At 34.7% G+C, this 72,089-nt stretch overlaps 2 protein-coding genes and 1 pseudogene across 4 annotated transcripts; all 3 read left to right on the top strand.

Annotated features, from left to right (window-relative positions):
- The first annotated feature begins 44,078 nt into the window (after positions 1-44,078).
- Positions 44,079-47,293, top strand: LOC139895887 (pentatricopeptide repeat-containing protein At2g39620-like; annotated as a pseudogene).
- On the top strand, positions 46,855-49,271 carry LOC139899801 (THO complex subunit 4B-like). Its single transcript, XM_071882636.1, has 6 exons — positions 46,855-46,859; positions 46,896-46,911; positions 47,256-47,363; positions 47,619-47,687; positions 47,949-48,145; positions 49,085-49,271. Exons 1-6 carry the CDS (start codon positions 46,855-46,857, stop codon positions 49,269-49,271), a joined length of 582 nt encoding a protein of 193 aa, XP_071738737.1.
- An 862-nt stretch (positions 49,272-50,133) lies between these two features.
- Positions 50,134-60,971, top strand: LOC139895886 (uncharacterized). Of its 3 annotated transcripts, none has more exons than XR_011776066.1 (6): positions 50,134-50,421; positions 59,101-59,214; positions 59,288-59,361; positions 59,619-59,733; positions 59,803-59,987; positions 60,122-60,226. XR_011776066.1 is itself a non-coding variant. In XM_071878432.1 (6 exons), exons 1-3 carry the CDS (start codon positions 50,225-50,227, stop codon positions 59,309-59,311), a joined length of 306 nt encoding a protein of 101 aa, XP_071734533.1. In that variant the 5' UTR covers positions 50,134-50,224; the 3' UTR covers positions 59,312-59,361; positions 59,619-59,733; positions 59,803-59,987; positions 60,851-60,971. The 3 variants fall into 3 exon arrangements, 2 of the variants coding, with proteins under 2 accessions (XP_071734533.1, XP_071734532.1); XM_071878432.1 differs by lacking the exon at positions 60,122-60,226 and adding an exon at positions 60,851-60,971 and having other exon boundaries at positions 50,134-50,392; XM_071878431.1 differs by having other exon boundaries at positions 50,134-50,392.
- Positions 60,972-72,089: the final 11,118 nt, after the last annotated feature.

The raw sequence follows: 72,089 nt of genomic DNA, 5'->3' as shown, positions 1-72,089 counted from the left end.
GCTTCGTTTTGATGCATAGGTTGATTAAGGAAACTTCAAAAATATGAATATTGATTTTTGCGGATTTTGGTTAGGGTTTGATAGACTTTGAAATGAACTTTTGATGCGTTGAATGCTTGTTAATGTTGTTAGTAAGTGTTTAGTTGTAAGGTATGCTTCATTACCTTCAAAACGGCATATCGTATGTGTAAATTGGATTCCCGAATCATAAAATACGTTTTACGAACTTGAAACTTTGAAAATAAACCTTTCTTGATCAATTGACGAGTTTTCGGTTATTGTAAATGATGTTTTTGATTGATGATATGTGGTTAGTTGTATTACTCGTCAAAATACCTTTTCGACGATATATGATAAGCATTATAAGTGTTTGCGAGTCAAGAATTGGGTTGGAAAAGGTTTTGGTTCGTGCACACTTGGAAAAACTGACCAGAATTCTCTGGCCAGGTAGTGGCGCGGCGCGCCACATCCTCGCGCGGCGCGCAGAATCGCCTGGCCAGATTCTGCTCACTTTGTCACATTTCACGCGAAATGTTTGACTAGCTACCGACCTCCGATTCACATGAAACTTGTTCTAATATGCTTATATATGAATAAAAACCTCAGAAAAATAGTTCGGGACCGAACCCGAACGTGTTGACTTTTTCGTTGACTTTGACCAAGTTTGACTTTTAGTCAAACTTAACCAAACTTTTATACAATCATTCTAACATGCTTTTATACTTGTTTCTTGTATGAAACTTGACAACGTGATTCACATGCTATACTTAATCGAGTCGTAACGAGCCATAGGACTAATTGAACACATTTCACCCGACCTTGTGTCGTAACCGGTTAATTGATACAACTTACTTGTTTAGGTCAAGGCTAAGCAACTTTCATGCATACGTTACTTTGTGAAGTACTTTTATACTCGTGCACTCGAGGTGAGATCATAGTCCCACCTTTTCAACTTTTAAATTGTGGGCTGAGAAACATATACTTTGTTACATTTTGTACTACTTACTTTTATACTTTGAACACAAGTACAAGGAAAACAAACATTCCACAGCGAGTTAGAACAAAAATCCTCAATTCGATTATCATTAGTTACACTTGCAGGGTGTAAGCGAGAACTTATATTGTGTGGCCATACGGGTTTGACAAACCCTCATTCGGACGGTTCGCTACCGTTATGCGGATGAAATATATTTTTGAGAAACAGTGTATGTTCTAACACTATTGTGATGGGGTTCTAAGGAAGGAAACGTTAAGTCTTGATAATTGGGTGCTCGCGAACAATACTTTTGGAATGCAAACGATTTTGATAATCAACTATGGGAATACTAAATCTTGTGGTTCAAAAACAACGTTTACAAATACACCTATGATTTCACCAACGTTTTTCGTTGACAGTTTTCTATATGTTTCTCAGGTTCATACTCGGCTACTTGATACATGCTTCCGCACTCTTTGATTACTTGATTGGAGTCGAGCATACATGCATACATGCTTCCGCACACTTTGATTTCTTGCTTGAGGTCAAGCATACATGCATACGCTAGTGATAGCACTTTTGGATTAAACCTTAAAGCATACATACTTACGCTATTTATAGCAACTGTGATTTTCAACTTATATTATGTCGCAAGTTATTTCATTTATACTTTACAATTTTTGTAATCTTAAACTTGTTGTCGAATTGTTGTAAACTAAACTTTGCAAGTCTTGTACGTTTCAAATGAATGCGACATAATTTTGGTCAAACGAGTCTCATATAGGGACTACGACCACGCAACGGGACCTGAGTTAACGGCGCCGTCAATAACGGTTTTGGTAGGGTCGTTACATACGTATCGTTCTACATCAATTATCTTCGTTCTTCATGGCGATTATGTAATCTCTAATGTTTTAGAGATTATATATTCTTGTTCTAACAATAAATCTAATGAGATTAATATCACATTAACTCATTAAATCCATGATTATATCTGAAGAAAATATATATGTATATATATTTTCATAAAGATTGTAATTAAAAATTCTTTCGTACAAACTGTTAATGGTAAAAATATTTTAACGGGTAGGTAATACCCGAGGAATATTTAGATTTCACATTAATAAGTTACACTGTACATTCTTCAAATCTGATTCAACATTCATTTACTATCCTACTTACATCTACAAAGATATGAATCCGTTCACCGTAGAATAACCATTTTTTATTCAATTTCATATTTGGATTTTGACCTATCAGAATCTAACAAGTGGCATAATGAAGAAAAATATTGGACAAAATAAAAATTTGTTAGAAACAAACAAATTAACTATAAGAAATTTTGTTAAGAATCCACGCTAACAAAATCCTAGCTAACTGTTCCTAGCTAACTGTGGACTAATCAACTGAGGACTACCAACAGTGAACAATTAAAATGAACTAAAATATTGATTATAACATATGAAACTAAACAATACTTCAAGTTTGCCACTTGATTTCATCTTAAACCTCATTTGTATCTTGATGATTACAATCTGCGTTCAAACCTTTCGTAATCCTTGAAAACACCTCAATCGAGAGGATGAACCAACCGCACTTCATCTGCGGAAGAAAAGATTGATGCGCATAGATATGCACCTGAAAACTCTCGGAAATTGAGCAAACGTTTAACACGTAGCTGTGCTAATCCCTTTAGCGTTATTATTACCTAAAATAACTTTTCAATCTCTTTCCAAATTAGCCAATTTTATCACAGCTCCAGCAAGTCAACTTCGACATTCATTTGGATTAGTCTTATTATAACCTTGATATATATGTTTGCTCTTTTATCGTTACCGGCGAACCTTTTATATTTCACCATATTACCATTAGTGTTTAATCATCTAAAAACACAATTCTCCTGAAACCACCTCAGATTAATAACCAATGATTCAGATATCGTAGCATTAAATGCAGTGGAAACGGAAAAATTGTAGATGGACTAAACGGCCAAAGGTTTGATGATATAGAAAGGAGTGTTAGGAACGCTCGATATAAAATTTAGTACTGAAAAACAGATTGAGCAAACCATGAAGGAGACCAAGAACAAATACAAGGACCATATCATATATTCAAAGAAACCAGATAATTCTGGATCCGGTGAAACCTTCAACGAATATCTAGCTCCGTATTCATGTTAAAATCTTGCGGAAAATCTTTCTTCATCAACCATCGAACTTAGAATTCCAAAATATCATCATAAATATCTTTGATATTTCTGAAGATATTTTCATAGCTATTCTTATCTGAAATCATTCATCTCGCCGTAATATCTGCAACATAAAAGAAACTGTGTTAGTTTCTAAGTTCTGAAAAATTCGAATATGAATGTTTTTGAAGTAGTGTTGGGAACTGATGCATGAGTTAGTATAATATAATGACACTTGATCAATGTGATTATATTACAGTAATTCATGCTGAGTTTCTAATGGAACGTGATGATTCACAGAACATACCATCATCATGTGCCATTTACACAACTCTGACATTCTACTCAATCTCCAAACATATCAAGAACATATCTTCCTGATACTTCTATCTTTTCTATTGAATTCTGGTAATTTGACAAATCAAGATCGTACCATTACGATTTCTTTCTTAGAACATTAACTATGTTCATTTCAAAATCCATATCTACAAATTTCGGACCATTATTCGCTTGATTTGAAGTCGGGAAGAGGAGACAAAAGTATGGAACTCTTGAATATAAAATAAAATATAAAGCTCGACAACAACACATGAATTACAAACCGTGCATATCAATACGTATTGCCATGTAAAGGCACGGGAGAATTAAAATTATTATAACACTAAGGTAATAGTAAAAATAAATAAAATCGTCCGGTAGTAGATGAAAGAGAAGAATGACAGATATGAAAGTTAAGAGTATATCAAGAATCAGTACTGGACGGAGCATATTAATGAATGTTTTAACGTATGAGTTGAGGGAGAAAGAATAGAAGGTGTGAGTTGTAAGGAAACGACGGGGGTGAATTTATAGTAAAATATCCGACAGAGCAATCAAAACAGATGATTGCATTTAAAGCGGATCCTAATTTCCTTAATTACCAAAGAATCAAATCTTATTACGAAGATTTTCTCCAAATCCCTTGAAACTTGGAAATCAATCCTATCTACGTCAAAAGATATGACGCATCACTATAATCTTATTTCATTCATATACGATAACTCCCCTCATACGCTTCGAGAAATCGAATTATTTTATCCGTATTTCTTAATCATGATAAAACTCTATGTATCAGCTTATATTCGTCATAATAACATTCTTAATGTTAGCCATGACGACCTCTATCAAATTTCGGGACGAAATTTCTTTTAACGGGTAGGTACTGTGATGACCCGAAAATTTCCGATCAAATTTAAACTTAAATCTTTATATGTTTCTGACACGATAAGCAAAAGTTGTTAAGTTAAATCTCAAGAATTTTAAAAACTGTTTCATATGTTCAATTGACCTTCGACTGCTTCCGACGATTCACGAACAGTTATTTATATATTTAAATATATATGAATTCCATACATAAATAATATTATATACTATAGTTAATAAATATTAAGGATTAAATATATTATAATTAGTAATGATGAAATAATTAATAAATTGTATTATATTAAATTTAATTATAAGTTTTAATATAATTGTTATATTAATATTATTAATATTGCCTCACTATTATAATTAATATTAATATTGAAATCAGTATTAATTATATTATTATTTTCAATATATTGATATGAAATATAATATACATAAACTATTATATTATTATTACTAATATTATGATCATCATTAATAAACATCTTATTTATTATTATTATTATATTTATTGTCATATTATCATTATTATTAATATCATTAACGATATTATCATTTCTAATATTATTATATATTTGTTACTAAAAATTATTGTTATTAATATATTATTAAAAGAAGTATTAATATTATTATTAATATTATGAATTATTATTATTATTATTATTGTAATTATTAATAGTAATAATATAAGATCAAAATTATGATTATAGATATACAGAAAACCAGATTTACATGATACATATATGGATATAGATACATGTATACAAATAAATAAATAAATAAATATAAATACAGTATATATATAAATAAAAATAAATAAGTACGTAATCTGCTTTATATCCTTGTCAATCTGTAAATGATTTTCAGTTTTGTCTTTAGAATCTGCACAAGGACGATTTCCATATCAGATATATCCAAGAATCTGTTTGCAATCACTTTCACTTTTATTTTTTTATTATTTAGTTGTGTACTGGATGAGTTAAACCAGTCGACTCAATTTTTGAGGTATAACAAACGGATTACTCAGAGTATCACAAAAATATATTTAGAAACTAATAACAAACCACCAGTATCTTTACTATATCTATTTCTATATTTCTGTTCCGGTTTTCAATTACCCACGATTATCACCCAAGCCATCATTACCACTTAAAACCGCTGTCATTTACTCGTTCCCTCTACAGTATTGTTCGATTACATCAATCTATATCAGAGAATGGATGATGTTTATGTTCCTTTCTATATTCACTATTAACCACCGGAGAATCCACCACCAAAATCATTTTATATATTTCCTTTGATTAAGCAAAAACAAATCGACACCACCTCACATGAACCATCAAAATTTCACCACACTTCTCTCTATAAATCTTTCTATTTACGATTGCAAATCATAAACCATCGGTCACCTTCATTGATCACGACACCACCACCTATTTAAAAACTCTCACAGCAACCATCATTAACGTCCTGTTTATTTCTGCTTTCTTTCAAACCATCGTTGCCACCATTGAAAACCACTCAAGAAAACCATGATCTTGAATCACCACCTTTTTCCATCTCTCTTCTCTCTCTAAATTCTTCTTCGTGAAATCTATCAAACACAACACTTTAAATCATCTTAGTGCTGCTACTTTACTACAACTACTAAACTATATCATCACCATTGATCAATACTTAATTTCTACTACCTATAACTCGCTAGATTCCCAAACCAAGCCAACACCATCTCTTTATTATTATCTTCTTTGTTTCGAGCCTACAACCATGAGAGTATATATATATTCAAGGAAGATTACTAATTGTTGCTTTTCAAATTGTTGGCCGACAAATTCTAAACCAAAAACCCATTTGATCGAGTTAATTGTGATACTTTTTCTGTGGTGGGTCAAGGCTATAAATTCTACAAACCCAATTTTAATACTTTATTCGATGATTGGTTCAACAAAATCCCATCAGGATATAAAACACAAATATTGTAGCAGTGAGTGTTTATCCTTTTCTTTCTAGTTGGCATTTATCAAATATAATATTGTAAATGGAACGTGAATGGAAATCCAAAGCCATCGAGATTTGTTTTCAGCTTCTCATCAAATCACTTATTTGGGTCTTTGCTGCTAGACATCTTACCTTGTTAACTAGTTGGGCTGCATATGTTAATTATACTGGTCCGTTAAATTGTGATACTAGTGGCCCGAAATTTCAAATAAATAAGGAAGATAAAAGGTTGCGTATTTTATGATAAAGCGTAATAAGAAGTCGGTGATGTTACGATTATGATTATAGTGTTATATTATGAACATGATGATGGCGAAATACAAGATATGATGATCAAATGATGATAATGATAAATGATGAAATAAGTGTGATGATCATGGATTATGATTATGCTTATAATTATAATTATGATTGTTAGATAGATGATGAGGGTAAGTATATGATATACAATAATGATGGTGATAATCGATCATGTATTGAGGATGATGCGAAGATGATGAATGTAATAACAAGGATCAAACGTGTGAAGAGAGGGAAGGGAAATAGTAAAGATCGTGTTAAATAAAATTAAGTGGTGCTCTTAATCAGAAAAATAAGATAGTATGGATGGTTAAGTGTAACGACCCTACTTTTCCCGTTATCTTTTACCGTTAATTATTTAATTACCGTTAACTGTTATTCGTGCCACGTCATTTCTATGACCTATATTATTATTTTTGTAATAATATATTAATTATTATGTGTTATATGAATATTTGTATTCATATCTTAAATTGTACGTTTCTACGTGTCGCGAATTTCTATCCGGCAAATCTTTTCGGTTTTCAAACCAACAGTTGAGCTTTTGGGATTTTTAAATCCTAATTATTTTAAATATGATATTTTAATATCATATGATTATATATAGTGTTTATATATTTTATTCGTCGCGTAATTGTTATCTCTCCGAAAAATCAGTCGCGTAGTAGCGTTTTCGCGTTTCGGGTTTCGTTCGGGCGTTCGGGCTAAAAGCCTTTAGTCCATACTTCAATATGGCCCACAAGTGGGGCCCACCCTTCTATTTTTGGCCGAAAATATCAAGGGGAGGGGGATGGTTTTGCCAAATTTTGTAACTAGTGATGTATTTGTTCAAAACACCACTTTTACTTCTAATTTCAACCTAAACCTTAATTTGTGAAATCCTCTCTTCCTCCTCCCTTTTCTTGGCCATCACCTACATCCTCAACATCACCATCATTCACCAAAAATTCAAGCTTGATTCATGGGGCTTTTAGTATAATCGGATTCATCTCTTCGTTCTCTACGCGACTACATCATTTGATTCTTGATTAGGGTATAAACTCTAACCCTAGATTTTTAATTTTTCTTTATTTTTCTTATTTTGATTATATATTAATAGTATGATAATTACTTGTTGTTGTAATGGTGTTTGTATGCGTAGAATTACTCGTAAACATATGTTTTCGGTTTTATATAATTGGGACAGCAGCTTTTTCGTGTGTTTCTGAATTTTTGACTGATATAAAAGTTAAAATAAAGTATCTATATGAGTTCCTCTCATCATGACATTAATTTTAGACTCCGGATTCATGTCGGCCCTAGATATGATCAAAGTGGTATTTTGTTAAGATTGAAATGTGATTTTGGTATGAACCAGGTTTGGTCCGACTTTGTGACCATAATTGGTGACTCTAGGGTGTTTTAGTGTGTTAGGACTGATGGTGGGACGAACTTTCATGTTCGGGTCATCTCAATCCGAGCCACGAATCACCCGTTGCGTCTAAAACACGATTTTGGTTGAATTGAAGCTCCAAGTAGTGAATTGGCTGTACATCATGACTTGTGGGCTGTTCATGGTATGTTCTTGAGTGTACCAAAGTGTCGGGTGGTTTGCTTAGGCGGAGATATATGTAAGGCTCGCCGAAAACCGACACCCGGGGCTCAGGATACGACCCGATGAACTTTTGATTTAAAACTTGTGATTAATTATTAAACTTATGATACAAATAATGTATTCATTATCATTTAATTACTTATGATAAAAAAAAGTAATTATTATTATTTACAACTTATGATATATATTTATTATATCATTTAATTAATACTTATGATTTAATTAACATTTTAATTAAACATATGATTAATGATACTTCATTATTAATGGAAAATACTTATGATAAGTATTAAACTTATATTATGAGATTACTATTATAAGACTTATAATAAGGATTAATTAATTATTTAATTATTATAAGGCTTAGTTATTATTTAATTATAATTTAATTATTAAATACTTATGATTTAATAATTATAATTAGAAACTTATGATATGATTAATAATTCATTATTATTTAATAATACTTATGATATGATTTAAAATTTATTATTAATTAATAATACTTACATTATGACTAATATTTAATTAATTAATTAAATACTTATATTATATTAATTATATCATTTAAACTTATATTAACTTTAATAATTTATTTTACTTTAATTAAACTTATGTTATGACATAATTTGACATATCTAACTTTAATAAACATTATAACTTATATTATTATTATAACTTACACTTTTAAAATTAACGTTGACTATGTTTGACCAAGGTTGACTTTTTGAGTTGACTTTCGATTGACTTTGACTTTCTGTTGACTTTTGTTGACTTTCTAATTAAGGAAACTTTCCTAACTTATAAACTTCCCTAAAGTAGCAACTTTCCAAAAATAGAAACTTTCTAAAAATAGAAACTTTCCAAAAATAGAATCTTTCCAAAAATAGAAACTTTCCAAAAATGAAAACCTGCTAAAAATAGAAACTTTCTAAAAATAGAAAGTGTGTGTCCGTAAACTGTTCTGATCAAACTGATGCATATTGAGTATTGTTCTATTACTACTTGCAACATGTACAATAGCTATCATACTAAGACTTGACCTAAGTTAGTTATTTATATCGACCTTCTTTATTTATAGGTCGGCGTTGTGATCATTCCTGATCACTTTACTTCATTTGCTGTTCGCATATTTGTGTGGTTACTTCGTTTGCTATTAAGGTGAGTTATAGTCCCATTTTTCTATTTTAAATCTTTTGAGATGAGAATACATGCAATTTATTTTATATTTTGGACAAGTGGAAGTTAGTTTAAATTATTCATTGTGAGTCGAACAAAAATATTCCCTAATCTGGTAATTGTAATCACTGGTTTCTACTGGTGAACGCGAATCCTATGGATAGATCTATCGGGTTTGACAACCCCATTTCGAGCTAGTCGCGATAGCAATTTATAATCGAAATGTTTAGTACTTCGTATTTTGTTGTAGATACACTTGTTCGGTGTATATTATTTATTGTGTTTGGTAAGGGTAAATAAATGGTTAAGTGGTTACCAGGTGGCTCACGAAAAATGGAATAATGTTTTTATATGTTTTCTAGCATATAATTATGTGGTCCAAAAAGGAGTTTTTATGTTTTCAAACATAAATTTTTACGGTTTAAATTAAATATTGTTTGCAATATTAAACCTATAATTCACTCAACATTTTTGTTGACAATTACTCGCATGTTTTATTCTCAGGTTCATGATTGATTGCTTCCGCTGTGCTTAGAGAGTCTGCATATTTATGATGGCAGCTTTTGTTAAACAATAACTTGCATTCTATTTTGATACATTTAATAGTGGATGCTGTTGACTTTGTTTTGGTCAACTTTTGGTTAAGTAATAATGTATGTTTTTTTCTAAACTTACATATTTTGATAGGTTTCCTTTATAGGAAATCATTTTTAAATAAAGAATGCAAGGTTATTTATTAAATTCATATAGAGTTATGATCAAGCTGTGGGACCAAGATAACGATGGTCGTCAAGTGTACCTTGACGGGTCGTTAAAGTTGGTATTAGAGTGATGTGGTAGCACGGGGTTACGAAATATACTATATTTTTAATACGGAATGCTACAAAATTTAACAAGTTTTAATTAAATATTTACAAAATGGATATACCAAAAGCTTGCTACAACACAATAGGCAGTGTACCTAGTCGCGGAGTAGTATAGTTTTTAGTAAGTCCGGTTCGTTCCACAGGGAGACGGGCTTATGAAACACTTATTTTTATATAACAATATATAAATATAAATATAAAAAGGGGGTTTTACCGTTTAATGACCGGTTTGTCGATTTTATATTTTAAAGTCACAATTAAAAGCTAATGCAAAATATTAAAAATAACTAAAAACTTAATTTAAAGAGTAAAGTAAATGACGATAATTAAAATGACAGAAATTAAAGTGCGAAAATTAAAAGTGCAATTAAATATGAAATAAAAGAAATTAAATATGAAATAAAAGAATTATGCTTATTTAAACTTCCGTAATCATGATGTTTGACGTGTTGATTTTAGTTTTATGCCCATGGGTTAATTGTCCTTTGTCCTGGATTATTTAATATGTCCGTCTGGTTTTTGTCCATAACAGTCCATCAGTCATAAATATAAAGTGCGAGTGTCCTCATCAAATTATTCTTATACCCGAAGTTAAATATTCCAACTAATTGGGGATTCGAATTGTAACAAGGTTTTAATACTTTGTTTAATGAATACACCAGGTTATCGACTGCGTGTAAACCAAGGTTTTACTACTTTGTTAACAATTACACCAATTACCCTTGAATGTAATTTCACCCCTGTTTTAATTATTCTAGTGGCTATTAATCCATTCCCGTGTCCGGTTAAATGAACGATTATTCGTACATATAAATACCCCGCCCATCGTGTCCGATCGAGTGTATATGGTTATTTATAGGTACATCCAATTGTAAATCTTTATATTAAAATTAACAAACTATCATTTAATTAAACAAATATAAAGCCCATTAATAGCCCATAGTCTAATTTCCACAAGTGTCGTTCTTTTGTCCAAACCCCAATTATGGTACAAAGCCCAATTACCCAATTTTAATATTTTTAGCCCAACATCATGATTACTTCGTCTTAAATAAACATAATAATAACTTAAGTACGAGACATTAATTTAAAAAGGAGAACATAGCTTACATTGATTATTTATCGCGTAGTGTTACACGGACAGAGCTCCGACTTTAAAAACCCGTAAAAATAACTTTTACATAACCTAAACTAATCTAATATAACACTAATCTATACTATATATACATATATATATTTATTTATTACATTATTCTTACAGAGTATTATTATGTATTTGTGTGTGTGGTGTTAAAAACGAACGAAAAACTGGCAATTTATAGAATGTGAGCTGATTCTGATCCTCATGCGACTCGCATGGGTTTATGCCTATTTGCCATGCGACTCGCATGGCCACACTGGACAGCTCACATATCTTTTGTCTTCTTGTTCGTCGACATATTTATTAAATATATATAAAATATAAATAATTTTAATAATTATTTATATATTATATTATATTTATGTGCATAGTAGACTAGATATTTTTGGTCCATTGCGTCGGGCGTTTCTTCTTGGCTCGGGTCCCGGTTCCGGATTTTCGGACGTCCTTGCGTACTATTTTATATCGTGTACTTTGCGTTTCGTAACTTGTACTCTTGTTATTTTTAGACGTTCCTCATCAATAATTTGAACCATTTTAATTGTATCTTGTACATTTGAGCATTTTGGACCTTTCCGTCTTCAAATCTCGTTTTCGCCTTTTGTCTTCGCACTTATTTAATATAAACGAATATTACTTGAATATGGAACAATTACAACTAAAATCTTGTCATTTCGGAAGGATATTGATACTAAATATATGTTCATTTAGAGCACTATCAAATATCCCCACACTTGAACGTTGCTTGTCCTCAAGCAATACAGTCTTGAAATAAAAACATACGAATCACTTCTTTATTCTTCACACTTTGTACATCAGTGATTTTGATAGAGCGGTATAAACAATGATAGTAACGATGTGGTTAAAGGTGGGTGTGTCTTTTATAGTTGCCTCGGGTTTAGGTCAATGACACTGGCAATCAAATAGCCGATTTACTTTCGGTTTCCAAAGCAAAGTGCACATTTGAAAGGCGGTTTACAGTCCCACATGACTATAAAAATTTAGATCCTTAAGGAAATTGGATCTTTATGAAAACATTTGATCTTTTGAAAATTCATTCTAGCTTTTACCCTAGACAAGTTTTCTGATTTGACCCACCATCGGTGTTGCAAAATATATTTGTGGATCAATATTTTGGCTAAAAACTTTTAGGTTCGTGTAATCCACTGCTATCCCGGTATCGGAAAGCACACATCCAGTTTACTTGTTCCGTATATTACCTTTCGGTAAACTACCGTCCGGTTGTAAAGGAAAGCGATGAACAAGAAACTGTTAAGGCAATGTCCCGTGACATGCATTTGTTCATGGTCTAATTACGTGTCGGATGCTAGTACTATCCTTGGTAGGAGCAATAGTAAAGATCATCCTATGATTTTTCGGTCTGGCACAAGGTCCTGTCTCCGACCATGCTATGCAACCACCGTTCTTACGGTTGACACCCGATTTGGTTCAGGTGACCTAATGAATTCCAGGTGAATTCCTAGGATTTAACGTTCAATGGTAATGAACGCATTGAAAATGGGTTTTCAGAAAACAAATCGGTTTGTATTTTTGATCAAAATATTTTCTCGTTCAAGCTCGAGTTTAGATATCATCGAATTCCATGAGTTTGTAATTCTCAATCTTTAAGGTCAATCTCAAGGATTGAGGAATATCAGGCTTAAATGCTGATTTTTAATCTTTAAGGAGATTATCCTTTCTGGGGATCTGATTCATTAGTCTTATCAAGCTAATTTGCACTGTGCCTCCCCATTGTACGAGATAAATCCTTCTCATGGTTAGGATAAATCTGACCACTTGGCGACCCTGTTTGATGCTGAGGTCCGTGGATTTCCTGCTGATTTTAGAAATGACTTTTCTAGATTTTTCGTCAACCTACAGCTGGTCTGGACGACAACTTCTTGACCTAAATCAAGAAGCGCGTGTCTTTTTCGGAAGACTTTACTTCCTTTTAATGATGGAATTGATTCATCGTGTAGATCCATCTTTTCTTTCAAATATATTACAATAAACCGGGTAAAACTGTTAATTAAGTCCAAAACAAAAGCACCTGCAATAACTTTACAGAAACATGTGATAGATAGTTTTTAATTGAATAACTTGGTACATTCTCCCCACACTTAGTTTCTTTCTTTGCCTTTTTATTCTTCTTTATTCCTTTTTAAATGAATTCAAGCGTTTTGGGTTGTTTCTCAATTTATGTCCTCGAGGTAACGATAATTTCGGTATTAACACCTAGTTTTCATCGTTCATAAATATGTATAAACATGATTTTGACTTCATTTAATTGAAAATTTTGAAAATTTTTACTAGAAGTGGGTAGTCAGTATATAAGACTAGGGCTGTTCCTTGTTATCAGAGAGCACTAGATTCTAATACAACTACTGCGTTACTAGTATTTTAGTTGAAAATTTTTCAAATTTTCATGAAATTTGGCAATTAAACTAAGTGTAAACCCGAGAGAATTTATAACCCTTCCCCACACTTGAGATCATGCAATGCCCTCATTTGCATGAAATCAGACTATAATTATAAATTCATGAGGGTGATTAGTGTAGAAAAGTGATTAAGAATACCTAGTTTGTACTTACAAAGCTCGTCGAATGATAGATGGCGCGCCTCATCGTTCATCCCTTCTTATTTTATCACACATGTTTTTCTTCAAAAATGGTTGCTTTTTTGAACAGTTTGCTAATCTTTGAAAATGCGTCTTTTACCCTAACTTATCATGCATGTTTATTAACGAGTTATGCACTAACCCGAACCCCTAATTTAACGTTAAGTGGGGTTAGACTTCCCTACACTTTAGCTGACGATATGTGAAGTCGGTGGAATAAGTTCCTCGAATTAAAATAGTGAGCCAGTTATTTACATCTCGAGTGGTATATAATATATCAACGGTTTTAAAGTTTAGACCCACCCGAATATCACTACTTAATTCTTTTTTAAGTGTAGCTTTTAGTAAATAGATATGTCTCTTTTCTGGTTCTTGGTCAAATGGATCGATATACATCGACATACATATTATAGGGCGGACAATTCCTAACATTTCCTTCCTTTTATTCTCGAGATCAAAGTTTTCACCTCTATTACCCGATTGGGTGAAATCCGAGGTGTCATTATCTATTACAGCTTGTAGTTCATCTTTGGTAGATGACTCGTCTATTGAGAATATTGGGTTGGAAGGTTGTGGAATGGTGAAGTTAGGTTTGGCCTCGGGGGTAAAATTTTCAACGTTATCGTATTCCCAAGAGTACCAATTTGTCACCCTTACTTCTTCTTTATCCATTGATGGATCGATGATTTCGTCGGTAGAGGCTAATGTGTCAATATGTTGTGAAATTGGTAAAGCTGAATAAAAAGTATCATCGGGATAGTTGGTGATTTCGGAGCTCTCGAATTCATCAAAATTCGATGATTTGAGATTTTCTTGAACAATACTCCTCAGATCAACAGGTGTGTAGTCTGATAGAGTTTCAGCTTGCCGGTTTACAAACTCGCTCATTTGTTCATTTTGAGCATCGAGTTCTTCGAGTTTGATTTTCATATGATCTAAAGAATTTTCGGACACGTAATTTTCCTCGTCTTCTGGTTGTTGAGTTTGGATATATTCTTGGGAATAATCCCAGTTTGAATTGCGTTCTTCATAATCGTTCCATGCAGGTTCTGTGGGTGCGTAATTTTCCATAGGAACGTAATAGTTACATTCCCATGTTGAGTGATAATCTCCACAGATTTCACAACCAGTTATTGTTTCATCATTCGTGATCCAAGATTGACCGAACGAATTGTCATCAACACTCGTTTGAGAGTATTGATTTAATTGATTTTGGATATCAAAAAGGGTTTCCATAGCCTTGTTTTCAAAATTTTCCATTTTATTGCGATGGCCAAATTTTAGCTACAATGTGGTGCATTTACTAATTATCCTATTAGTTATAAAAATAGAAAAACTTATATAAGTTGTCCAATTAATAGACTTTTCTGCTTTTGCCCACGTTCCGAATAGCCAAAAGATGCAGCAGGGAGCCAGAACCCTTTAAATCGGAAGCTCACAACTCAGCCACTAACAAATCCAACTATTACTACGAAGCAGAAAATTGTCAACGTCCATTAATTTAACCACTTAAATAATTTTTCTTTCTGTTTGAGATATTAGATAAGAAATAGAGAAAATTCTAGGTCCTAAAAACTAGAATGGCGAGAAATAAGAAAGAAATAGATTGCGCGTCGAAAAATGTTGAAAAATAAAAAGGGTAGAAAAATAGGCGTCGAAAAACAAAAATAAGAAAGTAGCACGAAAAATGGCGTCGCAAAATTCTAAAGCACCTAAATCTTAGTCTAAGGAATAAGCACTTAAGGGATTTTACGGCAATCCTAAAAATTCTAGAAATAAAAATAAAATTACGGCAAAAAAAACTAGACTTAAAACTAAGCACGAATGATAAAAATACAAAAATTACGCTTAAAATGACTAAAAGATACAAAATATAAAATAAATAAAAAGTAAAAAAAAAAATTATTAGTTTTTATAAAAATATTATTTTTATATTTTATATAATAAAAGTATTAATTTAAAACTAATAATAAGTAAATATAACTAATTAAATTAAAAACTAAATATAATAATTAATAATAAACTAGGGTTTAGATTAATAATAATATATATATTCCGTAATTAATGCAAATTTAGGTCAATTATGTGGCCTGTCTGTGACACTCATGCGAGTCGCATGGGGTCAAGCGAAAAGGTCATGCGAGTCGCATGACCTGCTGGTTCAGTTCAGATGACAGGTCAAATTGACAGGTTCACGTAATAATTTAATTATTTATTTTTTTATTTTCTGTTTTCTATAAATAAGATATTTATAAATATATAATTTAAATAAAAACTTAATTTTAAAAAAAAACTAAAATAAAATAAAAACACTTTATAATTTTATAACTATATATAAAAAAAAAAAAAACTTAAAAATAGATTTTAATATAAATTTTTTTTTTTCGGTTTTAATAGATTTTTAATTTTTAGATTTTTAAATTTTTTAATTTTTAGGATTTTATATTATTTTTCTAAAAATAATAAATATATATATACAAAAATGAAAAATAGATAGTTTCGCCGACTCCCCGGCAGCGGCGCCAAAAACTTGATGTGGTAGCACGGGGTTACGAAATATACTATATTTTTAATACGGAATGCTACAAAATTTAACAAGTTTTAATTAAATATTTACAAAATGGATATACCAAAACCTTGCTACAACACAATAGGCAGTGTACCTAGTCGCGGAGTAGTATAGTTTTTAGTAAGTCCGGTTCGTTCCACAGGGAGACGGGCTTATGAAACACTTATTTTTATATAACAATATATAAATATAAATATAAAAAGGGGGTTTTACCGTTTAATGACCGGTTTGTCGATTTTATATTTTAAAGTCACAATTAAAAGCTAATGCAAAATATTAAAAATAACTAAAAACTTAATTTAAAGAGTAAAGTAAATGACGATAATTAAAATGACAGAAATTAAAGTGCGAAAATTAAAAGTGCAATTAAATATGAAATAAAAGAAATTAAATATGAAATAAAAGAATTATGCTTATTTAAACTTCCGTAATCATGATGTTTGACGTGTTGATTTTAGTTTTATGCCCATGGGTTAATTGTCCTTTGTCCTGGATTATTTAATATGTCCGTCTGGTTTTTGTCCATAACAGTCCATCAGTCATAAATATAAAGTGCGAGTGTCCTCATCAAATTATTCTTATACCCGAAGTTAAATATTCCAACTAATTGGGGATTCGAATTGTAACAAGGTTTTAATACTTTGTTTAATGAATACACCAGGTTATCGACTGCGTGTAAACCAAGGTTTTACTACTTTGTTAACAATTACACCAATTACCCTTGAATGTAATTTCACCCCTGTTTTAATTATTCTAGTGGCTATTAATCCATTCCCGTGTCCGGTTAAATGAACGATTATTCGTACATATAAATACCCCGCCCATCGTGTCCGATCGAGTGTATATGGTTATTTATAGGTACATCCAATTGTAAATCTTTATATTAAAATTAACAAACTATCATTTAATTAAACAAATATAAAGCCCATTAATAGCCCATAGTCTAATTTCCACAAGTGTCGTTCTTTTGTCCAAACCCCAATTATGGTACAAAGCCCAATTACCCAATTTTAATATTTTTAGCCCAACATCATGATTACTTCGTCTTAAATAAACATAATAATAACTTAAGTACGAGACATTAATTTAAAAAGGAGAACATAGCTTACATTGATTATTTATCGCGTAGTGTTACACGGACAGAGCTCCGACTTTAAAAACCCGTAAAAATAACTTTTACATAACCTAAACTAATCTAATATAACACTAATCTATACTATATATACATATATATATTTATTTATTACATTATTCTTACAGAGTATTATTATGTATTTGTGTGTGTGGTGTTAAAAACGAACGAAAAACTGGCAATTTATAGAATGTGAGCTGATTCTGATCCTCATGCGACTCGCATGGGTTTATGCCTATTTGCCATGCGACTCGCATGGCCACGCTGGACAGCTCACATATCTTTTGTCTTCTTGTTCGTCGACATATTTATTAAATATATATAAAATATAAATAATTTTAATAATTATTTATATATTATATTATATTTATGTGCATAGTAGACTAGATATTTTTGGTCCATTGCGTCGGGCGTTTCTTCTTGGCTCGGGTCCCGGTTCCGGATTTTCGGACGTCCTTGCGTACTATTTTATATCGTGTACTTTGCGTTTCGTAACTTGTACTCTTGTTATTTTTAGACGTTCCTCATCAATAATTTGAACCATTTTAATTGTATCTTGTACATTTGAGCATTTTGGACCTTTCCGTCTTCAAATCTCGTTTTCGCCTTTTGTCTTCGCACTTATTTAATATAAACGAATATTACTTGAATATGGAACAATTACAACTAAAATCTTGTCATTTCGGAAGGATATTGATACTAAATATATGTTCATTTAGAGCACTATCATAGAGCTCTGGTTGTAGGGAATTAGGCTGCATTGATGTCGTTACCCGAGTCAATAGGGTGCATTAGTGAGTCTAGTCTACAGCCCGGCCTATAATATATTATTATATGTGATTATTTGTATCGTATTGGTATGTATATTGTTATCATACATACATCTCTATTATGTTCTGAATCCGGGAGGAACTCCCATTCCGATTTAAACGTATTCTCTGACTCATGCGAACTTATCCTTATAAGAACACATCGGGTAGTGAAACCGAGGGGTGTCATTCTTGACTTCTGAAATTCGCGACATTTATATGTCATCTATTATGGTTATGTATATATAATGTTTGAGTTATCTTACGCGAGATGTCATTCTTGACTTCTAAATGCTCGGTATTTCAATGTCAGCTATTATGTTTAGGTATATAACATTCTTGTTATATTACGTGCCTTTGTGCCGTTGTGCCTATGTGCTTTGGTTTTTGAACTGGTAGACGTCATTCTTGACTTTTAGAGATTTTTGGCACTTCGAAGACATTTCTATGTCATCGTTACTCCTATTTGTTACTTATGATGTTTTGTCTTTTGTGCTATCCTTAGCACGTTGTTTAAGAAAATGTTTTAGAGAAATTTTGTGGAAATCCGAGGTTGATCGCGTGTCCTGACCTTATGTAGTGCTATTGGAATGGAGATATAAATTAGTGAAATATAATGGCGTCAGGCCAACGTGATTATATTACATTAATTCATAAAGAAGTCCCAATATTGTGACATGAGGAATAGAAAGCGAGTTAAAGAAAATTTTTACACTACTCATTCAGAAATTCCGATGTATTACATGGGTAGGGAAGATATTCATTATCTTATTTGTCGATATACGAGAAGCTCGTTTTAACCAGATTATCTATCTCATACCCAATCCTCCATAACTCGCATGTTAGCAACTGCTTCGCTCGGGAACAGTTTTGGCCCAAGGACTTCTGTCCTGATAATAGTCAAAATAACATTTAACTCATTGGTTTTCATGACCTCGTAACATTTGTTGGTCAAATGTCGCATGACGATACAAGTCATTTACTCGATCTTTCACGATCTTACTTCAACTTGTAACCTCTGAAATACAGATACTCTGTTTATCATCGGGAGTTTTACACATTTGTTTATTTGGCCGGTTCTCACGGGATTTATGGGTGAATAGAAGTAATGAAATATTTTGTCATGTATACAATTTATAAAAATCATATATGTATATATGGATTCAAATGAATAAATTTATCCTTACCTACAAAATTATTTTAAGACCACTCATTTATTGAGCTGTTTTAACTAAGTCAATTTTATTTATATAAAATGGTACACGTTGTACATACTTCTAAATTTACTAAGAACTTCGTTTCGTTTATGTTGTCACATCAAACGTTTAAAGCTTTTTCAAAACTCCTTTGATTGATTTTATCAAATTTTCGCATTACCCTACAGAGTGTTTGGATCACAGTTCTTCTCATCCTCTGTTTAAGGATGAAACTTACCCTTAAGTTCATTGATAGAAACTCTTACACCACTTTGGATTCCGGTTTTATAAAATTTGTTGGAAAGTCTTTGCGCTCATAAAATTTTCCCTCTTATGGTTGAACATGGCCGAAACGCGGACCGATAAATCAATTTTCTGGGGGTACACTCGGTGGTCACCCTATTGTAGAAAAGGCGCTAGATGGGTTTCTACCCCAACTGTTGTTATAGTGGGTATCATGGATATATATTACACTAGACCGTTTGAGGAGTTTCTACTCTCAATATTCGCTGTCAACCACAACACCCTCGTAAACATCAATCCTAGGATTCAATACATCGAGGTGCACGAAATTATTTTTGGAGATTCATCTCACCTGGAGGCGGCCATTATTTATAACCCATGATTCGCGTTTTTTTCATCCGCACATAAATTTAAGAATACGGATGAATCCTAGATTTCCTCGCTCATTGTACAAGGGAGTACACTCTCGTTGAAATATCACACATTTCGTACGTCTTCCTTTCGGAAATGTAATGAAAATTTACTTTGAAGTCCATGATCCTCGTTATCTCCTTTGAGAGAATTGCCTTAAATATATATGCCACCGATGTGACTAATCTATATATTTCTTCCTTCATTGTTGCAACTATATTTCATTCGTCCCAGTTCGTGAAATGTCCCGTTCTTATTGATTAAAAACGTTCCATATTAATTGATTTCATTGCGAGGTTTTGACCTCTATATGAGACGTTTTTCAAAGACTGCATTCATTTTAAAACAAACCATAACCTTTATTTCATCAATAAAGGTTTAAAAAGCTTTACGTAGATTATCAAATAATGATAATCTAAAATATCCTGTTTACACACGACCATTACATAATGGTTTACAATACAAATATGTTACAACAAAATAAGTTTCTTGAATGCAGTTTTTACACAATATCATACAAGCATGGACTCCAAATTTCGTCCTTATTTAAGTATGCGACAGCGGAAGCTCTTAATAATCACCTGAGAATAAACATGCTTAAAACGTCAACAAAAATGTTGGTGAGTTATAGGTTTAACCTATATATATCAAATCATAATAATAGACCACAAGATTTTATATTTCAATACACATCCCATACATAGAGATAAAAATCATTCATATGGTGAACACCTGGTAACCGACATTAACAAGATGCATATATAAGAATATCCCCATCATTCCGGGACACCCTTCGGATATGATATGAATTTCGAAGTACTAAAGCATCCGGTACTTTGGATGGGGTTTGTTAAGCCCAAGAGATCTATCTTTAGGATTCGCGTCAATTAGGGTGTCTGTTCCCTAATTCTTAGATTACCAGACTTAATAAAAAGGGGCATATTCGATTTCGATAATTCAACCATAGAATGTAGTTTCACGTACTTGTGTCTATTTTGTAAATCATTTATAAAACCTGCATGTATTCTCATCCCAAAAATATTAGATTTTAAAAGTGGGACTATAACTCACTTTCACAGATTTTTACTTCGTCGGGAAGTAAGACTTGGCCACTGGTTGATTCACGAACCTATAACAATATATACATATATATCAAAGTATGTTCAAAATAGATTTATAACACTTTTAATATATTTTGATGTTTTAAGTTTATTAAGTCAGCTGTCCTCGTTAGTAACCTACAACTAGTTGTCCACAGTTAGATGTACAGAAATAAATCAATAAATATTATCTTGAATCAATCCACGACTCAGTGTATACGTATCTCAGTATTGATCACAACTCAAACTATATATATTTTGGAATCAACCTCAACCCTGTATAGCTAACTCCAACATTCACATATAGAGTGTCTATGGTTGTTCCGAAATATATATAGATGTGTCGACATGATAGGTCGAAACATTGTATACGTGTCTATGGTATCTCAAGATTACATAATATACAATACAAGTTGATTAAGTTATGGTTGGAATAGATTTGTTACCAATTTTCACGTAGCTAAAATGAGAAAAATTATCCAATTTTCACGTAGCTAAAATGAGAAAAATGTGAAAATTGGTAACAAGATTGGATAATTTTTCTCATTTTAGCTACGTGAAAATTGGTAACAAATCTATTCCAACCATAACTTAATCAACTTGTATTGTATATTATGTAATCTTGAGATACCATAGACACGTATACAATGTTTCGACCTATCATGTCGACACATCTATATATATTTCGGAACAACCATAGACACTCTATATGTGAATGTTAGAGTTAGCTATACAGGGTTGAGGTTGATTCCAAAATATATATAGTTTGAGTTGTGATCAATACTGAGATACGTATACACTGGGTCGTGGATTGATTCAAGATAATATTTATCAATTTATTTCTGTACATCTAACTGTGGACAACTAGTTGTAGGTTACTAACGAGGATAACTGACTTAATAAACTTAAAACATCAAAATATATTAAAAGTGTTATAAATATATTTTGAACATACTTTGATATATATGTATATATTGTTATAGGTTCGTGAATCAACCAGTGACCAAGTCTTACTTCCCGACGAAGTAAAAATATGTGAAAGTGAGTTATAGTCCCATTTTTAAAATCTAATATTTTTGGGATGAGAATACATGCAGGTTTTATAAATGATTTACAAAATAGACACAAGTACGTAAAACTACATTCTATGGTTGAATTATCGAAATCGAATATGCCCCTTTTTATTAAGTCTGGTAATCTAAGAATTAGGGAACAGACACCCTAATTGACGCGAATCCTAAAGATAGATCTATTGGGCCTAACAAACCCCATCCAAAGTACCGGATGCTTTAGTACTTCGAAATTTATATCATATCCGAAGGGTGTCCCGGAATGATGGGGATATTCTTATATATGCATCTTGTTAATGTCGGTTACTAGGTGTTCACCATATGAATGACTTTTATCTCTATGTATGGGATGTGTATTGAAATATGAAATCTTGTGGTCTATTATTATGATTTGATATATATAGGTTAAATCTATAACTCACCAACATTTTTGTTGACGTTTTAAGCATGTTTATTCTCAGGTGATTATTAAGAGCTTCCGCTGTCGCATACTTAAATAAGGACGAGATTTGGAGTCCATGCTTATATGATATTGTGTAAAAACTGCATTCAAGAAACTTATTTTGTTGTAACATATTTGTATTGTAAACCATTATGTATTGGTCGTGTGTAAACAGGATATTTTAGATTATCATTATTTGATAATCTACGTAAAGCTTTTTAAACCTTTATTGATGAAATAAAGGTTATGGTTTGTTTTAAAATGAATGCAGTCTTTGAAAAATGTCTCATATAGAGGTCAAAACCTCGCAACGAAATCAATTAATATGGAACGTTTTTAATCAATAAGAACGGGACATTTCACTTGTTATGCCGTCTGGATTGACTAACGCACCTGCTGTGTTCACGGACCTCATGAACAGTGTGTGCAGACCCTATCTAGACAAATTCGTTATCGTTTTCATCGACGACATCCTTATTTATTCCAAGAGTAATGAAGAGCACGAAGAACATTTGAAGTTGGTGCTTGATTTGTTGAGAAAAGAAGAATAGTACGCTAAGTTCTCTAAGTGTGCTTTCTAGTTAAGAGAAGTTCAATTTCTTGGACATATTATTAGTAAACATGGAATACAAGTTGACCCTGCTAAGATTGAGGCGATTGAAAAGTGGGAAATTTCCGAAAACCCCCACTCAGATTCGTCAGTTTCTAGGGTTGGCAGGTTACTAAAGAATGTTCATTCAAGATTTCTCTCGTATAGCGAAACCTCTGACTGCTTTAACGCACAAGGGGAAGAAGTATGAGTGGAAGGATGAAGAAGTGACTGCTTTTCAACTTTTGAAGAAGAAGTTGACTACCGCTCTGATATTATCACTACCTGAGGGTAATGATGATTTGTTTATCTATTGTGATGCTTCGTGTCAAGACTATTGGTTGTGTTTTGATGCAACAAAAGAAAGTCATTGCTTACGCGTCACGTCAGTTGAAGATTCGTGAACAGAATTATACAACCCATGATGTAGAATTGGGAGCTGTTGTGTTCGCACTCAAGAATTGGAGACATTACTTTTGTGGGGTCAAATGTACAGTGTACACTGATCACAAAAGTCTTCAACATAACTTTGATCAAAGACAGTAGAATATGAGGTAGCGAAGATGGGTGGAATTGTTGAACGGTTTTGATTGTGAACTCCTTTAGCCATTCCGGGGAAAGGCCAATGTTGTGGCCATTGCATTAAGTCAAAAAGAGAGAATTGAACCTCGAAGATTTAGGGCCTTGAATATGACCATTTGAACAAATCTCGCAAGGCAGATTCTTGCAGCTCAACAAGAAGCCTTGAAGGAGGAGAATTTTGTAACGGGAAGGTCCGAGGCTTGAGTAAACAGTTAGATGTACGAACCGATGGTACTCGGTATTTTGCGAGACATCTTTGGGTTCCGGAGTTTGGTGATCTACGACAACTTGTTTTAGATGAGGCTCATAAGTCTAGGTACTCTATTCATCCTGGTTCAGGAAAGATGTATCATGATCTTAAGGAGCTGTATTGGTGGCCTAATTGGAAAGCTGATGTGGCTACATATGTGGCTAAGTGTTTGACCTGCGCTAAGGTTAAAGCTGAACATCAGGAACCGTCTGGACTTTTGGTGCAACCTGAGATTCCCGAGTGGAAATGGGAAGGGATTACAATGGATTTTATTACAAATTTACCGAGAGTTGCGGGTGGCTATGATACCATGTGGGTGATTGTAGATCGACTCACAAAGTCGGCTCACTTTTTGCCGATTAAAGAAACGGATTCAATGGAGGAGCTTACTCGTTTGTATTTGAAGGAGATTGTTTCTAGACATGGTGTTCCCGTGTTATTTCGGACCGAGATAGTCAATTTACATCGAGGTTTTGGCAGTTCTTACGAGATACTTTGGGAACTAAATTGGATATGAACACTGCTTATCATCCACAGTCAGATGGTCAGAGTGAAAGGACCATTCAAACGTCGGAAGACATGTTACGAGCATGCATCATTGATTTTAGTAATGTTTGGAATAAGTACTTGCCACTGGCTGAATTTTCTTATAATAACAGCTATCATGCAAGTATTAAGCCGCACCTTTTGAAATGCTGTATGGTAGATAGTGCAGGTCTCCTATCTGCTGGAATGAGGTTGGGGATGCTTAACTTACAGGCCCGGGAACTTTTCATGAAACTACCGAGAAGATCGTACGGATTAAGGAAAGTTTGAGAACTTCCAGAAGTCGGCAAAAGAGCTATGCCAATAAGAGAAGGAACGATATTGAATTTCAGGTCGGTGATCGTGTTATGTTGAAGGTACCACCTTGGAAGGGCGTGATACGTTTTGGTAAAAGGGTAAAGTTGAATCCTTGTTTTGTTGGACTGTTTGAGATTATTGAGAGAGTTGGACCCGTGGCTTATCGTTTGAAATTGCCACAAGAACTCAGTGCTGTTCACGACATTTTTCACGTGTCGAATTTAAAGAAGTGTTTGGCCGAGGCCGATAAGACAATTCCTCTGGAGGAACTTCATATTGATAAGCAACTTTATTTTATTGAGGAACCTGTCGAAATTATGGATCGAGAGGTTAAGACTCTTAAACAGAGTAGGATTCCAATTGTCCGGGTTAGATGGAATGCCAGACGCGGTCCCAAGTTCACTTGGGAGCGTGAAGATCAGATGAAGCAGAAGTACCCGCATATTTCCCAGATGCTGAGTCAACCCCTGCACCTGCTTAAATTTCGGGACGAAATTTCCGTAACGGAAAGGTACTGTAACGACCCTACTTTTCCCGTTATCTTTTACCGTTAATTATTTAATGACCGTTAACTGTTATTCGTGCCACATCATTTCTATGACCTATATTATTATTTTTGTAATAATATATTAATTATTATGTGTTATATGAATATTTGTATTCATATCTTAAATTGTACGTTTCTACGTGTCGCGAATTTCTATCCGGCGAATCTTTTCGGTTTTCAAACCAACAGTCGAGCTTTTAGGATTTTTAAGTCCTAATTATTTTAAATATGATATTTTAATATCATATGATTATATATAGTGTTTATATATTTTATTCGTCGCGTAATTGTTATCTCTCCGAAAAATCAATCGCGTAGTAGCGTTTTCGTGTTTCGGGTTTTGTTCGGGCATTCGGGCTAAAAGCTTTTAGTCCATACTTCAATATGGCCTACAAGTGGGGCCCACCCTTCTATTTTTGGCCGAAAATATCAAGGGGAGGGGGATGGTTTTGCCAAATTTTGTAACTAGTGATGTATTTGTTCAAAACACCACTTTTACTTCTAATTTCAACCTAAACCTTAATTTGTGAAATCCTATCTTCCTCCTTCCTTTTCTTGGCCGTCACCTGCATCCTCAACATCACCATCATTCACCAAAAATTCAAGCTTGATTCATGGGGCTTTTAGTATAATCGGATTCATCTCTTCGTTCTCTACGCGACTACATCATTTGATTCTTGATTAGGGTATAAATTCTAACCCTAGATTTTTAATTTTTCTTTATTTTTATTATTTTGATTATATATTAATAGTATGATAATTACTTGTTGTTGTAATGGTGTTTGTATGCGTAGAATTACTCGTAAACATATGTTTTCGGTTTGATATAATTGGGACAGCAGCTTTTTCGTGTGTTTCTAAATTTTTGACTGATATAAAAGTTAAAATAAAGTATCTAGATGAGTTCCTCTCATCATGACATTAATTTTAGACTCCGGATTCATGTCGTTTCGATTCCCGGAGCCCTAGATATGATCAAAGTGGTATTTTGTTAAGATTGAAATGTGATTTTGGTATGACCCAGGTTTGGTCCGACTTTGTGACCATAATTGGTGACTCTAGGGTGTGTTAGTGTGTTAGGACTGATGGTGGGATGAACTTTCATGTTCGGGTCATCTCAATCCGAGCCACGAATCACCCGTTGCGTCTAAAACACGATTTTGGTTGAATTGAAGTTCCAAGTAGTGAATTGGCTGTACATCATGACTTGTGGGCTGTACATGGTGTGTTCTTGAGTGTACCAAAGTGTCGGGTGATTTGCTTAGGCGGAGATATATGTAAGGCTCGCCGAAAACCGACACCCGGGGCTCAGGATACGACCCGATGAACTTTTGATTTAAAACTTGTGATTAATTATTAAACTTATGATATAAATAATGGATTCATTATCATTTAATTACTTATGATAAAAAAAGTAATTATTATTATTTACAACTTATGATATATATTTATTATATCATTTAATTAATACTTATGATTTAATTAACATTTTAATTAAACATATGATTAATGATACTTCATTATTAATGGAAAATACTTATGATAAGTATTAAAATTATATTATGAGACTACTATTATAAGACTTATAATAAGGATTAATTAATTATTTAATTATTATAAGGCTTAGTTATTATTTAATTATAATTTAATTATTAAATACTTATGATTTAATAATTATAATTAGAAACTTATGATATGATTAATAATTCATTATTATTTAATAATACTTATGATATGATTTAAAATTTATTATTATTTAATAATACTTACATTATGACTAATATTTAATTAATTAATTAAATACTTATATTATATTAATTATATCATTTAAACTTATATTAACTTTAATAATTTATTTTACTTTAATTAAACTTATGTTATGACATAATTTGACATATCTAACTTTAATAAACGTTATAACTTATATTATTATTATAACTTACACTTTTAAAATTAACGTTGACTATGTTTGACCAAGGTTGACTTTTGAGTTGACTTTCGGTTGACTTTGACTTTCTGTTGACTTTTGTTGACTTTCTAATTAAGAAAACTTTCCTAACTTATAAACTTCCCTAAAGTAGCAACTTTCCAAAAATAGAAACTTTCTAAAAATAGAAACTTTCCAAAAATAGAATCTTTCCAAAAATAGAAACTTTCCAAAAATGAAAACCTGCTAAAAATAGAAACTTTCTAAAAATAGAAAGTGTGTGTCCGTAAACTGTTCTGATAAAACTGATGCATATTGAGTATTGTTCTATTACTACTTGCAACATGTACAATAGCTATCATACTAAGACTTGACCTAAGTTAGTTATTTATATCGACCTTCTTTATTTATAGGTCGGCGTTGTGATCATTCCTGATCACTTTACTTCATTTGCTGTTCGCATATTTGTGTGGTTACTTCGTTTGCTATTAAGGTGAGTTATAGTCCCATTTTTCTATTTTAAATATTTTGAGATGAGAATACATGCAATTTATTTTATATTTTGGACAAGTGGAAGTTGGTTTAAATTATTCATTGTGAGTCGAACAAAAATATTCCCTAATCTGGTAATTGTAATCACTGGTTTCTACTGGTGAACGCGAATCCTATGGATAGATCTATCGGGTTTGACAACCCCATTTCGAGCTAGTCGCGCTAGCAATTTATAATCGGAATGTTTAGTACTTCGTATTTTGTTGTAGATACACTTGTTCGGTGTATATTATTTATTGTGTTTGGCAAGGGTAAATAAATGGTTAAGTGGTTACCAGGTGGCTCACGGAAAATGGAATAATGTTTTTATATGTTTTCTAGCATATAATTTTGTGGTCCAAAAAGGAGTTTTTATGTTTTCAAACATAAATTTTTACGGTTTAAATTAAATATTGTTTGCAATATTAAACCTATAATTCACTCAACATTTTTGTTGACAGTTACTCGCATGTTTTATTCTCAGGTTCATGATTGATTGCTTCCGCTGTGCTTAGAGAGTCTGCATATTTATGATGGCAGCTTTTGTTAAACAATAACTTGCATTCTATTTTGATACATTTAATAGTAGATGCTGTTGACTTTGTTTTGGTCAACTTTTGGTTAAGTAATAATGTATGTTTTTTTCTAAACTTACATATTTTGATAGGTTTTCTTTATAGAAAATCATTTTTAAATAAAGAATGCAAGGTTATTTATTAAATTCATATAGAGTTATGATCAAGCTGTGGGACCAAGATAACGATGGTCATCAAGTGTACCTTGACGGGTCGTTAAATTAAGGGTGTTTATGCTTATTCAGAAGGTCACAGGTTCGAGCCTGGGGAGCTGCAAAGTTTTTATTTTTTTTAGATGATGAAGCAGAAGGATACAGTCACACAGGGGTTAAAAGAATTTAATCCGAGAAATAAATTAGAAGGAAGCAGATGGTGCTATGGTTAAGGGCGTTGACGGGGAGCGAGAGGTTACGGGTTCGAGTCTAGGCTTTGACAATTCTTTTTTAGGAACCTTATTTTTGAGGTAGATTTATTATTATTATTATTATTATTATTATTATTATTATTATTATTATTATTATTATTATTATTATTATTATTATTATTATTATTATTATTATTATTATTAGTATCATTATTTTAGTATTATTTATAAATTAAATGACATTTATAAATTTATATATATATATATATATATATATATATATATATATATATATATATATATATATATATATATATATATATGTTTTACATTTATATTAAAATTAGATACTATTTTGTTTCAATAAAATGTTAATATAATTAAGATACAAATAATATATAAATATATTTTAATTGAACCATATATATAAATATTAATTTTTAGATATTATATAATATTTTAAGTATTAATACATAATATTTGTAATAAATAACATATATATTATATCCTAATTAAACACTTTAATAAGAATCTATTATATAAATATTAATTATTTAAATTATATAAAATAGATATAAATTCATGTATTTATTAATATAACATATAAATTATTAACATAAATTTGTTTAAATGTTAGTATATGTGTGTTAATAAATATACTGGATATAGGTTCGTGAATCTGAGGTCAACCCTACATTTGTTCAATGTCGTCATATGTATTTTTACTACAAAATACAGTATGGTGAGTTCATTTGTTCCCTTTTTACTCATTACATTTTTGGGCTGAGAATACATGCAAATGCTTTATTAACTGTTTTACAATATTTATATGCGTGCGTTTCATTTGATCCCTTTTACTCTTTACATTTTTGGGACTGAGAATACATGCGCTGTTTTTACAACTGTTTTATTAAATGCTTTTGAAATATATTTTGGACTGCGAATACATGATATGCTTTTATAAATGTTTGACGAGATAGACACATGCAAAACATTCCTCGAATGAATTATTATGCAGACAGAAGTTCTGCGGATTATTATTGAATTATGTGGACATGATAATTGCCACCATTGAATTATGTGGACATGATAATTGCCACCATTGAATTATGTGGACATGATAATTGCCACCATTGAATTATGTGGACATGATAATTGCCACCAGTTGATGTGAATGTTATGTATCGAGAGAATGATTTTATACACAGGTTATGTGTATGTTATTTTTGTGCACAAGATATGTGTACGGTTACTAAGATTTATGAAAGATGATTTCGTACACGAGAAAAATGTACTGTATTTAAAAGATATCGCATATACATTACAGGTGGGTATAGGATTCGGGCCCATTTGTACCATGCAGCATTTAAATCTTGTGGTCTATCAAAATGATGAATTTTATTGTTTTATAATAAACTTATGAACTCACCAACCTTTTGGTTGACACTTTAAAGCATGTTTATTCTCAGGTATGAAAGAAATCTTCCGCTGTGCATTTGCTCATATTACATGGAGTCGTTCATGGCATATAGAGGTCAGAACCTCGCAATGGGACCAACTGTTGAAGACTTCGTCCAGATGGATTAGGACGGGTCACTACATTATGCCCTTCTTTACTGCAATTAAAACAAGTGAGCTTGGTTGTGGATGATGGTTTCGGGCACTCACGAGCCATGTGCCCCTTTTGCCCACAATTGTAGCAAGCATAAGTAAAATCTCCGGAAGCACCCTTCTTCACACTACCAACACTCTCGGAGCCCTTCTTGTTCTTCTTGTTTGAAAAGTTCGAATGACTAGTAGCTTCAAACTTCCTCTTGCCAAAATTATAGCCACTCTTTCTCAAGATGAGCGACTCGAAACCTTTGGCCATATCAAACAACTCATCAAAGCTTTTCACCACGTTCACACTAATCTTTTCTTGATAATTGTCATTCAAGATTCGATAGAAGTCTTCCTTCAACATTTTATCATTCCAAACATACTTAGGGCAACATTGGGTTTTTGACAAGAAAACGGATTTAAGAGTGTTCAAATCCATCGACCCTTGCCTCAAGGAACGCAACTCGTCCTTAAGTCTAGTAAGATCGCCCAAAGTTCGGTACTCTTGGAAAAACTCCGCCTTAAACTCTTCCCAAGTAAAATTCATACATTGTTCTTCACCATAAACTTGGATTTTCGCATCCCACCACAATTTAGCGTCACCTCACAATATGCTACAACCATACCTTGTCTTTTTATCAAGCGGACATTCACAAGTACGAAAAGCCCCCTCCATATTGGAGATCCATCGGGCACTCTTAAGTGGATCCCGTTCGCCCTCAAAAGTGGGAGGTTGAGCATCTTTGAAATTCTTATAGAAAAATTCTCGTCTTCCAACATTGTCCTCTTGAAGGACAACTTTAATTTGCTCCTTTACTACGTTGACTAATTGCTCGTCAATCATATCTAGAAACATCTTCTTAACATCTTCTAGGAAAGACGCATGATGACTTTTCAAAATGGCCTCAACCTTAGCCGTGAACTCGGGGTCCTCGCTCATGCACCCATTTTCGGTGTCGTGTCCGTTTCTCATCTTCATTCTATAAAACAGAAGAGGTTAAATAACGAAACGAAAAGACATGACACTTACATATTCACATTACCGCCCCATCTTGCTCGACAATCGTCGTACATCGCTTGTTTGACACGATTTGCACCCGTAATAATGGTAGCTAGTCATTACTACGTGAGCACATCGCACTAACTCACTAGTACAACGTCTATCTCGCTTGATGATTGCAAATGCAACACAAAATAAATAGCGCAAGGTTAGTTCACATAAACCTATGCATTAACAATTCCCAATTTCGACCTGAAGTCCTACAAGTCCCGCATAAAGCGCACACACAATAAAGTCTAAGTCTAGGCACCTATCTCAAGTCGCCTAAATCCCTTAGACCATGCTCTGATACCACTTGAAACAAGCCAACCCGTATTCCATACGATATATTTTTTTTAAATGATAAACCGTTAGCGCCAAACTGAACGGTTACATATAACCCATTAAACAACATCACAAGTTAAATGTTTACAAACGGCAAGAAGGCCCTTAACAAATGTAATACAAGTTTGACCCATTCACAAATGATAGTTTTAAACCAAACAACACTTCGAGCATGGTTTGGGGCTAAACTACCCAAAACACTAGGCCAACTTCAAAAGCTTCGACAAGCTTCATCAAGGGACACCTAGTGCCCAACAACCACTTTTCCCTTATCCGCACCTGCATCTAAAAAGATAAACAACGAGAGGGGTAAGCTAATGCTTAGTGAGTGCAATAATTACATGATTACATATACAACCTACTTACTTGCAATCACTTACGCATTTACCGCATACATGCTAGCAATATAAATAATCATACCATCGCAAGTATAATAACTAAACTTCCAATCACACGAGCTAGCATAACGATAGCATCTAACTCGAACAATATAATATGCTACATTACAGCGTACAACCATGGTTAACCAATCGTACAAGGAATGGTACTTAAATTTCCCATCGGTGTTCACAACAACCGTTAGTGCACTTAACACGTCGTACACTAACCCCACGGGTGGCATCTTAACACGTCGATACTTCACCCCGGGTGGTGTCTTAACACGTCGACACTTCACCCCGAGTGGTGTCTTAACACGTCGACACTTCACTCGTTACATCCCTCGGAGTGGCATCTTAACACATCGATGCTTCACTCCCGAGTGGTGTTTTAACACATCGACACTTCACTCGCCATGTAACGACCCGTCAAAATCGCTATTGATGTGGCACATTAATCATTGATTCCACAGTGAGGTTTTGACCTCTATATGATACATTTTGATAAAATATTGCATTCATTAAAATAAGTGACTTTCTAAACATAGAAAGTTATAAACATGTGGGTGAGTGCTTAGGTATAAGAAAATCCCCAAAATACATAAGTTTTTATCATACAGTTTGACATCACAGTCAAATTATTTATTACACAACGCAGTTTTATTTCGAATACAATAAACTTTATACAAAGCATGAGAGACTCCATGCAGGCAACAAGCACATCACAGCGGAAGCAGTCTAAGGACCTGAGAATAAAACATGCTAAAAAGTCAACACGAATGTTGTGAGTTATAGGTTTAATTGCTCGAGTCATAATTATATATAAAGATAGACCACAAGATTTCATCAAAAATTTATCAATAGATTCTACGTAACAGAGCACCCTGGTAACTAAACTTTAACGTTATAATGATAATTACCCCATTCATTTTAATACACGCAAACCAACGTGTCATAACCTCAAATAACATACGTCCGTTAAAAGGCTAGCGCTCTAGCTCGGACGGGGGTGTCAAGCCCTATGGATCCATATACAATTATTCATGCCCACCAGTCCATATCCTATGTACTGGCAGCTACTAGTTACCAAAGCTAAGGGATTTTCGGTTTAACTCAGTGTAGAATTTAGTATGTACTTGTGTCTTATTGCGTTTAAAATAAATTGCATGTATTCTCAGCCCAAAAATATTTAAAGTATTTAAAAAGGGAGACTATAAACTCACAGTTCAATATTGAGACTCAATATTGTAGGCAAATTGCGTAGACGTAATGATGGTAGACGACTGTATGGTTGACCTTGGATTCAAGAACAATACCCCGATTAATACCCAATATTTCCTTAGTTTAAAACAGTTTGAAACCCGAATTAAAAACACCCTCGTATATACCTTATTATTATTAAACTTAAATTATAATTATAATTATAATTATAAATATAAATTTAAATGTCCCGTTCTTATTGATTAAAAACGTTTCATATTAATTGATTTCGTTGCGAGGTTTTGACCTCTATATGAGACGTTTTTCAAAGACTGCATTCATTTTAAAACAAACCATAACCTTTATTTCATCAATAAAGGTTTAAAAAGCTTTACGTAGATTATCAAATAATGATAATCTAAAATATCCTGTTTACATACGACCATTACATAATGGTTTACAATACAAATATGTTACAACGAAATAAGTTTCTTGAATGCAGTTTTTACACAATATCATACAAGCATGGACTCCAAATCTCGTCCTTATTTAAGTATGCGACAGCGGAAGCTCTTAATAATCACCTGAGAATAAACATGCTTAAAATGTCAACAAAAATGTTGGTGAGTTATAGGTTTAACCTATATATTATCAAATCATAATAATAGACCACAAGATTTCATATTTCAATATACATCCCATACATAGAGATAAAATTCATTCATATGGTGAACACCTGGTAACCGACATTAACAAGATGCATATAAGAATATCCCTTATCATTCCGGGAAATCCTTCGGACATGATAAAAACGAATTCGAAGTACTAAAGTATCCGGTACTTTGGATGGGGTTCGTTAGGCCCAATAGATCTATCTTTAGGATTCGCTTCAATTAGTAGATCGGTTTACTAATTCTTAGGCTACCAAGCAAAAGGGTCATATTCGGCTTCGATCATTCACCCATATAATGTAGTTTCAATTACTTGTGTCTATTTCATAAAACATTTATAAAACTGCATGTATTCTCATCCCAAAATATTAGATTTTAAAAGTGGGACTATAACTCACTTTCACAGATTTTTACTTCGTCGGGAAGTAAGACTTGGTCACTGGTCGATTCACGAACCTATAACAAATATGTACATATATATCAAAGTATGTTCAAAATATATTTACAACACTTTTAATACATTTTGATGTTTTAAGTTTATTAAGTCAGCTGTCCTCGTTAGTAACCTACAACTAGTTGTCCACAGTTAGATGTACAGAAATAAATCGATATATATATTATCTTGAATCAATCCGCGACCCAGTGTATACACGTCTCAGGCTAGATCACAACTCAAAGTATATATATTTTTGGAATCAACCTCAACCCTGTATAGCTAACTCCAACATTACTGCATATAGAGTGTCTATGGTTGTTCCAAATAATATATATACATGGGTCGATATGATAGGTCAAAACATTTGCATACGTGTCTATGGTATCCCAAGATTACATAATATATTAGAATACATGTATAATACAATATAATTTAGCTATGATATGATTTGTATAGAATTGTTAATATTTCCCGTAGCTACAAAAATCAAAAAATATCCAATCTTGTTTTACCCATAACTTCTTCATTTTAAATCCGTTTTGAGTGAATCAAATTACTATGGTTTCATATTGAACTATATTTTATGAATATAAACAGAAAAAATATAGGTTTATAGTCGGAAATATAAGTTACAAGTCATTTTTGTAAGAGGTAGTCATTTCAGTCGAAAGAACGACGTCTTGATGACCATTTTGAAAAACATACTTCCACTTTGAGTTTAACCATGATTTTTGAATATAGTTTCATGTTCATAAGAAAAATCATTTTCCCAGAAGAACAACTTTTAAATCAAAGTTTATCATAGTTTTTAATTATCAAACTCAAAACAGCCCGCGGTGTTACTACTACGGCGTATGTCCAGTTTTACGGTGTTTTTCGTGTTTCCAGGTTTTAAATCATTAAGTTAGCATATCATATAGATATAGAACATGTGTTTAGTTGATTTTAAAAGTCAATTTAGAAGGATTAACTTTTGTTTGCGAACAAGTTTAGAATTAACTAAACTATGTTCTAGTGATTTCAAGTTTAAACCTTCGAATAAGATAGCTTTATATGTATGAATCGAATGATGTTATGAACATCATTACTACCTTAAGTTTTGTGGATAAACCTACTGGAAAAGATACAAATGGATCTAGCTTCAAAGGATCTTGGATGGCTTGAAAGTTCTTGAAGTAGAATCATGACACGAAAACAAGTTCAAGTAAGATTTCCACTCGAAATAAGATTGTTATAGTTATAGAAATTGAATCAAAGTTTGAATATGAGTATTAACTTATATTAGAAAGATATCTTACTGTAAATAAGAAAGATTTCTTGAGGTTGGATGATCACTCTACAAGATTGGAAGTAAGCTAGCAAACTTGGAAGTATTCTTGATTTTATGAAACTAGAACTTGTATAATTTATGAAGAACACTTAGAACTTGAAGATAGAACTTGAGAGAGATCAATTAGATGAAGAAAATTTAAGAATGAAAGTGTTTGTAGGTGTTTTTGGTCGTTGGTGTATGGATTAGATATAAAGGATATGTAATTTTGTTTTCATGTAAATAAGTCATGAATGATTACTCATATTTTTGTAATTTTATGAGATATTTCATGCTAATTGCCAAATGATGGTTCCCACATGTGTTAGGTGACTCACATGGGCTGCTAAGAGCTAATCATTGGAGTGTATATACCAATAGTACATACATCTAAAAGCTGTGTATTGTACGAGTACGAATACGGGTGCATACGAGTAGAATTGTTGATGAAACTAAACGAGGATGTAATTGTAAGCATTTTTGTTAAGTAGAAGTATTATGATAAGTGTCTTGAAGTCTTTCAAAAGTGTATGAATACATATTAAAACACTACATGTATATACATTTTAACTGAGTCGTTAAGTCATCGTTAGTCGTTACATGTAAGTGTTGTTTTGAAACCTTTAGGTTAACGATCTTGTTAAATGTTGTTAACCCAATGTTTATAATATCAAATGAGATTTTAAATTATTATATTATCATGATAATATGATGTATGAATATCTCTTAATATGATATATATATACATTAAATGTCGTTACAACGATAATCGTTACATATATGTCTCGTTTCAAAATCATTAAGTTAGTAGTCTTGCTTTTACATATGTAGTTCATTGTTAATATACTTAATGATATGTTTACTTATCATAATATCATGTTAACTATATATATATATATCCATATATATGTCATCATATAGTTTTTACAAGTTTTAACGTTCGTGAATCACCGGTCAACTTGGGTGGTCAATTGTCTATATGAAACCTATTTCAATTAATCAAGTCTTAACAAGTTTGATTGCTTAACATGTTGGAAATACTTAATCATGTAAATAACAATTTCATTTAATATATATATAAACATGGAAAAGTTCGGGTCACTACATAAATACAGATTATAGAAGAAGAAAAAAAATGTGAAGAATCCGTCGAGCAAACAGGCGTATTTATAGTACTTTTCCATTTTCTGTAGCTCATGCGATCGCATGAGTTTTCAGTGTTTTTGCCATGCGATCGCATGGCCGCCTGATCCGCTTTTGTTTGCTAGTTCGTCGACATAAAATAGTGTTTACTGTAGCAAATAGTGGTACTGTAGCAATAGTGTTTATTGTAGCAAATAGTGTTTACTGTAGCAAAAAGTGTTTTACTGTAGCAAAGTCGTTTTTACTGTAGGAAAGTCGTTTTTTTTTACTTGTACATCTTATATATATATATATATATATATATATACACACACATACATACATACATATAATTGTTCACGAATCGTCGAGAGTAGTCAAAGGTAATTGAATATATGAAACAGTTCTAAAATTTTGAGACTCAATCTAACAGACTTTGTTTAACCTGTCAAAATAATAAATCGTATAGAGAATTGGTTTAAATAAGTCGAAATTTTTTGGGTCATCACACGCCACGTGAGAAGTGGTGTCTTAACACGTCGACACTTCACAACTCATACCACACAAATAAATACATCATATATGCACGCATATAATTATTCCACTCACCTTATCGCCTTTGATGATCTAGTGAATCAAGCTCGCAACCTTCAAGGAAATGCACCTATCACATTATGCATTTAATTAACATACAACCTAGTGGAATTAACCACTATCACTCAATTCTTGAGCATTTAATGTCCTAACCGCATTAAATGACTCACACCCACCAAACCGCCATTAATGGCCATGACTCGTCATAAATTACTAAAAGTTAGTGATTGGAGCCTAATATCACCAACTAACACAACTATGGGTATTTCATACCCATTTCACCCAATTAGGTCAACCATGACTCATTTGACCCATTTTAACACTTATACACACAAACTTGGTCAAACTTAACCCTTTAACAAGCTTTCATCATTTACAAGTGTGTTAGTGACTAACAACTCAATTTAACACTTACAAAACCCCAATTACATGAACAAACCCTAGGTTAACACCATTTGGGTTTTCTTACATCAAATTAACCCAAATCCACCCATTTAATCCCCAAATGGGTCTTACAAGTCCCAAATGGCCAAACCCTAGCCATAAATTAACTAAAACTCAAAATACGGAGTTAAGACTTACCAACACTATCCACTCGTAGCTAAGAACGAGGAGAACAACTTTAATTCTTGCTCCAAAGATCAACTCTCAAATCTTCACTCTCAAATCACTTTGAATTCAATTGGGTTTTTATGTTTTGAGAGGAAAATAGAGAAGAAAATGGATAATAAGGATAAGTGGCTGAGACTTAAAGTCTCAATCAGATCTACACGCAAAAAGATGAAAAATACCCTTGATTCACTCTTTTTAAAAGCTAAAACCGGAACCAGTTCACCCAGTGGGTCGCGGCGCGACCCCATATGTCGCGGCGAGGCAATGCACATAAAATTTGAGCCGTTTAATATGTTTCATGACTCTTGATTCGCGTTATATGTCGCGGCGCGACCTTCCTCTCCGCGGCGCGACAATGGCCGCAGTCTGACCACCTTTCCATATTTAAACTTACAAAGATTTACACGACTTTTAAGCTTCGTTCTCGTTTCTCATATACACTAGACTTCATCCTAAGGCCTCGCCCGACTTAACGCCATCAAAACTCATGCATATACTTATACATGCATACCTTCTTAAGCATATATATTATATTCATATATACATTTACACAACAACTAACACTTATGTTTATTTATCATAAACAACGAAATATAAACGTACAAATGGTTAAACACGTACCTTTAGGCATGTACGGGAAAAACGGGATGTTACACTTTCCCCGAAAAATACTGATGTAGGCTATATACTTTCATAAAGTGTACTAAAATGAATGGACAAAACTTATTAACCGGATAAACAATTAAACGATGGCGTGACATCCTACGTGGAGAATGACATTGGTGATAAATCGGAACAAAAGTGAAAGTATATAGCCTACATCGGAACAAAACTGAAAGTATATGACCTATTTGTAGCCATATAAAATGCAAAAAAAATGTTAGACAATTAACTTTACTGGTTCAGCTGGTAACTTGTTAAATGTGTGTACATCGATACAACTTTTAAGAGTATATAACCTACATTAGTATTTTTTTAGGGTATATAGCCGATATTAGGAAAAAAATGAAAGTATATGATCTATTTATGACTTTAACTCATTTATTTATGTGTATACTAATGTATATAATAACCCTTAAAATTGCCACTAGGTTTTATATTTATGCAATATAGCTAACCAACCTATTCAACAAATATTTCACATGAACAAAAAACATCACGTTCACGTGTATTTTTCATCTATTATATTTCTTCCTGTTTGTAAGTTTAATAAAGGAACTAAAGTAATCAAAGAGGACGGTTTTCATGATCAGTATAATAAACAAGCTAAATAAGCAAGTCAAACTGGATTAAACTAACACCTTGACTGCAGCAGCCGCCCTTATTACAAGCATAAATGGCCATTCAACCCCCTTAGTTCCATCCACAATCCAAGTCTTCATATTGACAGGTACAACTCTTACTTCTTGTATGTTTACATCAGATACATTCATTTTTGTATCTTTATTCGCCAGATATCGAAAACCTTGACCGTTTTTAACAAAACTCGAGTTGTCTCCTGCATAAGAGCACAATCTCGCTTTCTAGATATTAATGTGTATCATAATGTTCCTTTTGCAGGCATTGTTAACAAAAATACTTTGGGAATGAGCTACGGCATCCTACCATCGTTTTTATCTAAACTATATAGCGTTGGTAAGTAGATATCTTGTATCATTTGCTTGAGTTTGTTCATATAATTGGGACCATCTCACTTTAGTAGTTTTGATGACTACTAACATAAGTTTTAAATCAAATACTTTAAAAAACATGCAGGAAACATGAATAATGAAGTGTCCTCCTCGTCCACTTTCCACGAGGGACTTGCAGATATACCAGACGACGACAAAATGTATGTATATAATTATATAAACTTATGTCCATTATATAAAAAGTAAGTTCAATACTCTGCAACTAATGCAGTTTTAGTTACTTAAAAACTGTTTTACCCTTGTAGAATGTACAACGACCCATTAAAATGTTATTTAAACACATATGCATCTTCATTATGTACAAGGACCCGTTGTTATAACTTACTTATAACAATGTATGTAAATTCACAGAATCTATGGCCAAAACTTTCGACTTGACCCAGAAGTGCATAACTACTATCAACAGCCTGAGCATAGACGACTTCTTGATAATGTTCCTATTCAACGCCCCTTTATGATCGACTACCAATCTGCACTTACAGACAGTAATTATAGTCCTGGTCTGAACAAGAAACGTATGAATGATGTTCACGATCAAAAGGTTGTAAACAAGAAACTTGCACATAAGGAACAAATACAACGAATTAGATGTGTAAGAGAACGGGTTTGTATAATTATTAACATGTAATTGGATAGCTCATTTTATGGACATCTTAACTACCATTAATGAATGAAATTAATAATTATGAAATGTGATACAGGTGCCTATGAGAAGAAGCCAAAAGCTAGCTGACAAGATTACAGCCCTGCAGAAGCTTGTCTCTCCTTAAGGAAAGGTTCTATATTTTCGACAATTTTCTTTATTTTTTGTGTATTTTTGTAAACCAAATATCGAAGTATGATACATAATCGGTTTTTGAATAAACAAATCTTATACATAATTCGTGGCTTGTGCAGACAGACACCGCTTCAGTGCTTCAAGAAGCTCATATCTCTATCAATCTCCTTCATGACCAAATTCAGGTATATTTCATTATCATAAAGCTAAGTCCTAACCTAAAATCATTATAGCCGACTATAAATGTCAATGTAAATAGTAATAGGAATAATATATTATGTGAACAGAAGTTGCTGCAGGATACACAACACAATGAGGAGGTAGAATCAGGCTTATGCAACAGAGGTCTATGTTTAGTTCCTATATCAAGTGTTCTCATGAAGCAGAGTATTACGCCCAGAAACTTAGAAACTACTAGTGATCGTGGTCTAAAGTGATCAAACTAACCATATAAGGCACCCTGCCAGAATAGTTTTTTTTTTTTTTTTTTTTTTTTTTTTTTTTTTTTTTTTTTTTAATCAACTATAACATGAAAGAGAGATTGGTACTTGTATAGTCATGTAATTTTCAGAAAGCATCTACTGTACGAGTTATAAAACATGTTCGTCATTCATATTATCGAATAGCAAGTGATTTGAGATTGTCATATTCTCAGAGATTAATAGAGTTTGGATATCACTAGCAACATATTTGAGTTGCAAAAACTATCACAAGATAACCTGTTTAGTATAACCGATTAAAATTAATCCACTTACGGAGTATATGATATGATAGTCCCAACATAAAAAAATAAAAATAAAAAATGTATCCGTTTACCCGGTTATAAGTTTATTATATAACCCGTAGACTGTCATTTTTAGTATTCCGTAGTTAAAAAAGAACCTGGTTCATCTGTATGATATACTATATATATATGCCACTTTTTAAAATCTTTAGACCAATACAAGCAATCATGTTTTAGATTTTTTTTTTTATTTTTTTTTTTTTTTTTTTTTTTTTTGAAAGGCAAGAAGATTATATATATAAAAATAAAAGAAGTACATGAAAACACTAGCAAGAAGCTAGAAACACACCGATCGCCTAAAACGCACACGAGACGACGCAAAAACCTATAATAAACTCGCACGAAACCCTAAAGGGACATTAGCTCGAAGACACACAAAAACACCCGACGACACTAAGGAGACTCAGGGGGTTCATTATCCGAATCCGAGGGCGCACAAGAGGAGCAACATGAGCAGCAACCAACATCATCATCGTCCTCATCCGAAGCATGCATCACATTCTCGATAAAATATCTTTCATGCCAACGAAAATTTTCTCGACGTCGTCTACGTTTCATATTACTCCTCCCCCAAACGTATTTAATAAAATGACTTTTAATCAATGGGGGAATTTTTTTCTTCTTAACACGAAAACGAGCAACTTTAGTCACGTCCTGCGATTCGACACATTCGCGTTTGTTTAGACAAGAGTCACCCAGATCTCGATCATCGGAAACTAGGTTCGTCCCATTTGCTGCATAATTGTTTAGCTCAGAAATAATACATTGGGCTGGCCCACATGGTGTATTAGTCTCAAGCCCACCTTGAGTTTTCAATGGACTTTTAGGTTCAGGAACCGAAAAATCACGCATGCAATCTTTACCCAATCCCAAGTCACGCGTGCATTTAACTCCCTCGAGATCTGCAGAGCAGCCATTGGAATTCACAACATCGACGTTCGGACATTGATAATCACACATCGACGGTTCCACGTCTGAGATTAAATTCGGTGAGGAATCGACCGGAAATTTAACGGAATCAACCTGAAACACCTCAGATTCAACCTGAAAATCCTCACACGCATCAGAAGCAGACTTCTTTTCGAAGCAGACGTCGGCCGGGATGAACTCACCTTCTTCAGTTTCATCTGAACCATCTGCATATCCAGGTTTAATTGGACGGTCTCCGGATTTATCCTTGTTCCCTTCATCCCAGGTTCCAAAATTCACATCCTCACTTGAAAAAATATTTTCTCCCACGCTAGAACTTTTGTTCGGTTCTGAATTGGACTGATTTTTTGTGGACATTTCAACAGCAACTCCAGAATCTGCCTCAAAAACCTTTTGATTCACTTCGACCAATGACCAGATTAGTCGATCCTTGTTGAAACTAAAGACTAGATTGTGATTTTTCACCGACTCGGGGAGATTAATTTCGATATATTTGTCACCGATTTTTAACTCGATACTATTGTTTACAGGAATCTGAGACACCTTGGTGACGTTGATAGAACCTGTAAGTGACTCAACGAAGCTTTTCCCTTCCCATTTCGATGGATTGGACAGCCCACAGCTCCAAGGAGCAGGTGGAAAGTCATCAAATCCCTCAACATTCATTTTTTTCTCACGATCCGTACACGGTGAACGATGAACAATATTTCTTTCCAAGGCCTTGTAAGCACGAATCCACTTCCCATTAACTTGAATGGTATTCAGGGTTTTTGTGAAAGAATCGACATCAGTAATGTCGTCAAAACGAACATACCCGAAACGTTGACCGCTCGACAATCTCTTTCGTGGAAAGAACACATCTATAAGAGTACCGTACTTCTCGAAAACGTTCCGGCAATCTACTCGAGACCATGACTCCGGGAAATTGAAGATCAAAAAGGATGTTACTCGATTATCACACGACTTTGAACTCGAGTAGCCATTTGGCTTCGACATGCTGATCAAAACATCTTCAGCCAGTAGACTGGCCTGCGAAAATGCTGTTGTCGGGTGTGGGAGTAATGTGGTTGAATGTTTGTTTATAAATGGCTGGGATTGTGGATGATAAGTTTATAGCAGTACATGTTATAGTTCTTGACTGCCAATTAATTAATGTTTGATCCAGGTTTTGATGGATGGAAAATTTTGATTTTGATTTTGATTTTGATTTTATATGTGTGGGTTTATGATTTTTGAATGAATGAAGAAGTTATTAAGGTGGAGGAGAAAAAGAAGGTTAAAAGAAAGTGAATAACATATGAATAACATATGATTTTTTGCAATCATGTTTTAGATCCATCGTCATCCTTCATGAAACTCAAATCAGAAAGATGAAACAAATCAAACTCTTCCTTACATACAATCATCGCAACTTACATCCAAAACACCTTAATTCCATCTCCAAAGCCTTTCATAATTACCCTTCACAAATTTCCTTCAACAATCACCACCATATAATCAGTTTCATCTCCACAGCTAAAACCCTAAACCACCTTCTTCAAATTCACACCCAATTAATAGTCACAGGCTTCGCACACAGCAATTATACAAACTCCCATCTCATACAATCATACTCATCCTTCAAAAAAATCAATCTTTCTCGATTAGTATTTAATTCAACATCATATCCAAATGTTATATTATGTAATTCAATGATTAAAGCACATATTAGATCAAAACAATATCAAGAAGCAGTAATTATATACAATAAAATGGTAAATAATGACGATTTTATAGTACAGCCTGATAAGTACACTTATACGTATGTACTTAAAGCTTGTACTTTGCTTTTGGATATTGAAAAGGGTGTTTTGATTCATGAAGAGATTGTTAAGAATAGGTTAGAATATGATATTTACATTGGGACTGGACTTATAGATATGTACTGTAAATGTGGGCAGTTGGTTTGTGCACGTGAAGTGTTTGATAAAATGCCTCAGAGAGATGTAGCTGTGTGGAATGCCATGGTGGCAGGGTTATCGCAAAGTTCTGATTTCGGGCAAGCAGTCGAGGTTTTTCGGAATATGCAGTTTGATGGGGGAGTTCAGCCTAACAGTGTTAGTTTGTGAATTTGTTTCCTGCAGTTTGTAAGCTATCAAGTGTTAGATTGTGCAATTGTGTTCATGGGTATGTAATTAGGAGACGTTTTCCAAATAATGTTGTGAATGGATTGATTGATGTGTACTCCAAATGTGAAAGAACTGATATCGCTTATCAAGTATTTGAACTGATGCAAAATCCAGACGATGTTTCATGGGGTACAATGATGGCTGGATTTTCACTCAATGGGTGTCACTATGAAGTCCTGGAATTATTTGATCAAATGATGAACAGTGGTCTAAACGTAAATATCGTATCAGTTGTTAGTGCTTTATCAGCAGCTGGTGAAATACACGATTTAGAAACAGGAAAAATCATTCATGAATGTGTGAAGAAAAACAGGTTTGATTCTGATATTCGTGTGTGTACACCTCTTATAACAATGTATGCAAAATGTGGAGAGTTTGAAAAGGCTCGAGATTTATTTCATAATCTTTCTGGAAAAGATATGGTAGCTTGGTCTGCAGTTATTGCAGCATTTACACAATCCGGTTATTATGAAGAAGCGATTTCCTTATTTCGTGATATGCAGTTTGCAGGATTTGAACCAAGTATGGTAACAATAGTTGGTGTTCTTCCCGCATGTGCAGAGTTATGCTGCAAGAAACTAGGAAAAAGTTTACATTGTTATTCAATTAAAAAGGGAATTAACTCTGATATGTCTATAGAAACTTCACTTGTTGCCATGTATGCCAAATGTGATGACTTTAAATCAGCAATGTGTGTTTTTGAGCGAATGTGTTATAAAGAAGTTGTGGCGTGGAATGCTTTAATTAATCAGTATGCTCAGATTGGTGAGGCTAATCTTGCGGTTAATATGTTTTGTAGATTACGGTTAACTGACGTGCACCCTGACCCGGGTAGCATTGTGGGTGTGGTTACATCGTTGGCCCATTTAGCCGATTTTAACATTGGAACCATGGTTCATGGGTTAGTTATAAAATATGGGTTTGAATCTGATTGTCATGTTAACAATGCTCTTATTGATATGTACGCGAAAACCGGGAATCTTTCTTATGCTGAACTTTTGTTTGGATTAACCGAATTTAAAGATCAAGTTATGTGGAATGTGATGATTGGAGGTTATACGCGAAACGGGCATGCTCAAAAATCTGTTTTAATGTTTAACAGAATGAAAGTTGAAGGTTTTAAACCCGGTTTAGTCACGTTTGTGAGTTTACTACCAGCAGTTGCTTACTTGTCAGACATAAAAGAAGGTGCATCGTTGCACGGTGCGATAATATGTACCGGATTGTTTTCGTATACTAAAATTGGGAACGGGCTTATTGACATGTATTCAAAATGTGGGCGCGTTGATAATGCATTAGCTGTTTTTGATGAAATTAACGATAAGGATACAGTTTCTTGGAATGTAATGCTGGCTGCATACGCATTAAACGGGCTTGTGAATTGTGCATTTGAGTTTTTTACACTTATGCAAGATAATGTTGTTGAAATCGACTCAGTGTCGTTTTTGAGCATGTTGTCTGCTTGTAGACATGCTGGTTTAGTTGAAGAGGGAAAAAATGTGTTTAATTTAATGAAAAGGAAATATTGTATTGAGCCAAAGTTGGAACATTATGCTTGTATGGTGGATTTGTTAGGACGAGCGGGTTTGTTTGATGAAACATTAAGGTTAATTGAGTCGATGCCAATGGAACCAGATGCGGGAGTTTGGGGTGGGTTATTGGGTGCGTGTCAAATGCATTGTAATGTGAAGTTTGGTGAGTTAGCTTTAGATAATCTTGTGAAGTTAGAGACGGTTAATCAAGCTCATTATGTGGTTTTATCGAGTATTTATGCAGAATCAGGCCGATGGGCTGATGCTAAAAGGTTAAGGATGAGAATGTTTGATACGGGGGTTAAGAAAACTCCCGGGTGTAGTTGGATCAGCGATAAACGGGATCTACTATTGTCCGAAGGATGATAAAATGAGCTTATAATATGTATAAGATACTTTAGAAGTTCCTTGTTAGAGATTCTTTTCATATACTAAAACTAATGATGTAAAATGTAAATTTTGATATAATTGTTTGTATCAGGAATTTTGATATAATGGTTTGTAAAATGTAAAATGTAAACTTTGTCCCTCAGGTGATGTTTTAGGGTTTCTAAACAAATTACTTCAGTGGCAGTTTAAACCTACGTTCAAATTCTATCGCCCACAATAAAGTGAGAGGAATTTGGTGGTTAAAACTAGGTCCATTTATCATAACTGAATGCTAATAACGAAGATTTCTCGGACATGAGAATCACTAATATGTAATCAGTCATTATTGGCGAGTTATTAATAATTCTGCTGAAAATCTTAAAATTAAAATTATAGTTGTATACAAAATACTCGTATAAGTTTTGCCGTGTGTATGTATTACATTTTTTAGGGTTAACTGTTGTGATTGCAGGCTTATCATGTGCAAGAAATGCTGGTTGGAGGCAAGGGTAATTCTGAAGCAGGGACAAAGCTTTATATCTCTAATTTGCACTATGAAGTTACTAATGAGGATATGAAGGTATATATATATGGATTATTGGATTTATACACAAAGCTGTTTTAAATGTATTATGGTTAATATGTGTTGAATAAGTGATTTTATGCTGCTTTCGTTTAATAAATGTTAGACCACTCGCTATAGTGGGGGTTATCTGGGAGTTTTTTGGCTGATGTGGTAGTTTTGTGAAAATACATGTCGTGAGAGTTGTTCGGTACCTATTTATGCTATATTTGAAACTATATTTTTGCTTCATACTCATGTGGCCATCTGCAGGTGCTGTTTTATGATGTTGGAGAGTTGAAACGCTACTCAGTCCATTATGATAGAACTGGAATTTCAAAGGTATACTAAAGCTTAAAGTTTCAAAACGCCTTTAATGATATGTAGTTAGTGTATCAACTATCAAATAAACTGTAGGTAGCTTTTATGCATTTAAAATACAGTTAGTTTGTTAAATATATTCTTTCACTTTAGCTATTTTTTTTTCCTTGGAGATAAAGCATCGCCTGAATCAACCATTTCACAAATAAATGGGTTGAAATTGTCATGTGTTGCATATATATTTGCATCTACTATTGTCTTATAGAAGAGTTTATCTGACAGGGAACTGCAGAGGTTGTGTTTGTTTGCCAGTCAGATGCGGTTGCTGCAAAGAAGAGATATAACAATGTACAGCTTGATGGCAAACCTATGCGGCTTGCATTGGTTGGAGTAAACATTGTTACCCATGTTCCTGTTGCGCCCATGCAAAAGGGTGTAACAGGAAATAATCACACCAATAGTTCTCGAAAAATTCTCTAGTTTGTTAAATTAGTTGTTGCATCAGTAACATGACTATTCAGTATTTCAGTTTATTAAAAATTATGCAGGATGCTTGCTAGCTGGTTTAATTTTCTTCATAGAAATTTAGGATAATCTGGAGTGTTGTCTATTAATATTATGCATACGGTAAAATAACTTTAAGGCTATCAATTGGCGGTATGAACATTGTGTGTGAAATGATGCACCTTGTTCTGGGAATATTATATATTTGTTACCAACGCTGTTAGGCGCGAATGATACTTGTTGCTTTAGATATCGGGGCTCACTATGTGGAAGCTCTTTGCAAATATGGGTGAGGATTCGATCCCCATTGGTGTCAAGAATATGCACGGCATCTGACTCTTACATGATGGGTTTTCATAAAAAAAACAGGGTTTGAAACTTTGGGTGTCCCTGTCGATCTACTCATTATGATCCAAATGGTGCTCTCATGCTAGTGTCCTTATAATGGGTTGGGATTCTATAACTTGGTCTATTAGGTTACTTTTTATATATGCATAAAGAAAATGTAATAATAAATAAATAAATTTAATAAATAGTGGGCTCCCTATTTTCTCTGTCACAAACCCAGTAACATGATCAATCAGGTTATTTTATAACTGGAGAGGATTCTTATCCGGTGACAATACACAATTAATTTTATGTTCATTTATTATATATTTATCATTTCATCGGTTATATGGAAAGATTAGCTAAGAATGAAAGGTAATAGGATTGAAAGTTTTCCAAATGTGGCCCAAAACTATTTGTTGTAAAAATATTTGATACTTTATTACCTTATAAAGAGAATTTAGAACTTTGGACCCGTAACACAACAAACCGGACACTGTTGGTTTCTATCCATTCTATGCTCTCTTGATCCTATAAAGTGTCTTTGTGAATGTAGTCCTTTTCAAATGTGTGGACACAATTTATAGCGCTTGTCATTTTTTCTCATTCGACAGCACCCGAGGGAGAATTGTTGGAAGAGGACAAGAGCGTGGTGGAATTGGATCTCGTGGATCTAGGAAGGATCAGGGTTGCGGTCGTCCTCAGGAAGTATCAGTGGAAGATTTGGACGCTGATTTTGAGAAATATCGTCTACAAGCAATGCGTATAAATTAAAAATTTGTACTTGACCCTTTGATAACAATGGAATTACTCTGTGAACATGTTTAAAGCAAGATTTCCTGTAATTCACTTGTGAAGGCCTTTACAAATATATTAGCTAAGATGGTGAACTTAGTTTTGCTCCGTGGGTTGCGAATGATGTTTTACTGAATATTGGTTAATATGCAAAAGATTTCGTGTTCAATTGTGACCTTCTGAAGTTCCTAAACAGAAGATTTATTCGCTTTTATGCAATGCTTGCAAGTTGCAACAATAAAGAACTCGGTTCAAACGCGTTAAAGAGCATTTTGTCTATATTGATTTTGATACATCTTTTCTACATAACACTGAGATTAACTTGGATACTCTATGAATTGTGAAAGCTTCATGCCACCATGGACACAAAAGTTGTATCAATAAACATAATTTATTTTAACATTATTAAAGAACTATTGGTTTGATTGACTGAGAGATTCTATATAGTCATTAGTTACATTAAATGGTAAAAATACAAAAATTCTCTTTTAAGGCTAATAACTTTTTTTTAAAACCATCAGCCTATGGCACTACAATGACAGTAATTCTATACCTATTTTGTTGAAATGAAAGCAAGCAAAACTTATATGACAACAATCAAATTCAAAACAATTTTATCAAAAAGGATTGTATATACAGGATTAGTCATGTTATATATATTTTGTGAGAATGAAAGTAATCTCTTAACATAATTGGTCATGTTATAGATTTTTTATTTATTTTTTTATCAAAGAAATAAATAAATAAATAAAAATAATTATGAAACGACTCTCTTTGAGCATATAGGAATAGGAACAAGCACAGCGTGCGTCCCACGAACCCTATGTTCTCGCTTTCCCTCGGACCACCATTCCATTTCAAAATTGAAAATCCCCCAATTTTTGTACACCCAAACAGACCACCCCCGTCACCGGCGATGAAAGGAAGTTCCGATGAATCACCGGCCTTACCGTCATCATCATCTCCTTCATCTCTTAATTTCTCTACATCCACCTCTGGTCTGGCGGGAGCTATCGGTTTTGTTGACTGTGAAGAAAAAGGAAAGTTGCAGATGGATCCCGAAGCCGTTACTATTCTTCAACTTGTTAAATAACCTGCAGGTGATGTTTCGGTCTGCGGCCTGAATCAGGTAGTTTTTGTGCTTCAATTGTGTACGGAAGGGTTAGGGTTTATCAAATATATAATATATATATATATATATTTTGAAAGGCAAGCAAGTATATTCAATCTGTAAAACGAGATGTACAATAGAGTAAGTGCCGACAATATAATGGCCACTTACAAAACAAAAAAACAAAACACGACAAAGCTTAGTTTGCGAAGAGAGCAAACCAAGCAACACGAGGTAATTACAATAAAAAAATTACAAATTACATGATAAGATACACATTCGGATTATGAAGCCAAATCAACCAATCGAAGTTCTTTCCTTTCGATCTTCTCGAAATCCACTCAAAGGACTTGATTTGTATTTCATTAAGAATCATCGGCGCGGTCCAAAGTTTTTCACGAAAGACCATAGTGTTCTGATTTTTCCAAATGAAATACGCACAAATCCATTCGATAGCTTGTATTATTTTTTTTACCGAAACCCGAGCAAGTATTTGAGATATTACCACGTAGAAGTTCTCCCAAACTATAATTTGAAAAGGATCCCAAGTTCCACTAGTTAAAAACACGATCCCATATATCTATAGAGTGCTTGCAAAAAATTAAAATGTGTTCCACGGATTCTAAATCATCGTTACAAAGAGGGCATCTCACGGAGTGAAGATCGATACCCCTTTTGTCAAGTTCGCACCAAACTGGGAGTCGCTTTTTGAGGGCACGCCAAACAAATATCTCTATTTTTCTCGGTACCAAGTTGTTACGCATTGTCTCCATACCGTCCACATGACCCGCAAGAAATTGCTCATCAATCAACATGGATAAGGCTTTAACAGTGAATTTACCCGTAGTGCATAACGACCAAGTAGTATGGTCCCTTCCTTCCGGCTCAAACCCATACAAAACCAGCAGATCCATAAGAGAGTCCAGTTCACCCGCGCTACGCCCAGTGGGCCTTCTGACCCAATCCCACGAAAACTGAATGCCATCCGCTTCTGAGACTTTGATTTTGTCACTAACAGTAGCTGTAGCCGAACATTCCAAGTGATATAATCTTGAGAATCTTGAACTTAGTTTGCAATTATCAATCCAAATGTCGTTCCAAAAAGACGTTGAGATTCCGTTTCCAATTTTGGTGACAAAAGAATTCCTGAAGTCGATACTAAGATCATCGATTGCTCTTCCTGCATTGATAATGTTAATCCAAGTACCCGGACCCGAATTGAATCGGATGCCATATCCAAGCCCCCGCCCGAACCATAAATGCTACGAATACTTTTAACCCAAAGTGAGTCGATTTCGGTTTTGAACCTCTACCACCACTTCCCCAGTAACGCCAGATTTTTACTTTTTAAAGACCTAATATTTAACCCCCCTTTTTCAAAAGTGTTTAAGATTTTTTCCCATTTAACCCAAGAAATTTTGGAACCCGAATCCGACCCGCCCCAAAAGAAAGAACGACGTAACCTCTCAAGTTGTTGTAACACGCATGACGGAGCACGGAAGAGTGAAAAGAAGTACAAAGGGAGACTACTTAAAACCGAATTAATAAGGACAATTTTTCCACCAAATGACATCGATCTCATTCTCCAATTTGAAGAAATTTGGTACCAGATTATGAAGACAGAATAGTAAAATTTAAGAACAAGAACTTATTGGAAATCCTTCTCCAATTATAGGAAAACTCATATTACAATCTCCTTATTACATCCCTATTTATAGTTGATTAACCTTATCCATTAAGTTAATCAAGTCTAGTCTAGAATAATCTAGGATAACCAAGTCTAGAATCATCTAGGATAGTCAAGTCTAGAATAAAGTAGAAAAGTCAACGAAGAAGCAAAATTGAAAACAATGACGGCTAGCCCACTTGTTATCCGTTCACATGTTCCACCTCCTCAAATCCATTTGTGATATAATTTCACAAAATAAACCTCTAACTTATTACTTTATGTCAAGATTGGTCCAACAATCACCCCCCCAATCTTGACCTTGAGTAATCATTTATTTCTTTGAGTCTTCAATCCTTTGAACCCCAAGAATCTCTCTCATTTCAGCAAACTTTAACTTCGGCAATGCTTTTGTAAGAATATCAGCCCGTTGCTGATCCCCACTGATGTGTTCAACTTTAATTTTCTCCATTTCAACACATTCTCGTATGAAATGATACCGTGCGTCGATATGCTTACTTCTTCCATGAAATACCGGATTTTTCATCAATGATATTGCTGACTTATTATCAACTTTGATCACGACTTGTTCTTCTTTTCTTCCAGTTATTTCAGCTAAGAGTCCCCTTAACCATGTTGCTTGACAAGGTGCTGCAGTAGCAGCCATAAATTCTGCTTCGCATGATGATAAGGCCACTGTTTGTTGTTTTTGTGAATTCCAAGCAATAGGTCCATCATCAAAGTAGAACACTAATCCAGTAGTACCCTTTCCATCATCTGGGTCCACCGAGAAGCTGCTGTCACTAAATCCAAGTAGGTTATTGCTACCATTCCTTCGATAGTGAATACCCAGGTCTACTGTACCTTTCAAGTACCTGAGAATTTGCTTAACAGCTTGAAGATGAGTAATTTTAGGAGTTTGCATATACCTACTTGCATATCCCACCGAGTATGCAAGATCCGGCCGTGTATGAGTTAAATACCGAAGGCATCCAATTGTTTTCCGGTATTCAGTTGCATCAACACATTTGCTGCCATCATCTTTCATCAACTTCAGACCTGGTCCCATTGGATATTTGGTGGAATTGCACTCCCACATTCCTGCTTCCTCTAGGATTCTTTTAGCATATCTTGATTGATGAATTTTTATTTCATCTATGCCTTGTATTACTTCGAGTCCGAGATAATAAGAAAGTAAGCCCAGATCACTCATCTCGAATTTATCTTCCATTTGCCTTTTGAATTGTTTGATTTTCTCCAGGTTATTACCCGTTACAATCAAATCATCAACATAAATTCCTACCAAAAGTGATCCTTCTTGTGTTCTTTTTGTGTATACAGCTTGTTCAAGCTTACACCTTCGAAATCCATATTCCTTTAGAACTCCATCTAATTTTGTATTCCAAGCACGTGGGGCTTGCTTCAGGCCATAGAGAGCCTTTGACAGTCTGTACACCTTTTGTTCCTTCCCCTTTATCACAAAACCTTCCGGTTGAGATACGAAGACTTCTTCATTGAGGTCACCGTGTAGAAATGCTGTTTTAACATCTAGGTGATGAACATCCCACCCTCTTTGGGCTGCCAAAGCTAGAATAAGTCTAACAGTCTCAAGTCTAGCTACGGGTGCGAATACCTCGTCAAAGTCTACACCATGTGTCTGGATGTAGCCTTTGGTAACTAGCCGTGCTTTATGTCGTGTGACATTTCCTTTTGCATCATTTTTAATTTTGTATACCCATTTTAGTCCAATAGGTCGGTGTCCTTGGGGTAGATCCATTAACTCCCAAGTATTATTCCTTTCAATGGAAGCTATTTCACCTTCCATAGCTTGCTGCCATTCTTTATATCTTGTAGCTTCCCTGAAATTTGTTGGTTCTCCTTCAGTAAGAAGAAGATCATATATATCACTTTGATTTTTCCAACCTCGTGGTGGTGTATCATCATATGTCTCCTCTTCTGCCATAGATGGATCCGACTCATTGACTGTATCTGTCGGGAGACGAGACATCATAGGTCCTCGTTGTTTTACTGTTGTTTCAGGACTGCTAGCATTAGAATGGGTTATGCTTTCCTCATTGGTCGATATTCCTTGACTTGAGGAGTTGCTGCTTTGTGGGCTATATGAGCTACTTGGGCTGCCTGGTTCAGTAGGCCCATTTTCGGAATTTTGATCAGCCGAGACAACTTCACCGGGGTTTATATGTATCACGAATTCTCCTTTGTGATTAGGTTCTTGATTGTATTCTACTCCGGAATGCCAATCCCATTTGCGTGCCTCATCAAATTCCACATCTCGACTGATTACTATTTTCATCTTCTCGGGATCATACATACGATGTGCCTTAGTTCCTGGTTCAGTTCCTAAATAAACCATAGGAATACTTCTGTCATCAAGTTTTTTTACTTGATCTGGAGGTACTTTCACATATCCAACACATCCAAACACACGTAAATGATCAAGATTTGGTCTTCTTCCTTTTAAAGCCTCATATGGTTTTTGATTTTTCAGAATCTTTGTGGGCAACCTGTTTAGAACATAAACCGAGTGACGTACTGCTTCAGCCCAGAAACTTTGTGGCATATCCATTGCTTTAAGAAAACTCCTTGTTGTGCTCATCACTGTTCTATTTCGCCTTTCAACGATACCATTCTGCTGTGGCGTGTAAGGTGCAGTCAACTGTCTTGTGATTCCAGCATAATCACAGTATTGATTGAACTCGTTGGATGTAAATTCTCCTCCCCGATCAGTTCTAAGGACCTTTATTTTCCTTCCATATTGATTTTCAGCAATCGCCTTGAATTTCTTGAATTGCTCAAACGCCTCTCCTTTGGTTTTTAACATGAAAGACCACATAAACCTGCTGTGATCATCAACAATCAGCAGAACGTACCTGTTTCCAGCTTGGGTGGCAGGGGAAATAGGTCCGCACAGATCTGCATAAACCTGTTCCAGTGGATTTTGGGCTCTAGAAGTCGTCTGGACAGGAAAACTTTGTCGTGAATGTTTCCCTGCTAAACATGCTTCACACATCTGTGTAGGGTGGTCAATAACCGGCACTCCATCCACTAGCTTGTTGGTCCCTAGTCGCTTTATTGTATCAAAATTCACATGACCGAGACGGGCATGCCACAACCATGCTGGATCATCAATCTTGGCATGTAAACAAATTGGTGTCCCAACCTCGAGATTAATTTTATACAGCCGATTAGGAGACCTTTGAACCTTCATTAGCAGCGATCCATATGTTAAAAGAATAGATCCTCTTCCTTCTATATCTACATACGAGTTGTCCCCAAACCTCACTGTACCACCAATATCCGTATCAAGTTTTGAAAACAGTCCTTTGTTTCCTGTCATGTGGTTTGTTGCTCCAGTATCTAAGTACCACATGTTTTCTCCACCATCATGTGACTCATACTTTGCTGGAAAAACCTTCTTTTCACTTAGATGAATTACTTCCTTCTCGCTTCTTTGATTGGCTATGGACATCAATAGTGCAGGTCTGTCATCATTAGCCACTGGTAGTTCGGTTGATCTAGCTTGAGTCAAATTTGCTTGTTCTCTTTTCTTTCGTGTTGGACAATCCGATGAGAAGTGTCCAAATGCATCACATCGAAAACACTGCAGCTTGGATCGATCTTTAGTTAAGTTTTCAGTTGTTTGTCTACCAGCAAAAAAGTTTTGTCCGCGGCCTCGACCACCAAACTGTCCACGACCTCGGCCCCTACCCCGGGTGTCTTGGCCATTCCCTCGACCTCGACCAAAGTTGTTTTCCCTTTTCTTTCTTGAGTCCCATCCTTCATAGGACAACAGAAGTTGGTCATGGCTGTTATTTGTAGTCTTTAGACTGGTTCGTTCTTCGTAAGCTTTTAGCCTACCCACAACTTCATGGAATTTCACCGTTTTGAGATCAACCAGTTGTTCGATATTGGCTGCCATATTTAAGAATTTTTCTGGTATGGCAGTTAATATTTTTCTCACCAACGTGGTTTCCTCAATGACGGTTCCAAGTGCAGCTGATTTTGAGGCAATTCCAGAAAGTTTTGCTGCAAAATCATCAATTTTTTCGTTATCTTTCATCCTTGCTGCTTCAAATTCAGCTTTAAGAGTTTGAAGCCTAGCCTCCATTACTCGTTCAACTCCAAGGTGACGGGTCTTAATTGCATCCCATATTTCCTTCGCATGGGTGCAACTTGCAACTTGAAGAATCAAGTCTTCAGGTAAAGACTGATACAAATAAGCGATTGCAGCATTATCCTTTTTCTGATCGACATCAGTTCCAGGTTCAATTGATTCCCAGATTCCATGTGCCTTAAAAATCGCTTTGATCCTAAGCGACCAGATGGGATAATTGGTCGCAGTTAGGATAGGGCACTGGAACGTAAGATGGCTGGTATCCTTGATTGCATCCGAGGTATTGATAATATCCCCCATGAATCTAGTCTTCGATCGACGCTCGTATTTTTCTGTCTTAGAATCTGGTGATTGATCTAGTCCTTTTGATCAACAACACGATCCCTTTTGTAACCTAGCTCTGATACCAATTGAAGAAATTTGGTACCAGATTATGAAGACAGAATAGTAAAATTTAAGAACAAGAACTTATTGGAAATCCTTCTCCAATTATAGAAAAACTCATATTACAATCTCCTTATTACATCCCTATTTATAGTTGATTAACCTTATCCATTAAGTTAATCAAGTCTAGTCTAGAATAATCTAGGATAACCAAGTCTAGAATCATCTAGGATAGTCAAGTCTAGAATAAAGTAGAAAAGTCAACGAAGAAGCAAAATTGAAAACAATGACGGCTAGCCCACTTGTTATCCGTTCACATGTTCCACCTCCTCAAATCCATTTGTGATATAATTTCACAAAATAAACCTCTAACTTATTACTTTATGTCAAGATTGGTCCAACACAATTCGATAACCTTTTTTTAAACTTCTCAATAACCGGATTCCAATCACCAATTTTGTTCATCTTCGACCCAATAGGTAAACCAAGATAGGTAAAAGGGAATTTCCCTACTTGGCACCCAATACGGCTAGCCAAATAACTTACTTCATCGAATTCAACCCCAATGCCATAAATACAACTTTTTTGATAGTTGACTTTTAGACCCGAAGCCAATTCAAAACATTTAAGTAAGTTACGAATACTAAAAACATTCGACCTCGACCAATCACCAAGAAAAATAGTGTCATCGGCGTATTGAAGATGTGATAACACGACTTTGTCCGCTCCGATTTCAATCCCTTTAAAAAGACCCGAATCCGTAGCATCTTTGGTTAAGATGTTCAATCCCTCAGCGGCTAAAATAAATAGAAAAGGGGAAAGGGGGTCGCCTTGCCTTACTCCACGACTTAAGTTAAACTCCTTTGTAGTCGAACCATTAATGAGAGCGGAGATAGATGCCGAACATAAACACGAATGAATCCATTTTCTCCATTTCTAGCCGAACCCCATGCACTTCATGACTTCTAAGAGATAATTCCAATTAAGACAATCGAAAGCTTTTTCAAAATCAACTTTAAAAATAACGCCTTTTCTTTTGGTTGCTTTCAAAAAACGAATACTTTCGTTCACAACTAAAGCACCATCGAGGATATACCGACCTTTTATAAAGGCATTTTGTTCCGAGCCGATTAGGGATGGTATAATCTTCCGAAGTCTATTGGAAAGCACCTTGGATATTATTTTGTAATAACTTCCAATTAGACTAATAGGTCGAAAGTCTCCCAATCCAATAGCATCCGTTTTCTTGGGGATTAAGGTGACAAAAGAGGCATTACATCCCTTAGAAAACTCCCCCTTATTCCAAAACCAAATAATCGCATCAACTAGGTCCGTTTTGATTAGGTCCCAATATCTTTTAAAAAATTTCATGTTGAAACGTCGGGTCCGGGCGCTTTCGAACTACCACAATCAAGAATGGCCTCATGAATTTCCGTTTCATCAAAGCATACCTCCAAAGCATTTGCTTGCTCAATGGAAATAATCGGGTAAGAAAGATCTTCAAGGTTTGGTCGTTCACAATTGTCTTCTCTAAAAATCTTGCTAAAATGGTTAAAAGCCTCGGATTTGATATCATTTGGGGAGTCATTCGACACGCCATTAACTAATAACCCTCGAATGTTACATTATTGTTGTTTCTTTTGATCATTGAATGAAAAAATTTTGTATTCTCGTCTCCCTCTACAACCCATCTAGCCCTTGCCTTTTGTTTTACCATTTCGCTTTTGATACGCTCCTTGTCTAGCCACTGTTTTCGGGTATCCCTCCAAATTTCCAGATCAGGCCCACTTAATGGCCCACGTGACAGTTAATTATGTATGTGTTATGGTAATTGTATACAGAAGGTCTAGGGCTATAGTTGTGATCAAATCTTATGAAGCTGTTTAGTTTAAGTACACAATGCTATATAGAATATCATTTATCTAAAGCTTCGTGCACACTTTAAATAGTCATTTTGAAGATAGAAAAGGATTAAGGTTTGTTAATCTTGCATTTTTTTTTATTTTTTTTAGTAACTGCGGAGCTAGGGTTTTATGTGTGATCGTTGCTATTCATCTTGTTTAGTTTGAGGACAATGCTAAGTTTCGGTGGATTAGATATATGATTGTCTATATATAATGTTTGCTTGTTTTTTTGTTTTAGCTTCTTGGAAGGAGTAGTGAACTATATGAAATTTAGTTTCAGTTTTTGCAAACAAATTGACTTCTTCTAAAAAGAGGATATAGCCAAACAAAACTAAATATTGAACGACTTTGAACTCACGTTTAAGATAATGCATGTATGCAATTAGTATATTATGTAGTAAGTATTATTCTGTATGTATTTTTTGTTACAAATCGTCAGTATTTTGATCACTAATTCAATGATACGAAAATATTTTGCATCCAAGTAGTATTCACAAGACAAGGATTATGAATCACGACTTTTGGATATAAATTGCCAAGTTAATGGTTCAGTGTTTCACAGCGTTTTGCTCATGTACATCAACATAGGTTCTTTTAATTGGTTGCAGGCTACCATACGAGAAGCGGCTGCTTTTAATGCAACCGCCGAAGGGGCTGGTTCTGCTTTGCAAAAGTTACGTCAAAATCGTATTCGTACTACTATTACGAGAAAGGAAATTGAGGTATTTTTAATATTTGTTGTCTTTGTGTGTTCACAACAATCATTATTATTTGATACACACAACAATCATGCAGGAGTATAAGAGAAAAGAGTTATGAAATTGAAGCATGATGGTGCTGTGCCTACTACAATTACTTCTTCACAGCAGGTTAGTTTTTTAAGCAGTTTGTCTGTTATAAAATTTGGTCTCGTATTAAATCTCATATTTTATATATTCTGCTATAATAATATAATAACTAGTTTATAACCCGCGAATTCGCGGGGTTATAAAAATTGTTATAAGGACATTATGTAGTTAGTGAACTATATGAAATTTGTTAAGTAGTTAATGGTGTATATGTTATGGTCCTTTATAAACGTATAGTTCATTGGGGTCACTGAATTCACTTGTTGGCAAGGTTGTAGGCTACCATACGAAAAGTGGTTGCTTTTAATGCAACCACCGTAGGGGCTGGTTCTGCTTTGCAAAAAATTACGTCAAAATCGTATTCGTGCTACTATTACGAGAAAGGATTGTGAGGTATTTTTAATATTTGTTGTATGTGTGTGTTCACAACAATCATTATTATTTAATACACACAACAATCAGGCAGGAGTATAAGAGAAAAGAGGTTATGAAACAGAAGCATGATATTGCTGTTCGAGATGCAAAAAATGCACCCGAGAAGGCTGCTGCTGCTGCAAGATCCTGCGAGTAAACAAACGCAACATCATGAGGATGCGTTACGGGCAGAATTTGCGGGCAAAATAGATACTCTGAGCTTGAAGTTGAAGGTGAATTTTTTTTTTATTATAGCACATTACCACATATCGAACTTGCTTTATGGTTTTACCACATTACCATGAGCATCCTTTTTCAACTTGATGATGATGACTGAAAACTATGATCAACATCTTGCTAAATTCAGGTTGCTATTTGCTTCACTCTCATTTGTGCACGTGCCATTGATATTGGTACGAGTATTAATCCCCACTCCGAATTTGGTTCTTCATTATTCAAAGTTTTACACCTTCCCATTTCACCTTAACGACTCTTTAAATACCCCCACATCTCGAGCGATACATACCTTGTTCTTGTTTGCGTGGGTTTAAGCGAGATACGCCTTGGTACCAGGATGTTTGACACCCAAATGCACCATTTTAACGCTTCGATCACTCACTTGATTAGTTGGTCTTCTCACATGAGAGCAATACTAACCCGATTTTGTCATTTGTCCAAGACTTGGTATATTTATTACTATGTAAAGCATGGATGATGTAATATATGCCTCGGGAATCACCAACTATTCGCGATTGTTGCACTTCACCACAATCGTTTCTTTACCCCAGCTATTCAAATATGTGAATCGTCTCCGAATCGAACCTGCCCATTTACTTGTTCATCAACCTCAGAAAAAAAATCTCTTTTTTTTCCTGTCATGTTGTTACTCGCGCTATTATCAAGATACCAACGGTTTTCTGTTGACTTGGCTTATTCTCTGGTCCAACAAGCTTTTAATGGGTCTGTCAGTCCACAAGACTGAATTAAGCCCAACAAAGCCAAGTACTTTTGATTTTAGTACAATAAGACTTTCTTTTATATTTCATTAATTAATTATTAATATTTTTATACAATATATATTTTTTAAAAATTTCAGGCAGTGGAGTCGAAGATGAAAAGTCTCGATTTAGAAATATGTTCGTTGAAAAATGACAATAGGAGTTGGTTGAAAAGTTAGAGATTGCAAACAGAAGTGCTCAACCATATGAAGAAGAAGCAAAACTTGTGGATCAATTCGAATCCGATAGGTTTGAAGAAACGATTGTGGTTGGGGTTTGTTAGGCCCAATAGATCTATCTTTAGGATTCGCGTCAATTAGGGTGTCTGTTCCCTAATTCTTAGATTACCAGACTTAATAAAACGGGGCATATTCGATTTCGATAATTCAACCATAGAATGTAGTTTCACATACTTGAGTCTATTTTGTAAATCATTTATAAAACCTGCATGTATTCTCATCCCAAAAATATTAGATTTTAAAAGTGGGACTATAACTCATTTTCACATATTTTTACTTCGTCGGGAAGTAAGACTTGGCCACTGGTTGATTCACGAACCTATAACAATATATACATATATATCAAAGTATGTTCAAAATATATTTACAACACTTTTAATATATTTTGATGTTTTAAATTTATTAAGTCAGCTGTCCTCGTTAGTAACCTACAACTAGTTGTCTACAGTTAGATGTACAGAAATAAATCGATAAATATTATCTTGAATCAATCCACGACCCAGTGTATACGTATCTCAGTATTGATCACAACTCAAACTATATATATTTTGGAATCAACCTCAACCCTGTATAGCTAACTCCAACATTCACATATAGAGTGTCTATGGTTGTTCCGAAATATATATATATAGATGTGTCGACATGATAGGTCGAAACATTGTATACGTGTCTATGGTATCTCAAGATTACATAATATACAATAGATGTGTTGCCCTTTTCTCCGTACACCATTAAGGGTTTTCCTTTTTCTCGTATAATGCGAATTGCATTTTTGTAACAAACGATCTCTGCTTTCACTTCTTTCAACCAGTCCATACCAATTATCACATCAAAACTCCCTAACTCTACTGGTATCAAGTCAATCTTAAATGTTTCGCTAACCAGTTTAATTTCTCGATTCCGACATATATTATCTGCTGAAATTAATTTACCATTTGCTAATTCGAGTAAAAATTTACTATCCAAAGGCGTCAATGGACAACTTAATTTAGCACAAAAATCTCTACTCATATAGCTTCTATCCGCACCCGAATCAAATAAAACGTAAGCAGATTTATTGTCAATAAGAAACGTACCCGTAACAAGCTCCGGGTCTTCCTGTGCCTCTGCCGCATTAATATTGAAAACTCTTCCGCGGCCTTGTCCATTCGTGTTCTCCTGGTTCGGGCAATTTCTAATAATGTGGCCCGGTTTTCCACATTTATAACAAACTACATTGGCATAACTTGCTCCGACACTACTTGCTCCGCCATTACTCGTTCCGACACCATTTGTTCCTTTCGTTCTATTAACCCCTGGTCCGTAGACCTCACACTTCGCCGCGCTATGACCATTTCTTTTACACCTGTTGCAAAATTTGGTGCAGAACCCCGAGTGATACTTTTCACACCTTTGGCATAGCTGCTTCTGATTGTTGTTGTTGTTGCGGTTATTATTGTTGTTGGGATGATTGTTGTAGTTCCTGTTGCTGTTGTTGTTGTTGTTGTTGTTGTTGTTGGGCCGTTTGTTGTAGTTGCGATTGATGTTGCGATTGTTGGGATAATTGTTGCGATTATTGTTGTAATTGCTGTTGTTGTTGTATTGGTGATTCTTATCACCGTTTTCCTCCCACTTTCTTTTGACTTGCTTCACATTGGCCTCTTCAGCAGTCTGTTCTTTAATTCTTTCTTCAATCTGGTTCACTAGTTTGTGAGCCATTCTACATGCCTGTTGTATTGAGGCGGGCTCGTGTGAACTTATATCTTCTTGGATTCTTTCCGGTAATCCTTTCACAAACGCGTCGATCTTCTCTTCCTCATCTTCGAATGCTCCCGGACACAATAGGCATAATTCTGTGAATCGTCTTTCGTACGTGGTAATATCAAATCCTTGGGTTCGTAACCCTCTAAGTTCTGTCTTGAGCTTATTGACCTCGGTTCTGGGACGGTACTTCTCGTTCATCAAGTGCTTGAATGCTGACCACGGTAGTGCGTACGCATCGTCTTGTCCCACTTGCTCTAGATAGGTATTCCACCATGTTAACGCAGAACCTGTGAAGGTATGCGTAGCGTACTTTACTTTGTCCTCTTCAGTACACTTACTTATGGCAAACACCGATTCGACCTTCTCGGTCCACCGTTTCAATCCGATCGGTCCTTCGATTCCATCAAATTCCAAAGGTTTGCAGGCAGTGAATTCTTTGTAGGTGCATCCTACACGATTTCCTGTACTGCTAGATCCAAGGTTATTGTTGGTATGTAGCGCAGCCTGTACTGCGGCTATGTTTGAAGCTAGAAAAGTACGGAATTCCTCTTCATTCATATTCACGGTGTGTCGAGTAGTCGGTGCCATTTCCTTCAAAATAGTCAAATGGAACAAGTTAATCATACAGAATATTAAGAGTAGTTAATAGTATTTCGTAGCATAATATGAACTCATTTATAAAAGCTTTTTCTTCATATTAGCGTTTTATAAGTTTAAATTCGGGTAGTACCTACCCGTTAAGTTCATACTTAGTAGCTAATATACAATTCAACTACTACAATTCTATATGAAAAACTGATTATAATAATATTTCGCGTTCAAACTTTTACACAATATTTTACAAACTTACAATACCGCTTATTTTACATATAGCATGAAATATAGCACACAATAAATTTGATACAAGATGGTTGTGAAGATAATTCTAGCTAGTACACAAGTCGTTCAGCAAAGGCAATAAAGACACGTAATTCATAAGTATGTTACACGTGTATACTATCTCGTCCTCGCACAGTCTTATTGACTAATTACGATTTACTTGTTATGCTCGCACCGAGGCGGAAACTTCTCTCTCATCACACTCGTACTTCCGGTTCAGGAAATCTTTACTCTAAACTCTCAATGGGGGAAGAGACTCTCCACGTTATACTAGTATTCACCTCGAGGGTGAATAGTTCCGACGAACGTTTTTCTTTCAGAAACCGATGAGAACTTGCCCCGACGAACGTTTTTGGAAACTGATAAATCTTTCGCGACGCGAATTTTCTTGAGAAACTTGTCCTAACAAACTTGTCCAAATATACCTTACGGAATGTACTCCGTTTCGGACCGAGATCCTCGTTTCACTTCTAGATTTTGGAGTGCCTCACAAAAAGTCTCGGGACCGCGTTTAGACATGAGTACCGCGTACCATCCACAACCCGACGGACCGAACAAACATGCGATTTAAACCTTGGAAACCATAATACAAGTTTGTATTACCAACTTCAAATTTACTTGAGAAAAGTATTTTCCTTTAACCGAATTCTCGTACTACAATGATTTTCATTCGAGTTTTAACGTCACTCCTTTTGAAACCACATGTGACCGGAAACGTCATTCTCCTTTGTCGAACCAAGTAAACGATGATCAATTCACCGGGGCCGAGGTTATTCATGAGCAACCGAGAAAATTTATTCATATTCAGGTAAAACCCTACGCGACTCGTAATCACCAAGAGCTACGCCGATGTTAGACGTAAACATTTCAAATTCCACGTGGGAAAACCGCGTCACGTTAGGAGTCGCACCTTGGAAAGGTGCAATCCGTTTCGGGAAAACGTAGGAAGCTAAATCCGCGATATTTTGATCCTTTAAATTCTTGGGGTGTTTTGGACCCGTCGCTAGCCGTTTAGACTTTTCCGACTCATTTTGGGTCTCCGTTTATCCTACATTCGATGTATCAACTCAAAGACGTGTTTTGCGAAACGAGAACTTGTTATCTCCTTTGATGAACTCACTATCGACGATAACCCTCACTTCCTAGGAGGACCGGTTGAAACCATGAATCATGGAAGCCAAACCTTAAAACAACATATGATCCCGACCGTCAAAATTCGTGGAAATACTCAAGGACGTACCTTCACTTATTCGTAGAATTTACAACGCAAGGTCTCGAGTAAGATTCAACAACTACTACTTCCAACTAAATTTCGGGACGAAATTTCTTTTGAGGTGTGGATAATGTAACATCCCGCGTTTTTCCGTTAAATTTAATTTTAACACCGTCTTTTTTTTAAAACATAATCTTTCGTATTTAAATTAATAGTTTCCGTGAGTAACGTTCATTATATTTCCGCTATTTAATTTTGACATCACCCGTTTACTCGAGCGTTTTAAAAATATTCGATCGGTTAAATCCCGCACCCGCTTTGAAACTCGAGGGACCGGAGTTGCCAAATGGGCAAACTAGTTGACTAGGTCAACTAGTCAACCCATTTTTCATCCATTTCCATCATCCCTCCATCTCGCTCTTTCTTTCTTTTTTTCTCTCAAGAACACAAACATAATTCATCATCTAAATTCGGATCGGGAAGCAAACTTCAAAACAAATTACATATTCGTGATCCTCTCATCATCCTCTTCGATTTGGTACCAATTTCATCCATTTTGGGTAACATTTCTAAAACACTAAATTTCTTTAAATTCGTGTTTTTGACTTGAAATGTTGTTAGTTAGTGTCTATGGCTCGTGTCTAGCATGATTATATGATTTGTATGCTCGATCTTGATGTTTTGGTGTAACTAGCTTGAAAATGAAAAGTGTATGCTTAATCTTTGATTTTGGATGATGAAATGTGTTTAGATGTTAATGTTTGTGTGTTCAAAGTGTTAGTTACTTCAATAGCTTCGTTTTGGTGTATTGATTGACATGAAAACCTTACATTAACATGATTAGTGATTTTGAGGTTTGGTTAGGGTTTGACAACTCTTAAAACGAACTTTTGATGCGTTGAATGCTTATTAATGTGATTGATAAGTGTTTAGTTGTATTACATGTTTCATTACCTTCAAAACGGCATATCGTATGCGTAAATTGGATTCCCGAATCATAAAATACGTTTTACGAACTTGAAACTTTGAAAATAAACCTTTCTTGATCAATTGACGAGTTTTCGGTTATTGTAAATGATGTTTTTGATTAATGATATGTGGTTAGTTGTATTCCTTGTCGAAATAGCTTTCCGATGATATAAAATACATGTTCTAATTGGTTGCGGATCATAAAATGTGATTGTTTGTGTTTTGGTTCGTGCATACTTTGAAAACTGACCAGAATTCTCTGGCCAGGTAGTGGCGCGGCGCGCCACATCCCCGCGCGGCGCGCAGAATCGCCTGGCCAGATTCTGCTCACTTTGGCGCATTTCACGCGAAATGTTTGACTAGCTATCGACCTCCGATTCACATGAAACTTGTTCTAATATGCTTATATATGAATAAAAACCTCAGAAAAATAGTTCGGGACCGAACCCGAACGTGTTGACTTTTTCGTTGACTTTGACCAAGTTTGACTTTTAGTCAAACTTAACCAAACTTTTATACAATCATTCTAACATGCTTTTATACTTGTTTCTTGTATGAAACTTGACAACGTGATTCACATGCTATACTTAATCGAGTCGTAACGAGCCATAGGACTAATTGAACACATTTCACCCGACCTTGTGTCGTAACCGGTTAATTGATATAACTTATTTGTTTAGGTCAAGGCTAAGCAACTATCATGCACACGTTTACTTTGTGAAGTACTTTTATACTCGTGCACTCGAGGTGAGATCATAGTCCCACCTTTTCAACAACTTTTATTCTTTTAAATCGTGGGCTGAGAAACATATACATTACATACTTATATACATTTCACATGTATATATACTTTTCATACTTTTATACTTTGAACACAAATACGAATACAAAGATACAGACGAGTTAGAACAAAAGTCCTCAATCCAATTATCATTAGTTCCACTTGCAGGGTGTAAGTGTAAGCGAGTGATTATGTTGTGTGGCCATACGGGTTTAACGAACCCTCATTCAGACGGTTCGCTACCGTTAGTGGATGAAATATAATTTCAACGTGCATAGTGTATGTTCTAACACTATATTCAAAATTCAGAGGGAAGATTCAGTTAAGCTTTGGTAATTGGGTGCTCGTAATACAAACTACATTCTTCGGAATAAATACGATTTGGATAATCATCTATACAAACTATTGTGGTTCAAAGTATACTTTTACAAATACATTTATGATCTCACCAACGTTTTTCGTTGACAGTTTTCTACATGTTTTCTCAGGTTCATACTTGGCTACTTGATACATGCTTCCGCACTCTTTGATTCTTGCTTGGGGTCAAGCATACATACATACATACGCTAGGGATAGCACTTTTGGATTCAAACTTTTGTTTGCATACTTACGCTATTTATAGCAACTGTGTTTTTAAACTAATTATGTCGCAAGCTATTTCATTTATACTTTATGACTTTGTAAACTTAGACTTGTTGTCGAACGGTTTTGTAAACTAAACTTGAAAGTCTTGTACCTTTCAAATGGATGCGACATAATTTTGGTCAAACGAGTCTCATATAGGGACTACGACCACGCAACGGGACCTAAGTTAACGGCGCCGTCAATAACGGTTTTGGTCGGGTCGTTACAAGTGGTATCAGAGCGTTGGTTGTAGGGAACTAGGACGTGCATTAGTGTGTCTAACAGAGTCGTTAGGACGCATTAGTGAGTCTAGACTACAACCGGATAGTTAGCCATTGCATTCTGACATACATTTGCTATAGATAGCACTTACTTGACTACTTGTGCATTATACTTGAATCATTCTTAGGCAAACTTTTTAATGGTACCCAACCTTCATCATACGAACTCGCATTCCGCCACCTTTTGGTAACACACGTAAATTCATGATTCATACACGTATGGAAGACGACGACTTCATTAGTCACACTTGTTCGGGAACTCTGTCTCCCGGGTTGTTATTTGCCACCGTTTCAACTTACTATCGGTTTCCCACTGGTGTTTCTTACTATCTACTTTTTGGTGTTACTACCATCACTACTCTAGGTGAGTATCGTCATCAACATTTATCACTACGGTTGCGTGCTACTCGTTATCATGACTCGTTACTCTTTTCATACCTAAATACATTATTGTTTGAATCGAACCGATTTGACGTTAACAATCGTTTATACACTTCCCGCGGGGAAACGCTTCTTTAGAGTTGTAAAAACTATTTCGATTTAATACGAGTCACGTTTGAGACGTCGTTACATTTTGTTCATTTTAGATTTTCGCGATGACACGAACTTGAATCTATAGAGTGATGTGGGAATGGAGGTATGAGTTAGCGTAATATAACGACACTCGATCAACGTGGTTATATTACGGTAAGACATACCAAAGTTCTAGTGACGCGTGATGGTGGTTAGACTCGATCAACCTAAACACCACCATGTGCCATGTACATGACTTCATCCTTTCATGTTTGGACATCCGAAAACCCCGAGAAAATTGATAACAACCATACCGGGGACACCCCTTCGACTTTTGTCGAACTATACTTATGCTTCCGAATGAATTACCGATTCCTCTCGACTTCAACCGTATGTTACACGTGTATACTATCTCGTCCTCGCACAGTCTTATTGACTAATTACGATTTACTTGTTATGCTCGCACCGAGGCGGAAACTTCTCTCTCATCACACTCGTACTTCCGGTTCAGGAAATCTTTACTCTAAACTCTCAATGGGGGAAGAGACTCTCCACGTTATACTAGTATTCACCTCGAGGGTGAATAGTTCCGACGAACGTTTTTCTTTCAGAAACCGATGAGAACTTGCCCCGACGAACGTTTTTGGAAACTGATAAATCTTTCGCGACGCGAATTTTCTTGAGAAACTTGTCCTAACAAACTTGTCCAAATATACCTTACGGAATGTACTCCGTTTCGGACCGAGATCCTCGTTTCACTTCTAGATTTTGGAGTGCCTCACAAAAAGTCTCGGGACCGCGTTTAGACATGAGTACCGCGTACCATCCACAACCCGACGGACCGAACAAACATGCGATTTAAACCTTGGAAACCATAATACAAGTTTGTATTACCAACTTCAAATTTACTTGAGAAAAGTATTTTCCTTTAACCGAATTCTCGTACTACAATGATTTTCATTCGAGTTTTAACGTCACTCCTTTTGAAACCACATGTGACCGGAAACGTCATTCTCCTTTGTCGAACCAAGTAAACGATGATCAATTCACCGGGGCCGAGGTTATTCATGAGCAACCGAGAAAATTTATTCATATTCAGGTAAAACCCTACGCGACTCGTAATCACCAAGAGCTACGCCGATGTTAGACGTAAACATTTCAAATTCCACGTGGGAAAACCGCGTCACGTTAGGAGTCGCACCTTGGAAAGGTGCAATCCGTTTCGGGAAAACGTAGGAAGCTAAATCCGCGATATTTTGATCCTTTAAATTCTTGGGGTGTTTTGGACCCGTCGCTAGCCGTTTAGACTTTTCCGACTCATTTTGGGTCTCCGTTTATCCTACATTCGATGTATCAACTCAAAGACGTGTTTTGCGAAACGAGAACTTGTTATCTCCTTTGATGAACTCACTATCGACGATAACCCTCACTTCCTAGGAGGACCGGTTGAAACCATGAATCATGGAAGCCAAACCTTAAAACAACATATGATCCCGACCGTCAAAATTCGTGGAAATACTCAAGGACGTACCTTCACTTATTCGTAGAATTTACAACGCAAGGTCTCGAGTAAGATTCAACAACTACTACTTCCAACTAAATTTCGGGACGAAATTTCTTTTGAGGTGTGGATAATGTAACATCCCGCGTTTTTCCGTTAAATTTAATTTTAACACCGTCTTTTTTTTTAAAACATAATCTTTCGTATTTAAATTAATAGTTTCCGTGAGTAACGTTCATTATATTTCCGCTATTTAATTTTGACATCACCCGTTTACTCGAGCGTTTTAAAAATATTCGATCGGTTAAATCCCGCACCCGCTTTGAAACTCGAGGGACCGGAGTTGCCAAATGGGCAAACTAGTTGACTAGGTCAACTAGTCAACCCATTTTTCATCCATTTCCATCATCCCTCCATCTCTCTCTTTCTTTCTTTTTTTCTCTCAAGAACACAAACATAATTCATCATCTAAATTCGGATCGGGAAGCAAACTTCAAAACAAATTACATATTCGTGATCCTCTCATCATCCTCTTCGATTTGGTACCAATTTCATCCATTTTGGGTAACATTTCTAAAACACTAAATTTCTTTAAATTCGTGTTTTTGACTTGAAATGTTGTTAGTTAGTGTCTATGGCTCGTGTCTAGCATGATTATATGATTTGTATGCTCGATCTTGATGTTTTGGTGTAACTAGCTTGAAAATGAAAAGTGTATGCTTAATCTTTGATTTTGGATGATGAAATGTGTTTAGATGTTAATGTTTGTGTGTTCAAAGTGTTAGTTACTTCAATAGCTTCGTTTTGGTGTATTGATTGACATGAAAACCTTACATTAACATGATTAGTGATTTTGAGGTTTGGTTAGGGTTTGACAACTCTTAAAACGAACTTTTGATGCGTTGAATGCTTATTAATGTGATTGATAAGTGTTTAGTTGTATTACATGTTTCATTACCTTCAAAACGGCATATCGTATGCGTAAATTGGATTCCCGAATCATAAAATACGTTTTACGAACTTGAAACTTTGAAAATAAACCTTTCTTGATCAATTGACGAGTTTTCGGTTATTGTAAATGATGTTTTTGATTAATGATATGTGGTTAGTTGTATTCCTTGTCGAAATAGCTTTCCGATGATATAAAATACATGTTCTAATTGGTTGCGGATCATAAAATGTGATTGTTTGTGTTTTGGTTCGTGCATACTTTGAAAACTGACCAGAATTCTCTGGCCAGGTAGTGGCGCGGCGCGCCACATCCCCGCGCGGCGCGCAGAATCGCCTGGCCAGATTCTGCTCACTTTGGCGCATTTCACGCGAAATGTTTGACTAGCTATCGACCTCCGATTCACATGAAACTTGTTCTAATATGCTTATATATGAATAAAAACCTCAGAAAAATAGTTCGGGACCGAACCCGAACGTGTTGACTTTTTCGTTGACTTTGACCAAGTTTGACTTTTAGTCAAACTTAACCAAACTTTTATACAATCATTCTAACATGCTTTTATACTTGTTTCTTGTATGAAACTTGACAACGTGATTCACATGCTATACTTAATCGAGTCGTAACGAGCCATAGGACTAATTGAACACATTTCACCCGACCTTGTGTCGTAACCGGTTAATTGATATAACTTATTTGTTTAGGTCAAGGCTAAGCAACTATCATGCACACGTTTACTTTGTGAAGTACTTTTATACTCGTGCACTCGAGGTGAGATCATAGTCCCACCTTTTCAACAACTTTTATTCTTTTAAATCGTGGGCTGAGAAACATATACATTACATACTTATATACATTTCACATGTATATATACTTTTCATACTTTTATACTTTGAACACAAATACGAATACAAAGATACAGACGAGTTAGAACAAAAGTCCTCAATCCAATTATCATTAGTTCCACTTGCAGGGTGTAAGTGTAAGCGAGTGATTATGTTGTGTGGCCATACGGGTTTAACGAACCCTCATTCAGACGGTTCGCTACCGTTAGTGGATGAAATATAATTTCAACGTGCATAGTGTATGTTCTAACACTATATTCAAAATTCAGAGGGAAGATTCAGTTAAGCTTTGGTAATTGGGTGCTCGTAATACAAACTACATTCTTCGGAATAAATACGATTTGGATAATCATCTATACAAACTATTGTGGTTCAAAGTATACTTTTACAAATACATTTATGATCTCACCAACGTTTTTCGTTGACAGTTTTCTACATGTTTTCTCAGGTTCATACTTGGCTACTTGATACATGCTTCCGCACTCTTTGATTCTTGCTTGGGGTCAAGCATACATACATACATACGCTAGGGATAGCACTTTTGGATTCAAACTTTTGTTTGCATACTTACGCTATTTATAGCAACTGTGTTTTTAAACTAATTATGTCGCAAGCTATTTCATTTATACTTTATGACTTTGTAAACTTAGACTTGTTGTCGAACGGTTTTGTAAACTAAACTTGCAAGTCTTGTACCTTTCAAATGGATGCGACATAATTTTGGTCAAACGAGTCTCATATAGGGACTACGACCACGCAACGGGACCTAAGTTAACGGCGCCGTCAATAACGGTTTTGGT

Source organism: Rutidosis leptorrhynchoides, chromosome 3 (genome assembly GCF_046630445.1).
Source record: "Rutidosis leptorrhynchoides isolate AG116_Rl617_1_P2 chromosome 3, CSIRO_AGI_Rlap_v1, whole genome shotgun sequence".
Taxonomy (NCBI): domain Eukaryota; kingdom Viridiplantae; phylum Streptophyta; class Magnoliopsida; order Asterales; family Asteraceae; genus Rutidosis; species Rutidosis leptorrhynchoides.
Note: the sequence above shows the minus strand (reverse complement) of the source record. Positions and strands in the feature narration are given on the sequence as shown.

What these genes read in the sequence shown, in the direction of transcription:
- LOC139895886 (XM_071878432.1), top strand. Translation starts at nt 50,225, where the DNA reads ATGAATCACCGGCCTTACCGTCATCATCATCTCCTTCATCTCTTAATT. An exon ending in ACTTGTTAAATAACCTGCAG is followed by an intron (nt 50,393 to 59,100) that starts GTGATGTTTCGG and finishes AATTGGTTGCAG; the next exon opens with GCTACCATACGAGAAGCGGC. An exon ending in TTACGAGAAAGGAAATTGAG is followed by an intron (nt 59,215 to 59,287) that starts GTATTTTTAATA and finishes ACAATCATGCAG; the next exon opens with GAGTATAAGAGAAAAGAGTT.
- LOC139899801 (XM_071882636.1), top strand. An exon ending in TTACTAATGAGGATATGAAG is followed by an intron (nt 47,364 to 47,618) that starts GTATATATATAT and finishes GGCCATCTGCAG; the next exon opens with GTGCTGTTTTATGATGTTGG. An exon ending in AGTTCTCGAAAAATTCTCTA is followed by an intron (nt 48,146 to 49,084) that starts GTTTGTTAAATT and finishes CACAATTTATAG; the next exon opens with CGCTTGTCATTTTTTCTCAT.